This window comes from Rhopalosiphum maidis, chromosome 4 (genome assembly GCF_003676215.2).
Source record: "Rhopalosiphum maidis isolate BTI-1 chromosome 4, ASM367621v3, whole genome shotgun sequence".
Taxonomy (NCBI): Eukaryota; Metazoa; Arthropoda; class Insecta; order Hemiptera; family Aphididae; genus Rhopalosiphum; species Rhopalosiphum maidis.
The window spans coordinates 24,459,390-24,511,883 of NC_040880.1; the positions used below are offsets into that span (position 1 = coordinate 24,459,390).

The 52,494-nt window shown below is 27.8% G+C and overlaps 5 protein-coding genes across 5 annotated transcripts; 3 read left to right on the plus strand and 2 right to left on the minus strand.

The window, feature by feature from the left end:
* The first annotated feature begins 4,435 nt into the window (after positions 1-4,435).
* LOC113547751 lies at positions 4,436-14,811 on the plus strand. Its single transcript, XM_026948229.1, has 3 exons — positions 4,436-4,817; positions 9,627-9,981; positions 13,205-14,811. Exons 1-3 carry the CDS (start codon positions 4,604-4,606, stop codon positions 13,632-13,634), a joined length of 999 nt encoding a protein of 332 aa, XP_026804030.1. The 5' UTR covers positions 4,436-4,603; the 3' UTR covers positions 13,635-14,811.
* Positions 14,812-22,881: 8,070 nt separating this feature from the next.
* Positions 22,882-44,255, plus strand: LOC113557200 (adenylosuccinate lyase). Its single transcript, XM_026962584.1, has 9 exons — positions 22,882-23,142; positions 40,260-40,463; positions 41,012-41,136; positions 41,238-41,395; positions 41,777-41,928; positions 42,032-42,249; positions 42,330-42,510; positions 43,517-43,693; positions 43,759-44,255. The coding sequence occupies exons 1-9, from the start codon at positions 23,002-23,004 to the stop codon at positions 43,846-43,848; spliced, it is 1,446 nt and encodes a 481-aa protein (XP_026818385.1). The 5' UTR covers positions 22,882-23,001; the 3' UTR covers positions 43,849-44,255.
* LOC113557216 lies at positions 27,121-31,321 on the minus strand. The gene is made up of 3 exons (XM_026962608.1): positions 31,051-31,321; positions 29,592-29,759; positions 27,121-28,083 (listed from the first exon to the last, which is right to left on the minus strand). Exons 1-3 carry the CDS (start codon positions 31,120-31,122, stop codon positions 27,880-27,882), a joined length of 444 nt encoding a protein of 147 aa, XP_026818409.1. The 5' UTR covers positions 31,123-31,321; the 3' UTR covers positions 27,121-27,879.
* LOC113557209 (protein snakeskin) lies at positions 35,598-37,493 on the minus strand. The gene is made up of 3 exons (XM_026962595.1): positions 37,215-37,493; positions 36,552-36,758; positions 35,598-36,113 (listed from the first exon to the last, which is right to left on the minus strand). Exons 1-3 carry the CDS (start codon positions 37,263-37,265, stop codon positions 35,889-35,891), a joined length of 483 nt encoding a protein of 160 aa, XP_026818396.1. The 5' UTR covers positions 37,266-37,493; the 3' UTR covers positions 35,598-35,888.
* Positions 44,256-45,916: 1,661 nt separating the features above from the next.
* On the plus strand, positions 45,917-50,876 carry LOC113548158 (DNA polymerase epsilon subunit 2). The gene is made up of 10 exons (XM_026948881.1): positions 45,917-46,082; positions 46,410-46,563; positions 46,681-46,850; positions 46,927-47,179; positions 47,363-47,490; positions 48,009-48,150; positions 48,853-49,106; positions 49,179-49,398; positions 49,467-49,691; positions 50,606-50,876. Exons 1-10 carry the CDS (start codon positions 46,012-46,014, stop codon positions 50,762-50,764), a joined length of 1,776 nt encoding a protein of 591 aa, XP_026804682.1. The 5' UTR covers positions 45,917-46,011; the 3' UTR covers positions 50,765-50,876.
* Positions 50,877-52,494: the final 1,618 nt, after the last annotated feature.

Here is a 52,494-nt window from a genome sequence, read left to right on the forward strand (position 1 = left end):
TTTTAGGTTATTTTTATATCACAAATAAATAACAATCAATTAAATATCACATCATTTTTCAAATTCCACGACTTTTTTTAAAAATTTTAAATACAATTATTACTATAAATTAATTTATAAACTTAATAGTTTAACAACATAACAAAATATTAGTATATTGTGCCATGTAACAATATTAAATTTGTTAAATTTAAATGGTAATTTTATTTAGTTGAGAAAACGTTTGTTTCAAATCAATACATGTTTTGAGTTTTTAGTTACATAAAATTACATTGAAATATATTAATTTATATTTATTGGTAATATGATCCTCAATATGTAGTTACATGCTATATATTATAACCGGAATAGAAAATTCCGTAGAACTCTATAAAATAGGTACCGCAATAGAATTCACAATGTTTAATAGAATATTGCAGAGTATCAAATGAACAAAGTGTAAATAAGATTGATAAAATGTTTTCAATATTTTAAGAGTCGCGTTTAACTTTTGACGATGAAGATTTTTACAGGTGCATTGCACTGATACTTAAATAATTTATTCAATATGGTTAATTTGCACGTGTATCATTCATTAATAAAAATATAATCATAATATGTATTAAATTTACTAAAAAACAGATTCATGGTGAGTAGTATACTAATTCCAACGATCATAATATTAGTAATACAGTTACTACGCCTATTATAGTGTCCATCGGGGATTACTTACAGATAAAGTTAAATGGCGTAAGGACATAATGTACATTATACAATTAGTATCGTTTCGACTGTGGTTTAATTGTTATCACTTGTTATTTACATAAAAGTTATTCTAGTGCAGTAATTTTATATTAAAATAAACCGTGTGGTGGGGAAAGAGGTGTTACAAACTAGCAATTACAGTCATCAATCTTCATATTAATAATATTAAACATTAAATAGAACCATATAAACGACAACGCATTTCGTAGAAATCTAAATTATATAGTACTTACATAATACATAATTTTTTACATAAAAACTGTCGGTTGTTGAAGTGGGTGGTTTCAACAATACCCCCGTGACTACGACACTGCATATACACTGTATATTAGTGTTGGGAAATTCTGTACAATATTAATAGTTAATGCGGCGTTTGATATTAACATATGCTCTTGGCTCTTTGCTAAAAATAACATAATGCATTTTATAAATTAAAATTAAAAAAATAAATAACATTAAGGGAAGTGAAACCCATATTCCCCCTGACAATATTATGACCACAAATTTTATTGTATTAGACTTGAAACAAAAAAAATCCATTTTGTTTTATTTGCGTATAGATGGGCTTTTTTAAAGTGTTTTGGATGTAACCAATAAAATGATTAATAAAAATAAAATTCATATACTTAGATTAAAATTAAAAATTCAACTCAAGTTTTAATAAGAAATTTATTTTAATATTCTACGTTTTCATAGTGATTTTATATGAACTATGACATCAATAAATGAACTCGTAACTTATTCTATAAAAAAAGTATATTCAATTATATTTCACATATTACAGTTTATACATTTGCACAAGAAACTTTAAAAATTAAATAACAGTAAATATTATTATTATTAGTGGTCAATGATCATACGTAAATATGGATTTGATTTGTATTTAGTCATCTAAAAAAATGTACAGATTCATTTAATGTAAAAATATATATGACTAAGATTGTTGAACGGAATTTAATTTCATATTATCATTAGAATAGAATTTACCAAAAAAGTTGTTATTAAACGTAGAATTTATAAATATATCTACTACATATTTTAAATATTTCGTCACAGTCTTATTTTTTAAGTGACACCAGCAATGATAAATTCGTTACCACAGATTATTGTTTTACGATTGATTATCGTGACATTTGTTAGAATAACTAATTATATTAAATATGACGTCAATAAATTAATTTTTACACAATTAAATTTTTTAAATTATATGTTAGATAGATTTGGTTATTTACTTAATTTATCATACGATTTTAAACAAAAATACATAAAAAGATAAATAATAAAATCATCTTACAAAATACCAATAAGATATGATTTTAAAAAAATAATTGTACCTAATACAGATAATATTACATTATACAATACGTATCAGATAAAATAGTAAAATTCCTTGAGTAAATAACTTGAATTCTTTGACCTACTTATTTAGTTAAATTAATTTCTAAAATCACATTGAATAAATAAATAACATTTTTTTAATATTATATTGTGTGACCAGTTTATTAAATAAGACAATTTAATTAAATAAAAATATGTTTGATAAGAATACCATAGTACTATATAGTAAAAAATGCATTTATATAAATTAAAAGATAAATAAATAATTTATTTTATAATATTTGCATTATTAATTAGTCAATTTTTAATAATATTTGTACGCTACCTATTAGATTTTTTTATATTTCTTTAACAAAATACAAAAATCAAACATATTTGTATAGAATACAAAATGTACTAATTGTTAAACATCCAGATCAATTTTGATAAAGCTGATTACCAAAAATCACAGTTCGTTTTTATTAGAAAAAAAATTAATTTTTATATAAAAATGACAAAATAAAAATAAAGACAAATATTGTAATAGATTAAATTATTTAGCTAGTTTTCATATTTTTTTTTTTGATCCACAAATCCGAAACAATGACTTAAATTAAGTGTTTGTTTCGTATCATTTTTATCTCTGGACTATTAGAAGTATAGACTATTGCCTGTGAAGATTAAACTGTTACAGCAGCATTCGGCAACCGGTGGCTCGCCCGCTATTATATACGATCTGCTTTAAATTTTAGAATGACGAAATGTTTTTCATACATTTCATTATTTTAAAGTTTTAGACAGTCATTTTTTTTCATAGTAAATAATTTAATAATATAAAATCTTTATTTTTGTCCGGCCCGTGAACTCTTTTTAATTCGTTAATGTGGCCTGAGTGTCCAAAAAGGTTGCCGAAATGCCGACCACTGCTTTACAGTATAAAACATATATGTATATCAGTGTACAGTATATGTATACCTACCAACATAATGTTGGTTGTGACTTTTTTCAAAGTGGGACATTTTTGGGTTCTTTGGAGACAGCGGGACACAGAGCTCGAAAGCGAGGCGTATGGTCACGTTATTAATACTACTAAATTATGCTTTAATATGTTCAAATTAAGAATTATTAATATTGATATAATGAAATATTTTAATTTGTAAGATATTATTCATGCAAATCCTAAATCTTGATGGTTATTTGTAATGTATAAAATGCTAAGATATTTAAACCATAAACAAAATAATAACATTAGCAGTTTATATTACTCCATGGCATTCTATCAACTTTTAATCTGAAACGAAATATTAAATAAAACTTTAAAATAAAATATTAAAGAGTTTTAAACTCTTTAGTAATTAATATTATAGTTTAATAACTATTCATACTAACTTTTTAATGTTACAACTTAACATTTTAAATTGCATATAATATGGAACAATAGAACTTTTACAAACTTTTTAGATGTACCTTACAGTACAAAAAAAAAACAATATTACGTTTCAACGAATAGTTGATAAAAAAAATTTAAATCTTATGACAAAAATGATTTAATGTTGTAAAATTGATAAAAAATAACAAGTTATTTTTGTAACCAGATATTATTTTTAATAACTATAGGTACCTATCAGGTATATCAATAAAAAAAATACTCTCACTGCGCATTAACTTCTAGTACGTGTCTTATAGGGTACACTGTATTACTATTATGTTTACTTGATATTTACTCACTTATATATTCGTATAGTATTATAACAATTGTCAACATTTACTAAATGTAATATTATATAAAATAATTTAATTCTCTACTGCAGTCGGATTTTCAACAATTTCGGCGAAACGGAAAATAATATCCCATTGCCGTGGCAGTGACTGACTCGTGAGGTTATTGTGCTTCGTACACAGATTACACTTGACAGATAGGTACGGCTGGTACCAGAGACATAAATATTACGTCAAAACATATGGTAGGTATGTAATAAGAAAATAATATCTGAAAACGATTATAGTGTCATATTGAGACTACGCGTGTATGACTGTATATTCATTAACTTCAGGAAATAGTGCACGAGACTCATATATTTATATATACATAGGCTGGGACTTGGGATACGTTATCCGGATAGAACAAAATACACTACGAGAGTACGGTTGGTCAATTTTGTACACACGATGGTGAGTAATCGTCTCAATAACCCGGGAAAGCTTCAAGGCCCCCTACGCCGTACACTAGCTGTATATAACCCAACCAACTGATATTTGAATTTTATAGGAGGGAGACGCATAGAGCATATAATAATATAATGCGCGTATAATATAACAGCGTGAAATTCACGTATATAAAACATAAATCGCGGTTCGTGGGTTCGTCGTTAAATTCGTTCATTCGAATCAGCGAGCTGTCGGTGCGATTCGTATACTGTTTTTTTTCGTAATATTCACGACAAGAGTTTAAAAGATTATTTTATTTAATAAACTTATTCTATATACTTTGCTAGTAATTCTATGATAGTTCAGAGTAGAACAAGTGATATCGCAACAAACGATGAAAAATATTATGAAAATACCTAACACTATGTTTTTTTCTTTACTTATATTCGCATCGTTGACGGATGCTTTCAGTTATTATTTAGCTGATTTGACCATACCGAACCCTCGCGAACAGTCAGAATACATTTACAAAAAGTGTTTGTCAATGAACAAAATTGTCTACGAAGACCGCTGTTGGGACTTATTGACAAAAGGACCGTGCGATGAGGGTTAGTGACAAGACACGTTTTTTCTTTTTATAATACGCTTAACCATGCTTGTATCTTATATTTTTAATAAATAAAAATAATTTAAAAAAGTATGGAATAAAAAAACTGGTTACCTAAATACAAAAATTAAACGAATAATAATATGGAGCAACATAAGTAGATAATATAGGTCCGTGAAATTTTTTTATGTATTATATTTTATAATTTGAAAAACAAACAATAAAAGACCAATAGGCAACATCAAGAATAATAAACATTCAATATTATTAAATGAAACATTTATACAAAAAAATATATTAAGTAACTAACATTTTCAATTTATATAAAAATGCTTAATAATTTTCAATTAAAAAAATTGATATTTCGTTTAATTAAAAACGAAATTGAAGTATACTTACTATGACAACAAGATCGACCAATTATTATTGCCTTTCGATTTTTACGTTCCCCTTATCTCCTCTTATCAAAAATATTGACGCCTCTCAAAAAAATTATAATTTTTTTCGTTTGATCATATTGAGATTAAAAATAAACAACATAGATAAATTAATGAATATATATATATATATATGTGTGTGTGTGATTGCTGGTTGGAATTATATCTAATCTATTAACTTTGATTAAAAATAACTTAAAAATAGTAGGCACATCGCTATTGAATTATTTATTAATTGTTACTAGATAAGAATTATAAAAAAGATAGATAATATATTAATACTAATAATATAATAAATATAATATATATTTAAACGTATGAACATATTATACTGCACGTATATTGCAACTATATACAGTATTATTTTATAATACATAAATAAATAAATTGCATGAACAATTTTATTAAAAATAATTTGTTTATTTATAAAGTTGATAATTATTATCTATGGTAAATAACAAATATTTTCACCACCGAAAGTTGGTGTCATACTTGATCATACTATACAATTTAACACAGTCTTAGGCTGAAATCCAACTTATTATTAATGTATTAAAATGTATAATACAATAAACATATTATTATCTTATTAATATATAGTTATGATTAATTTAAATTTATATAAAAACAATGATAATGTTTTGCAAAAAAAAATGAGCACATGATTTAACAATTAGACAATTAAAAATTAAAACGGTTGAGACCTTGAACATTTCCTGAGTTCCAGACAATTAAAACACTTAAATAACATATGGAACATAAAGATATAAATCTTAGAAAATTATTATTACCAGCTATTATAATGATTAAAAAATGTTAAATTAAATGCGTAAAATATTTAGTAAATAATTCTTAAAATTGTCTTCCAATACTTCTTCTAACGGACCGTTAAGGGCCATTGCCGCTTTCAACACTAAGTTTTTTTTATAACTAAATAAAAAATATAAATTATCTAATAAAATGTTAAATTGTATTAAATTAAACCTTATAAGTACGAGGTACAAGTACTTACATAATACATAATACTTTATTACATAGTAAAATACATTTTACAAAAATTAAAAAGAATTATAATAGACACATATATTTATTAAATTTAGATAGTAAATTATTTTAGTTATTTTAATATTAAATACACTTAGTTTTGTTGTTTGGTATAATAATTTGAAAATTCTTTAAAAATGATTCATTCGATAATTTAAATAGTTTTTATATTTTTCTTAAAATGATAAAATTAATCTTATACATTTTAAGTTATAATCATCTGTCCAGAATAATATATTGTGTTACAAAGTCTAAAAAAACAATATACGTACGTATACTCATTGTTCATTGCTATTATTATATGAAAATTACATAACTACTGTAATACTAAATGTAATCCAAACACCTTAACCATTCAATATAGTATATACATCATACAGTAAACAATCTAAAATTGCACGTGCATGCCCTGCAACTGTAAATACGTAATTCTAGTAATCCAAATTTGAACATAATTCAAGGGTATTGTTTTCGTCAGTATATAACTGTGAAATGTAAAGCGAATTTCGTGTATTAAATAAGGATACGTGAAGATAAATAATCAAGAATCTAAGAGCTTGCGCATAAATAAATTATTCATATTTTGTATCTTGATTCTTGAACAATTTCCGTCAATTAATAATTATACAGCTACAAGAGAATCCAAAGAGAATACACCTATTATTGACTCTTATTTTTTAATTTTAATTTGTGGTATTAAAACTACCGAGTAATTAATTATGTAAACCGTAGTCCGTAATGTAATCAGAAAATATTAAATAACGTTACGTATTTCTGTTTTTAATTCAACAAAACACAATTTAGGTAGACCATATTATGCATAATAAATCTCCCATACAAAGATGAGATTTATTTTAATTTAAACTAGTAGTTGGATTTTTCAAAATATTTACCCAATAAAATCTCATGAATGTATCTAAACAAACAAAACGTTCACTTTTTAAATATTATGATAAAGTTGTGGATAATTAAAATCAATATATTGATATATTTTTTCATTGCAGTATATAACATGCTATTAAAGTTTTAATTACTACGATTTAATATAAATCGTTATAATACTTGTAAAGAAAAATAATAAATCAATTCAATAAATGTACATTATTTTAATATTTTTATCAAACTCAAACTCCTAAGTCTATATAGTATAGTATGTATACTTGAAGCTGACAGAATTATGATTTATCAACATACCATTAGTAGTTTATTCTTATATTACTGTATAGATTATATTATTGGTTAAACTTTGTCGAAATAAAACTTTCCAACAAAATATACTTAAATATTAAGAATATTATAATCTACAAGGATTTAATATCGATCAAATCATTTTTTTTGTTATTATTTTAATTTTAAAACCATTATTTTTAATTACCATGTTCAAAATCTTACAAAATAACCGTTATTACTATTATTTCACATTATTATTTATGCGTAGATATTCATGACGAATAATAAGAAAACTACTTTAAATTTTTATTTGAAGAATGGTATTTACGAAAAATAAATCAGGTTATTATATGGTTATAACAAAGTAAGTAAACTTCAAAAGTTTACAATGATATTTTTTAGTTAAAATATTTTAATTGTTTTTAAATTTAATATTTAATAACAACTCGAAGTTTATAAATTGTTTTTATTTAATTATTCCCGTAAAGTTGTTCTTATTCTAAGAAATGTATTTAACTGTTTTAAATTAGATTTGAAGTATTTATAATTAAATAATTCATTGTGTTTTAATAGATCTAAATAATACACACAAAATATGTCAAAGAAAAATGTATTTCTTAGCGTCTTAAAATATTTAAGAATTTATATTTAATTGCTATACCTTATACCTAGTTTATAGCTTATTTATAATATGGGTAGGTACAGTTAAGTTTTTGTCGGATATTTGTTTACATATTTTTGTCTTTAATACGTATATGTAGATACAATATCAATGAACATTTGATGTATGTGTCAATACGATCGTGTAACAAAGGCCTAAAAAACAATACTTGGACGTTTTATTTTTTGTACGTGAACTATTTTATTTAAACTGTTTCGTTAAATCGCTATTCGCTCCCCAATCCAAAATCGTAATAACATTATTATTTTATCATATTTTATAACAGCGCGATTTAAGACTACTAACTATAGTATTTCCTTTTAGAACCGCAGTTTACTATAAACCATGTTGAGCGATTGTTACCCAATAATCAATATGCATTTCCAATTAGTCATAGATGAACTTTGAGTGAAACTAAACAGCGCACTGAATAAAAATAATTAAATAATACATTATGATTTTAATTAAATACACGCAAAACACTGTGCAATAAAGGCGGTGTATAAATTAAAAATCCGTTCGAAGCAATTACAAGGACAAATTTTAAGAATAAATAACATTATTTGATTCTCATGAGTATATATATATATATATATATATATATATATATATGTACCTATACAAGCTTCAGAAATTAATCATTATCTATATATATATTGTATACGCACACATTGTTATGATACGTAAATATTTTAAGCAACACTATTTACTCATAAACAAATTAGTGTATAAAATGTACGATCATAATATTATATATAGGAAGACGAATATTAAATGATATGGTTGATATGCGGAGGAGGTAATAATATTAAAAATCATACGTAACTTCTGGGCGGTAACGTTTCGTGTAAAAATAAAAAGAACACACGTTATGGCACTTTCGTAGTAGGTTATTTCAAACAATTTATTATACACGCCTAACCGCATAGCATAAGAGGACAACCAGTGGCGCGGTATAAACACGAGGACTTGAAGGAGAAGGGCTTGCGTTGATTACTTACTTATGTATATATATATATATATATATAGCTAGTTAGGGGCGTTGATCGTGAAGACATTGAATGCCGATTGATTTACGTGTATAAATATATTGTGTGTTTCAAATGTGTATATTATAATATATTTCTGGCGGTTTTGTAAAAAATTTTTAATTTCTAGTTCTTATTTTTTTTTTTCATTTTCAATTAGTTCTATTGGTACTATATTGCCTATACCTATATCTAAGATCAGTTTTGGTTCGATATGTAAATTATGAGGAATGGAGAATTCCAGTGATATAAACATAAAAAAATCTATGCGTTATTATAATAGTTTTTACCACGCGAGCCTATCACATCGTTTATGCGTGGCTTGTCAAAGCACGTACTTTCATAGTTTTCTGTTGCAGTTTCCGTTGATCTAGGTATAATTTAGGTGCCTTAATTATACCTAGATCAAGTCTTAATAGCACTGTATTGATATATTCATAATGCGTTATTATACAATAGTGTGTGTATAGGACAGTGGTTGGTATTGGACAAAGTGGCAGACGAAGTGCAATTGCAAGAGCCGCGTCCCTTGACGGCCAAATGCAAGATACGTCGGTGCAGTGAATCAGACGTGTACTGGCCGCGTGACGGGTTTTGCCACAACGAGGAAACGGCTCGTCGTGGACAGCTGTGCGCCAGCGCTAACACCGTGTTGGCCATCGACGAGTACGGCGATGGGTTCTGCAAGTGCCACGATGGCGGCAAAGTCCCCTACGTACGCGTCGTCAGTTCCGGAAATGATGACAACGACTCGCAGCCGTGCTATCCTGTGTACTCAAAGGGTCCTTGTCCCAGAGATCTCGTGCTAACGCCCTATGGGGACAGGCGAGTACAATGACTATTATGATATTATAATTTATAGTATGTAGGTATTGACGGCCAATTTAGATCTTTTATTTTATTTCCTGCTCTCATTCCGCTTTTAATATTTCGGCATTCTATCAGTGCCGGATTTAGCGGGGATGCGACAGGAAGCGCAATGCATCAGGACATCGAGGCGCCTAGATTGTTTTAAAGGTTTCAGGTCGAAATACTAGATTTTCTTACTTAGAAAAGTAATGTATTGTTAAAAATAATGAACAGCGGTAAAAAAAAATAAAATATATTTAGATATTATCTGCATTTATATACACCTGAACGAACAAGTTTTTTATAACTTTTAAATTAATTTATTATTTTCACCGACTAACTTCTAACAAAATAAGCTAAAAATTTGGAAAATTTCAGAAACTTATATATATTCTGACTTAGTTATTTTTTATATTAAAGTAATTTAACTTAAACATAGTTGAAAAAAATGATTAACTTTCTCAGCTTTGATATTTATACTATAAGTATATGTACATAATACTTTTAGAAATTTAGTTGAACGAATGAAAGTAATCAAATTTTATTATAAGATTCCTCTGGCCAAACTCAATAAATCTTCAAAAAAACATTTCCATTTCGAGAATGGGATAATAATAATCAAGATACACTAACATTAACCAAAAACCAGCTGGAACAAATATATATCTTCATCGATTTTATATAAAAAAAAATGAAGTGGACATTTTGGCTAAAAGGGTATACCTATTGAAACTTGTAATATATTATAATTAATCTAATACATAAACAGTATACATATTATATTCGCATAGTGGTTGTCCTAAAATTGATTGGCCCAACAGTCATTTATTGGATTAATGACCTTTGGGAAATACACAAACGAACACACTCCTAAGCTTAGCTCGCCTCATATATATTATATACAATATAATACTATACTGTGTAGTTGTAGCATAATATATACCTCTCTCTCTTTAAATTCAACACATGATTTATTCAACGTATATATAACTATATAAGCCATTTATTTCAAAAACAATTACTACATATATGCTTGGTTTATTATATTTAAATTTCAACCATCTGCGTGCAAATTGTTTTATCATAAATTATACTATTATTTCCGAAATGAAGGAAGCACACACGTCATATAACCATCGAGTTAAATTTTAAAACATAACAGTGGTATATTTAAATCGATAAGGTCCCTTTGGAACACGGACTACAGGACTGCAGGACACGAATAGGTAGAGTATGTGGTAGTGACTGTCCACGAAAAGGTATAGAGCATATAATATTATATTATACAGTTATCCCCCCTTAAATGTCTTTAGATAATTAGTTGGACCCCTTCATAAATACACCACTGACATATAAGCAGCTATATTTATTGATTGTAAGCACTTTTATATACTAATAGACTGATTTCTTGTTGAATATTTTTTTTTTTAATTTAACAAATATTGAAGTATTATAAAACTTTTATTTCTACTACACGCGTAATATTTACTCGGATATTATTTTTTTTCTATATAATAATATTTGAACTTTGTTAAACAAAGATATTTTGCAAACAATTCATAAATGTGTTAAATCTAATTAAAATAAATGTTTAGACAAATATACAATATACGCGGTCTTGATTTGTCTAAACTCTAAATTCTAAAAAGTACTTGATGAATATGCATTTACTCTCAATTCTTATTATAGGCACAATTCTTACTTCGTAACCAAAAAGTAAATCAATATCTGTATAAAACAATGGAACGTATAAGGTCTAAATATATTCCGATAGGTATAATGGTCCAAACATAGTTGTAGAATATAAGACAAAAATGTATTAGGGTGCAATTTATTTGTAAATTATTCTCATGTTCGTTATCTAATTTGTTATTAATTTAACAAGCTTTAAAACTAAAAGAGGATGTTAGCCAATATATATATATATATATACGCGTGACGGCGGCACTAGGCATCCCACACGATAGATTAGTCTCTCTCTTGGTATACATGTTCACAAACTGGGTTTGTACACGCTGTTTTACCATTCCTACCCTTCGTCGTCCATAACGTTCAAACTTTTGCTACGTGCGTACACGAGTAATGTCACAGTATTCAACCATAATAATCCACGGAATTCACGTGTAGTAGTTATTCCGATTACACTCTGCAGATGTCACAAACTTATTATAGTGCGTATCCGTATTTTCTTAGATAATACAATTTCCGTTAAAACGCGCTCTTAAGGTATTTGTGTTTCATAAGGTCGGTCGTTGTGAACGCCACGGCCCACGAGATGTCTGCATACCGCCTGTTTTGAAATGTTTAAAATAATAGATACCACCATTAGAGTGTAAATTGATAACTATAATAATATCGCATTTATACGTACGAAGAAATGTATTAACGGCAATAATTAAATATATACTTAGAGCTATATAGTTTATTGTAGCCAGATATATTTTTATTACAGTTCGAATGGGCCGAATATCAAAACAATTCATTTCGATAATGCAGCAAAATTTATTTACTTGTAGCCGCGGGCCATTCGATCTTCTTCGGCAATACGATTTTTTGTTTTTTAATGAAATTTTATTTTATTTAGCTCATATTATAACCGGTCCTGGTACGATTAATAATTAAAAATAATTATACAACCATATATTATAAACTTGTGTCCGGTAAAGAAAATCCGGGCTGTTTTACTGAGATCCCGCAATCTTCTCGATTAAAAAACAAATAACAATAAACCCGTGTTTTTTATGTGTGAGAGATATCATTATTTATTTTTACCTCGACGTTTATGGTTAGACTAAGCGTGTGTGTTTCTAAAATTCCCACGCGGTCACCCATCTGGGAACTAGCAACTGTATAATAATTGCCGTAAATTTGAAAATATTTCAATAAAATATAGTATATTAATAATAATGACTTTGTTTAAAAAAAAAAAAACATTTAATATACATTTATCCAAGTCGTGTTCCTACCGGTTTATTAATACGATGTTTATATTTGTACAGTGTACATTAAAAGTAAACGATTTCCAAAAAGTATTTCCATAGACCGTTATACGGCACGTTAAGCGTTTTATGCATTACGTTGGTTGTGCACGAGGGAGATATCATATATTATAACTGTGTCTGGTTTTTTTAAACGCGTTACCGTCTATTATTTACTAAAATGTAAATAATTTTCGCGTTCGTAATATTATGCGTTATAGGTACGGCGTCTGCACGGTGGACGATTGCGCGGAGGAACGCCGCCGGTGGGCCGCCGCCGATACGTCGTCGCAACGGTCGGGCGAGACGCGACAGCGACGTGGGCAGCCGACCTCGGTGGCCCGCTGGACCGACGGACAGTGTTACGAGCTGGGCACGCGGGGCCCGTGCACCGGCCACGAGCAGTTGGCCGTGGTCCGCGCCACGATGCGGCCGGAATGCGTCAGGCTGTCGGTGGAGCTGACGGTGTTGCCCAAGACGACGGACCGTCCGGGATGCGAGACCGACCACTGGGGAAACTGCGAGACGGGCGTGGAAGTGTCGACGACGCCCAACGAGCTGAGGGACGCGTTGCTGAAGAACGCCAATAGGTACAACGGCCAGACGACACGCCGAGCCAACGTGCGCGCGGTCCGCCGCAGTCGCCTGTAGTCGCGCCGCCGCCGGTGCGGGTGACCGCGTCACGCGTGTGGGCGCGCGTACCGCTACTGCTCGACTGTAGTCTGTACGCTATTGCAGTATGTGAACGACGATTTTGGCGTGTTTAAGATTTTCAGGAGTGGAAGGAAGTGTGTCGGAAATCGACCGTTGCGGGGTGGGTCGTCGTATAACCGTTTTATACTGTATAATAGCACGACGAAAGCGGATTTAAATTTTTAATTTTCAACTCGATTTGCACACGTACAAATAATTATATTGTTTTGTTATTTTTTTCCATTTCATTTAAATACGGCACACGGTTAAACATTAATTATAAAATCGACTTCGCGTAGTCTTCTGTTTATAGACGATATAATAATATGATGTGCTATCCCGATGCACATACAAATACAAGTATGCCGGTGTTCTATGCACGTAACAGTCTTATATTATTGTACCTAATAGGTACAATATATCTGCACCCTATAATAAGTGTACATAGGTAATGTGAACGAGTGTACGACCGTGATTGGTGACGTTGCTAGCTGTTAGTAAATGATCGGAACTCGGAAGTACCAATTGTATGGATCTTAAGGAACCTCTATACAAAATAATAAACTATAATATTTTATAGTTCAATGATTTCAGATTTGCCTTTTGTCGCTAATATTTTAATTTAAAATATTTCGTGTTTCACTTTTTTCTTCGCTCAGTTTTTTTAATTCGTAATAGGTATATACACATTATTATAGACTATAACTAGTTAACACCAAACGCGATACCATCAAGTAAACAGTTTAAAACAAAAATAGTAATATTACTAATACAAATATAATAAAAGTAAACGAACATTGTCGTTTACCTCACATATAAAGCATTAATTATATACATTAAATAAATCGAACTGAATGGTATCTTGTTATTATTACAAGCTTATAGAATTAATAACATGACATGTCATACATCATAATATACGTCACATAGTTAATACTCTTACAGATAAATATTTAAAATAATTCGCATATTTCTATTATCAGATAATATTATTGTTACATATTATGTTTTTTTTTTTTTGTACAATTTATGAAATAATAACCATCACACTAGTCTCTTTTTTGACGATTTATTAGCCGTGATTTTTGTCATGGATATAGGATATATGTAAATGTTAAATAAAACGTATTTTAATGTCAACGCTTATATGAAAATTCATAACTATGTTAAAATATTTTTTCAACAAATGTTTCTTTTTTTTAGAAATGTACCTAATACATAATATATGCAATATACGTTATTTCATGTACTATATAACTATCTACTCGTAAATCTAATTATATATATAAAAAAAAAATGAAATATAGCTTTTTTAAAATATTATTACGATTCTTGATTTTATTATTTTTATAAATGTATCTACTATAAATACCTTTATATGAATATATTATAAGTTATAACATAAAAAAGAAAAATGCTTTTAAGCATTGGAAACATTTTTACTTAAATATGGAAAAGAAAAATAATCTTGATTATTACTCTTTAGTATATTATACAGAATATTAAATATTTACTATACTATATTATATCGAACCAGATGATAAATAAAATTATTACAATCGAAATTAAAAAAAAAAAATACAACAATACTACATAACATAAGTATCTATTTTTACTCTATAGGCTATAATATAGAATTTGTCTTATATATTATTATTGCGTAGGGACCAAAAGCACAACAAATTATAACCTTTTGAGCGCTAGTCGGCCACTGACGTTTTCCGTAAATTATTTCTTATAGAAATTATAAATTCACTAAATAATAATACATTAGTATCGTTTTCGTTGATACAGCTGCAAGTATTACTTATAAAATATATTAATATGTAAGCAATCTTTATGAAGTAAGTAAAATTTGTGTTATTTTTATATTTTATATAATGTATATTAGAATAAAAGAAACTAGGTATATATTAAACTATATTATGATTATTTAATATTTATATTAATTGAAAGTGTACCAAGTTGTTTCAAGGCTTATTAATGATGTACGTTTTGAGTAATTCACGAGGTAAATTATTTAAACTATCTACTTTGATATTCTTTGTCGTAGTGTGTTAAATATATTGAGTCTATTTCAATAGTTTATAGAAACTAAATAGTCATAATATATATATATTTATTCAATATTGATTAGTTATCTACTTTTTTGGAAATCAAATTAAATGAAAAAAAATAATAGTAAAAACCCAAATCATTGCCAACAGTCCAGATTATTATAGGATTTATATTGATTTTACAGAGAATATTGTTTGACTTTTTGCCAGATTTTTTTCGTCCTTTCTACACAAAATTGATGATGTATTTTAGAGTCTAGTCGTCTTTATATTACATTATACAATTCAAGGATTTTGAGATGAAATGTAAAAGGCTTCTACAAATCACGCCAATAAATTATAAATCAACAACTTTATTATATACTCAGCAGGTACCTTAGATCTCACCAAATTAATAACTGAATAATGATTAACAAAACTATTTTTTAGTTTAATTAATTTAAAATTTAAACGGTATTTTTAAATTAAATTATATGTTTTGAAAATAGATAATAATATATGCACTTTAGTATTTGGTATACCTTATAGGTAGGTACAGACGTACAGTATACACAAATACATTATAATAAATCAATTATTGTTAATTAAAAAATGTATTAATTACAATTAATTGATATTTTTAAGTAGGGTATCTCATTATATTATAATGAAAATATAATATAGTGCATTTATTTATTGTACGAAAAATGTATTTATTAATTGAAAAAATATTTTATTATTCATTACTATTTTATTATCATAGGAAATAATCAAATACATCGTATAATTTAAAATTATTTATTAATTTGTATTATTTTATTTTATTATTGTACATGCTTGTGTTATTAAAGATATCCGTAGATAATTGTAAACTATTTATTATATTAACTATTTTTAAACGCTAAAATTAATACAAAATACAAAAGTTACAAAATTATTTAACACCTATCCTGATTAATTAAAACATTTTTCCATGTAGGTATAACAATAACATATATACTCATCTACTTTTAAGTAGTTTACTTACTTAGGTACTATTAAACTTTAAAATTGTGAACAATTTTTCAATAATTGTTTATATAGAAATTATTAATGAATAAAATAATATGTTTTAATATATTGTACATTATTGTGTAGTTTTTAATTTACCTACTATAAATTAACAGGATGATCGTCAGCATATAGTACTATTATACCTGCTCTTTAGATTTATATAATCTAATAATAGTACCGCTTATAAATAAAAAAAAAACAGTATGAAAACATTTTAGAAATTTGGTCTTAAAAAATATCTAATTTTAAGCTATTTTGCTGTTGCTTTGGTATAGTACTGTAAAGTAACTATCGACTTTCTGACTATTCCTCAGAAAAAAATCTGTAACCACCGGGTAGATGATCTCATCGGCCTGTCATTCGTGTAATCGAGTAGTTTTAGGTGTTGTACCACAAAACGATAAGTCAAAATCCGTTCACCATTGTCTTTATAGTAAATAGTAATAGAGTTATAAATGTATAAATACTAAAATACGCATTACGCGTACTATATTATACAGATGTCTGACATTTACACATAATATTATAATAATAGTAGGCTATTGTTGATTACGTAGTATTTTTAATACGTATTATGTTATAATAACAATAGTAAAATAGTATACAAAATTATACACGATCGACAGCCGATTCCGTTATGATAACATCAATACTAATATATATATATATATATAAATGCAATGTATAAATAAAAACGTCTGATGTCCCCCGCGCCGCCCCGAACAACGATGCAGACAGACGTGGCAGACATAGCGACGACGACCGCGTCCGCCAAGGTCAACCGCTTCTCGTATCTGCGCTCGTCCGATGGTCAGCCGCCGCCGCCCAAGGGATTCGCATTCGCTCGACGTCGACACGTCGTCTTCATTTGGTCGCAAGGTTTCCGATCGAGCACAGCCCAACACACACGACTTGTGCACTTTCACTTGCCACCAGCCTAAATTAAATTTCAATAAATAATCGTAACGCTTTGTGATGGCTGACTTGCTGGTGGACATGGACTACGCCATAATGACCATCAACTCGCAGATAGTGTACAAGCCGACCAGCCAGCGCGATGACCCGGAGCCCGACAACGACCGCGAGGTGTACGTGGGTAACTTGCCGCAACACTACACCATTGAGAAGTTCGTCAACTTTGCTAAGTAAGTATACACCGGACAGAAAGATATTATTATACTGTTATATAGTACGCGAAGACGCTGTAATTTGTCTATGCGGTGATGAGTTTAAGATTATTTATCGTTCAACTCGTAAAACTTTGTGAGTTACGATTCAGAGACCTCTCTCTCCACTGTAGATGATCGAATAAAGCGATTTTGATTTTATTCTACGGCGATTGATTCGTATTTCACAATGTGTAATGATTAGGGCCCGGATTTATATGAATTTGTATGTTATTTTAAAACAGTCCAAAAAGTAGCTAGATAAGCTACAAATTTGAATTATAGTCAATAGATCAAAAATACAAAGTTTTATTTTGCATATTTTTGCATATATTCGACATCACCATTGAACATTTATAAAGATATAAAATAATTTTTAAAAATAATTTGATTACGGATTTTTTTGGCATATTTTTAATGTTTTTAGAACATATAAATCCGAGCCCTAGTAATGATATTTTTTTTTGTTGCAAAAACAAAAAAAAAAAACAATCCGCTGAAATAAATGCATTTTGTTAAACATATACGGGTATAATAATAGTCCTTCACTTGTCTTGTCCCGTATGATTTAATTCCAAGGAGACACCATCGTTGACTGTTAAGCATAATGACCTCATTCATCAGCTGATGTACCTACCATTTATACAATACTGTTAAATATCATTTTTCGTTCATATTGAACAATAATTGTACATTGAAGTTATTGATGAATTCTCGATTTTTTTTCGCACTTTGCAAATTTTAATGATGCCGAATCGTGCTACAATATTGTTTTGATAGACTATTATTATTTTTTCATTGTTATTTTAATCACACAATAAATAAATTTGATTTATACTATGTTATTACCTATTAGGTAATATCTTTTAACTAGAACGATACAATTTTTTTTTTCAACCGAAAATTGTGATACTTTAGATACTTGTTTTAAATTGAGTACCTACCTTATTGTCCTTATTGACTATTAACAATAATATTATATATTATCTTTTAACGAGATGTAAAAATGAATGTACATTAATTTATAATATCGATATTCATTACTATATGCGTAAATTTCCATATAAAAATAATGTTAACTATTTACACCTACTATAGTTGCAGACAATCTCAAATTTGTTAGTTTAGAACTTAAAAGCATAATATTACAGTATATATTTTTATTTGTTTATACCTAGGTACTATGTGTGTTAAATAATGTTTATCTAATATGTAGGTCTATATCACGGATAGTAAATCCATTGCACCCGAAAAATTAAAATATTTTTATTATATACATGTATAATATTTTTCATGGTATATTCGAAATAAAAAAGGTAGTTTTTGGCATGTAGCGATGTAGCGTTCAAATAATTTGCAACTCCTGATCTATGTATCAATACATTATTGTATTATCACTTTAATTAGATGTGTAAAAAATCTACAAAAAAGTTCAATGTTCTTATATTTATTGACATGATATTAATTTAAAACATATTTAAACTTCTAAATATTTATCAGCTTTTTATATTTCAGAAAATGTGGTTCAATTTACAGCGTACGACTACTGAAAGGCAGTGGAGGTTTGAATAAAGGTTTTGGTTATATAATGTATAGAAGTTTAGCTGCAGTTGACATTGCCATAGAAACGTATAATGGAACATTCCTGACAGAAAGTGATACTAATAAGCCACTGATTGTACAAAAGAGCTTACGTAATACAATTATGATGATCTATGGACTATCACAGAGAAATAACAATAAATACTATATCAGAACTGTAGGAGTTTAATATTATTAATTAGATATACTTACTCAACTACTCATTTATTAATATCCACTTATTTTTGTTTTAGGAAATTAATTATTTTGTGATCAATCATCCATCACTGTTACTGAAATTTGAATGTGAAGATGATACAAAGTTATTCATATCTTTTAAATCATTAAAGTAAAATTTGGCAACTTACTTTTAGAAAGTTTAAAAATGTAATAAACAAGTTTTTTATTTTTATTAAATTTAGAGCAGCACAAATTTTTAAGAAAAAACTAAAAGATGCATTTAATATGTATGGAGCTAAAATGTATTATTTTAATGATACAGAAAATTGGGTAAGTTATAAATTAAAAACAAATAAATATTAAAAGGTACTTTTATATTTTAGTTTAATAGATACTAGAGTTAACATGAATAGAAAGTTGATTAAATAAATGTTTAATTTATAACTTTAATTACAAATATAAATTGATCATAAAAAAAAAAAGTAATAAAAACATTATAGAAATATAATTGAAATACTAGTTACCTAATTATCTTTTAAAAGGATATTACTTGGTAATTTATTATTTTGACATTTTTATGATTAAAAAATAATAATAATGCTCTTCCTTTTAATAAGAGAGCCATAGCTTAGTTAATTATTTATATTAACTATATTTGTATTTTGGTATCAAATAAATATTATTAGTATTGTAATCACTAATCACTAACTAAAGTAGTATAACAGCTAACCTACTATTATGGATTACTTTTATTCGTTTTTAAAATAGTTATACTTCCATTTGAACAATATATAGTTTAAATACCTATGCTTATATTTAAATAATATTTGTACACAGTAAATTAATTTACAATAATAATTTACTGGTTCAAAAATGTATGTAAATTTTAAATATAATCTAAAAACTAAGAATTTTTTGGAATATTGAATTAATTGTTTTTAAATATTAACTTAATTTATACTACTGAAAAATCTCAATGTGGCTTAAAAAATTCTTTGAATTATAGTTTATAGTGCTATTAGGCATTAGCAATTGTTCTATATTGCATTAAGTACTGCAGTTAACTTTTTTTAAATATTTGAAAGAATAAATTTTAATATTTTAATCAAGACATCAATAAAAATTTCAAAATTACATTATTTAGTAGTTTATTATGTCAGTAATATTATCATAATTAATTTGAACAAAATAATCATAGGCGTGCGCAGACCTAAATTTCGGAGGGTACCTACAATTTTTTCGGACCCTTTTCTTAATTTGAGTCCTCTCTTAACAAGACATGTACATATTTTAATAAATTATAATGCCTGAATAAATATTATTTAAATTATATCACATATTAATCAGTACCAAGTTATACCATATTTCATTAGATAGTTGAATCTAAAATCTATTTTCAAGATAATTTCAATATATTTTTTTTATTATTTTTACTTTTGTAGTTAATAACATCTAGCTGTAATAATCATAAAATGTTTTACCACGCAAATTTAAAATACTTTAAGTTGTATTATTTTTTTTTATCCCATAACATAATTTTTTACAATATATTTTAGAAAAAATATCATCTATATTCTAGTAACATTAGTTAAAATACGGACCCATATATATGCTATAGGACTTAAATTTTAGGGCCCCAATTACATGTCAGGGGGTGCACAGGCACACCCAGAACCCCCCGTGCGCACGCCTATGAAAATAATCTATAAAGTATACACTACTATCAGAAACTTGGGGCTTTCTTAAGTTTTGGTTGTGAAAAATGTATAAATAAGTTAAGTATTTGAAAAACAAAAACAAATGTATAGTTATAAATTTAACTGATAGGTACCTAGGTTTAATAGTTTACATGATTAAAACTCTATTTGTAGAAACTAGTAGGTAGGTTGTACTTTTTAAATGTTATTGTGTATGAATTTGTTTAGGTAGGTAATATTGTAATAATAATGTTAAATATACTAAAAACAAAACTATAAAAAAATGTTAACTAACCAACAATTTTAAAATAATTTAATTAAAATATTATAAAAATGTTTAATGCTAGCAACAATTTCCAAAACTTGGAAGTCTAATCTATAACTTAAATTCTTATAAGAAATGAAAATCAAATTAACCAACCTTGAATTTATTAATTTATGTTAATTGGGAAAAATATTTAAAATTAAACCTGTTAAGGTTTAATCTATCTAACGGTTCAATTTGTGTTCTATACTTGCATCAATTCATAATTTAATATGTAATCTATAAGTTCATCAATTTACGGTTTAAAATACAGTTTACAATTTAATATATTAATACATTTCATTAGATAATACTTAAATTAATTAAAAAATTTTGACATTAATTATTTTTTGCATTAAATTAATTTTTTTAAGTCTATTAATCTTCAAAAATTCAAGCTATGGATCTAATTTAGGAGATTTGGATTTTATCATTATGAAGGTAAAAGAGTTTCTCAATCTTGTTTTTCTACAAAAAAAAAAAAAGTATACATCATGTCTTAAATGACAATAAGTAATTACTCTAACAAAGAAACAGTTAGGTCAATACAATTTTATCGATAGGATGATAAATATGACATGTAGACCACATATTGGACCGTTAGCTTTTTTAATAACATTAACATTGTACAAATTAAGTTATTATTTAATTATTATTATGTAATTGTGTTGTTTGACGTTATCACTATTCACTGTAACTAAATAGTATAATATAGTTAATTGCCTTTTATTAATAAAAATGCATTATTAAACATATTATCTATGAATATTACATAAACTTAAGCAATCAATAAAACAATAATTCTTAGAATAATTAAATCATGATATATATACAGGAGTATTCAAGTTAAATTATTGTATTTATTTTTATTCTAAAGTCTTAATAGTAACTGAAAATTAATATTAGTTTAATATTATTTGAAAATTACTAATTAGTAGGTATTTGAACTTGTACAACTGTATTGACTATTGACTTTTGATAATATTTAAACAAAGATTTTTAATTTTTAATTTTAAAAGCTAATAATAATATCATGATAAGAAATAATTATTGAAAATAGATAACTCTTATCAACATTCATTATTGAAGCCGATAAGCCATAGACCTTATACTATATATGTATCTAATATCAATGATTGAAACACGTTTTTTAACATAATTTAATGTGCATTTTCTATTCAGTTTTCTGCGTATAGGCTTATAGTTTTTTTTTTTATAGTTTTTCAATTTAAATATTTTATAATCATCGTATTATAATTTTTTCGTATTAAGTTAATTGTTTAAAATTAAACTATTCTTACTGGAACCATGTCTAACTCTGTTTATGATACTTATGTATCTCCTCTTTCAACAAGATATGCGTCTACAGAAATGAAATTCAATTTTAGTGACAAGAAAAAATTTACTACATGGAGAAGTCTTTGGACTTTGCTAGCCCAAGCTGAACAGGTATTTTGTTTTTTATTTCATCTACTGTCATATACATAACATTCTAGTTTCAAACATAACGTTCAAATTATAAGTTATAATTAAAAAAAGGTTGGCTAGTTCCCTTCTGCTGTGTAGTACCTAGGTGTTGAACGAATCACTGTAATTGGTGTGTTTAATTTTAATTCATAAAGCATTGTATACAGAAAATGATTCTGAATAAAGATTGTCAGCCTATATCACTAAGTACATTAAATGTGTTAAATTTTTATAGTATGGTTTTTGATAATGATATTAAAGTAATTTATTTTACTATTATACTATTACGATATGTTGATTCAGTTTTTGCCGAAAACATTGCTTTTATTATAATATTAAAATAATTATTATCATAATAATAATTAATGTAATTTATACCATACTATATAACTGTTAAGTATTAATTTTTGAGTGAAGATGGTATACCTTGCTATCAAAAAAATATTGTTCTTGTGTATTTTTAATATTTATACTCCGATATAAGAACTTCTTATGTGGAATCTTGTATTACATTTTCAAGAATTTTTTATTGACATTTAAAGTTAAAAAAAAATTCTCATGCTAATAAATAGTTAAAATATTTTGAAAATAATACCATGTAAAAATACTTAGTGAAAATTTTAAGTTTCTACAGTTATTCGTTTTTGAATTATGACTAAACAAAAGGTATACATTTTGTTAAAAACTGTTTTACTATAAATATTCCTTTTTTTCTTTAATTTTTTTTTTTTTGTTTTCCCCAATTATTGAATAAAATGCTGGGAAATTTTACTTTTAAATTAAATAACAACTAGTTCTATCCCAAAGTTAAAAATCAAAGCATTTATAATGTCCTAAAAAGTAACGATAGACATAAAAACATTGTAAAATCATTACATTTAAAGCTCTACTTAGAATCTAAAATAGATACTTATATATTTGTAGGTATTCTTTTTTTTTTAGTTAGGTAAGTATCATCAATTTTCTTTAAAAAAAAATTTTTTCCCATTATGGTGTACAATGTATTTTCCAAGTACATTGTTTATTGTAAGTATAGTTGTTTCATTCAGTGTTTCAGATATTTGTTACACTTACTAAAATATAAGTCTTACCTCGTAAATAGATGTTTACCTATCATCATGGTTGATGGTAGCTCATTGGCAGAGGGCAAAACGGGACACTTACCCCCCTGGAAAAATATTATTAACTCATGATTGAATAAATATTAGTAATATTATTACCTAATGACTTGAACATTGTAAAATAAATTATTGAACTACATTGAAATGAAGCAGTGTGCCGTTTTTATTTACCGATACCAAGTAATGGATTTGATTATATTTTATCTATTATTTTTTCCTTATACTAAATTTATATAGCATATAATAAAAGCAGATTTATACTTAAATATATGTTGAAATAACATTGTCTTTAATTAGCTTAAATTTGAGATTTTTATTTTTCCTTACCCTTAAAATGTTAGGGGCCCATGACTATCAAAAGTTGTATGGTTATATTAAAACATGCACAATATTCAAACTAAGTTAGATATATACAAATGATATTAAATTTTATAATTAAAATACCTTTTTACCAATTTAATACATTTTAGAATACTATAAAATGTCAAATACCAAAGAAGTATCTATAATTAATGACTGTGAGAATTCAAAATTTAAAACATTAGCTTATTGAAATAACTATACATGTTAATAATTGAGGTTGATAGTTCTTGTCCTCATAAATACTTAATTTGATTATAGATTGGAAATTGTATAGTATCTTATAAGAAATGAATTAAGCTATTGTAAGGCTATCCTATTGATTTTAATTGTTATAATAACCTTAAAGCTGTTGGTATAATTTAATATTGAATTATCTTTAAACTCAACTTTGATTGTTAGAGATAAGTTAAGTTAGGTTAGACTAACATGAAATGTGTAATCAAAATATTGTATTGTTCAATGGGGTAGTTGTCTTATGTTGTTTTATAGTTACCTATTAAATATTTGCTTGCAGTTTTACAAATACATAATAAATATTTTTAGCTATGTAGATGAATATTTGTCATATGCAGCTGTAGCGTTATAGTAGTGAAAGAGTATTTAAGCATATATTATTATTGTCTAGATGTATTTACTTAGTAATAATACACAATTCATTTTTACATTTTCAATTGAAGGAAAGGTGGGAAGATTTAAAGAAGAATATTTCAATAAACCCACAAGGTAACAGAGTACGATTTGTTCCTATTATTCCTAACAACAATAATCAACGTGTTAATGTATTGCCAACAACTTTGCCCAAAAGCATGTCGTTTAAGCCTTTTAAACCAAATCACATAAACAATTGCTCCAGTAAAGAAAATGTTAACTTGATGCAACATAAAAATGACGACAAGGAATATAAAATGATTGTACCAGTTATGCGTATGGATACTCCTGTTTGTCCACCCAGATTTAATATGAATAATCAAAAGTCAGTTGGTCTACAATTATCTCAGAAACAGCAAGAAGTAAAAAAGCTTAACACATTAAATTTTTGTGTAGACAAATATAATATGAATGAATTAGAAAATAGCTTACCTAAATTTCCATTACGTACTATTTGGACTAATGACAACAGTTCAAAAGATTTTGGATGTACTTTACCAACAAAAGTTCACACATTTAAAAAACCATGTTCATCAAATTTAAATTGTTTATCCACTACTAAACAGAGTACAAACTATATGCTAAATTCTAGATATCAAAATCAATCTCAAGTAATACCAACTATAACAAACAACGTAAACACCTCAAAGTACTTTAAATCATCGTATTCAGGCCAAAAGTTACAACCCATAGTTGAAAATATGGATACATCATTTTTTACTATGGATAATGAAAAACTATCTCCTGTCACTGGTCAGAACATCAATACATTAGAACAGTACTCTTTAGGTTGTATTAACCAACCTTTTAACATGGATGATATATGGAAAGATAATCAGTATTAACCACCAAGAATGTGATAGATATATAGGTACTTAAAATACATTAACAGTGTTCCACATTCTTATTGACTAATTGTTTTCCTTTACTGAAATTGGTTTTAAATAATGTCAATACCCTAGGTACATATATCTAAGATTAAAAATGATTTTATAAGCTTAGATGTGTAACATAAATATTCCATTAGCATTTAGATATAATTTGTCTGTGATATCTTAAGACATATTAATGAAATAATGACATTTTGTGAAATTGTTTTATTTTATATACCATAGATTAATTTTAGAAAATTGAAATACAGTGCAAAAATATAAAATATAATTTTTAACAATCATTGAATACATTTTACAGAAATTCTTAACTTATAAAATATTTGTAAAAACCATTAACCTATAGAACATTCCAACAAATGATTCCACTTAGTAACCTTAAAACATAAATGTTCCTCTAGGTTTAACACATTCATTTTTATCTTCATTTAAATAGGTAATTAAAATGATTAATATATTCAAAAATCAGTCCTTAATTTTTAATTACATTTACCAACATTATAAATAATATTTTTTATATATTTATATTGGTATAATATATAATATATATTAAGTGTTATTTGACCAATTAATATTATTTGTATATAATGAAAAAATATATTTATAAATATATGTTTTTTTTTTAACTTTTGATTATTATAAATACTTTATGACGTTATGTGTAATAAAAATGTTTATGAAATACTTGATATTAAATTGATCATTTATTTTAATAATAATAAAATTGATTATGTCTATTTAATAAGTAGAAAATGTTTATGTAATTTTAATTAAACATGCATACTGAGGTATTGTTTTATTAAAACAAAAAATAACATATAGTATGTAAGTAGGTCTCTATCTATATTCTACATAATATTAAATTTATGTTTATTGAAGATACAAATACCAAACTACCTATATAATAATATGAATTGTATAAATAGTTAGTAAAAAAATAATATATCACTTAAAAATATAGTTAACATATATGACATAGCTTAAAGTGTAAAAAATATATAAATATATGCTTGTTAGATATAATAATAGGGTTATCACAAGGGCCAGGAAGTAGATTGTATATTTTTAGTTTATGCTGAATAGCCAAAAATAGCTGGATTAACTTAATAAAAATTAGAATCATAGCCTGAGAGTACTATTAGGTACAATCTTGTAGTTTTGAATTAAAATTCTTAAAATCTGGGTACTTAAACAAACACATACAATAATTCAAAACTTTGTATATCTAATACCTAGCACCTAGGTATCCATGTGTTTTATAATACAAAAGTTGGTTTACAATTTAAAAATAATTTTGATGCATATGTATTTTTTGGTAGTATTGGTGCATTAATTACCGAGCCCTAGTTATATTTTTTGCATATTAACGTATAAATTGTATTAATATTATTATGTATTATATTTTATTTGTGAACCGTGAGATTACTGGATTTAACGTTAAAATAATATTCTATTATTCATCGTATTTATTTACTATATATATATAAAAAAAAGTGCAATTAACGTGAAAAAAACCGTGTTTATGATATAAAGAATAACTGTGAATTTTTAGTGACGTTCGATAATCAATAAAATAATTATGATGAAAAAGAAACATGTTCTATAAAAAAAATAATAGCCGATTCAAAATTATGTCCTGTGGCAGAGCATAGGATGTAGATAGGTATTGATCACTCGAATACTTTTTGTGTGCGGTTTCATCCGTACCTGAATGTCAACACAAAGTCAGCGAAAAACGTGATGGATGTCAGCGTGGCTGTGATCGCCGAGGATATCATCAGATCCATTCTGTTCTTGGACGGACGCACCTGTAGGGCGAATTGGAGGGCTCTCCAGTCCGAGAATATGATGCCAGCGGCTATGGCCAGCATCAAGCCGTACCAGCACGACACAATTAAGCACTAAAAATATAAACAAAAAATACAACTTATACTCTATATGACAAACGAGACGACGATGCGTGTTATCATGCGGTGTACCATAGTTGATCGTGATACAATATTGTAATAATTAAACATAATAATGTGACTAGGTCCTAGTAATATACCTAGTATACTATAGAATACCATGTAATAGCAGTGGTGATTCCACTGGGGAGCTGATCCATCGAATGAATTTATAATTTCCCAATATAATTTATTGATTAGTCAAAAATAATGTTTTCTTCGATTAAGCAAGAAATTAGCTAAGAACAAAGATACTGCAATACTGTTTCTGAAATTTGGTTATTCTCAGTATTGAAGAATTTAGAGGACATGCACATATGTGCGTTTCATACTATTGCACGTCATATCATATTTGTGTTCAGGAATCCATTTTATACTGTTTTAATATTAAAGTTAAGTTAATTTACTTGATATTAAACTTGAAGGTAAAAACCTAGAGTATCACGTAGGCTTTTATTGATATTTAAATTTTTAAGTGATTTATAGCTATGTAAAATGTTAAAACTTTCAAATTTTCATAACTTATTTTAAAATTAGAATATCGATAAAAGTGTACGTGATGTCTTACATAATATTCTTACCTCTAAATTTTATAATATAGCCGATATAGGTAAATTGACTAACATTAAGAGAACGTTATACACCCACATGTGATGTTTCCGTTGTATAAATGTAAAATATAGCAAAAATTGTTTTTCGCGGAAAAGAATCGAGAAGGCTCAGTCATAACTAAGAAACGAAATTTTCACCACATAAAAAGGAGAACCTATTCTGTGAAATACCTTTTTATTTGTTCGATACCGGAACTACAAAAATGTAATTCGAGTTCAATAATAATGAATTTTGAAACAATAAAAACTTTTTTTTGTATAAGTGGTATCAAAAAAATAAAAACTTTATTTTGCAGATAATATTCTCAATTATATTGTACATTAATTTAGAGTCTTAACTATCATTACAGCCTGAGTAGAACCACTCCCATGCCAAACAGTTTTTGCTATATTTTATATGTATAAAACGGAGACAACATATGCGGGTACTACGTCCTCTTAATTTAAGATATTATCTATAATTTATTAAATATTTAGGTACCGTAAAATTGGAAATATATATATTATATTAAAGATAAAACATTCAAAATAAAAATAAAATTTAAATTAGTTGATTAAAATATATAAGATTATAGTTATGTAGATACGATATATAATTAATATAGTAATTTATATTTATATTTATTATAATCCACTTACAAATATATAAACTTAGCAGTGAATTATTAGTTGTAGGCAAAATGTTCATTCAGATTAATACAAAAAAAAAAAAAAATTGTTTAGTTATGTCTATATTCTGTAGCCAATAAGTGACGACGAGGCAAAAATAAAATCTTCTATAAATCTGTTTTTTGTGCATTCATATAATCCTTACGTGGTCACCAATATGATTAACGGTAACGGCGAACTTACCGGCTTTTTCGGTATCTTTTGTTGTAAAAAATGGCTGACCACTATGAGAAGGTCGACCAAGATTGCACCAGATAGAGCTGAGTACACGAAACCCGCTCTACCTGTGCTGGTGTGAAGCCTCGACGAGTACGGGCTAATGATCAGACAGATGCTAGTCAACCCCAGTATCTGAAATAACAAATACGAGCAAAATCGTGAATTATACGACCACCTGTAGACTGTAGGTATTATTATATAGATGTTCATGATAGTCAACAAATAAATTTCGTTCAGAGCCCATTATCAATTTTCGCGGCGTCTATACATTTTAATGATTTCAAATATTGTATAATAGGAAATGCAAAGATTGTTTCCGGGGGATACGTATTTCAATACACATAATCAATGCCGCAACTTGGTATATATTGGTGGGTGTGCAAGCAAATATTATAGGGCCCATATAGATCCTTAAAAATATAACTTTCTGTTTGTAGCTATATACATTATTGTACATATATGGTCATATGGATGAGGAGTAAAATGACCAGTAGTTCCTAAAAAAGTCTATTGGTTTTACAATTTCATTAGGATAAAATTGGGAAATTGGGAAACATCAATAATGTTTTGTATAAAACTATTAATATGAAAATATGTTTCTTGTACCATTATTTTTTTGTGCTTATTGTATTGTTGTTATAAATGTCACTGCACTAAGTGATTTTTCAAATATGCTCACTCCATTTGTATGTTTAAATTATGCATATATTCATTTTTTGATTTTTTTTTTTTTAAATGTAATTATAGACGATATTTTCAAATACTTATATTTTTCACAACATTTAAAGAGTATCCTGTATTCCTGTGACATAATGTTATATCAAACAAAATAAAGGTAAAACTTTAAAAAATCAATCTTTATGCAAATAATATTATATTGGCATGTTTAATGTTGATGATAAATAGAGGAACTCTCCTCGCAGCCCGTCTTGATATTTTAAAAAGATAGTAAACATTCGTAGATTTACATTTATTCTGTTTTTTTGTTTGTCCTCGGAACTATATATTTACTGTACAAATCGAAAAATGACTTGTCTAAAGTTAATTTTTCATTTTCGTTTGATTTCTCAAAATATATTTCGCATGGCCTATTTTAAAGTATTTTTTCCGATTTTTAATCAACAGTGGGTATTATCTATACTACATAAGTATAATCTGGTAGTATGCTCATGATCTGTACCTATTAATTGCTATTGACGTTGTTTTAAATTCTTCGCTCCGGATCAAAATTACGAAAGTATCGCATGTTTTCGGCAGGTGCACTATCATTATCTATACGTACAATATTATCATTTACATTAACGTTACACGATGTACTCTTAGAAGCAAACGACTTGTATCTCTTGATCAGAACACTAAACTATTTAATAGTGTACGCAGTACGCACATATAAATTGAAGTTTAATTTTAATGGTATACTTACGATTTCCACGACTTTGATCAGGAACGGCGAGGCGGCCAGCAGGGACTCTTTGAGCGATTTCTCGTTGGCCATGTTCGCGTGCCGACTGCTGTAGACTGCCGACTGGTCCTGTTGCCGCGACAAACACGTCGCGTACTGCACCTCCGCAAGGGCGCGAAACGACTTAATTGGAACTAATGGAACGCGACCGCCACTGTTGCGCTGATCCAAATTTACTTATATAAAAAAACACCGCTCCCTACCTCCGGACCTACTTGTTTTCTTCGCCGTCGTCGCGTTTTACTCTTGCTCGTGCCGTTTTGTTTTTTACGTCGTATTCCGTTTACATAATATATTTACCGCCACGGCACGGGTCGCGAAAGAGGAAGCATATATATATATATATATATATATATATATATATATATATATATAAGTATTCTACCTATGTATGTATGTATGTATGCATGTTTAATGTATATATATAATGGCTATACTGTGGATAAGCCTTCGGCCGTGCATTTCAATAAATAAATAAACTAATTATACTTGGTATGGTATATATTATTATGATATCGCTGTAGTCTGACACCGTGGTGCCCCGCTCCCATTTCGTTACGTCTCGGATCCGTCTGGGTGTGAACGTCGCCCACTGAACGTTTTTCATATATCTATACCTATATCATCCGGTCGAGTTTTCCCCGAGACAAATCGATCGGACACGCTAGCAGCACATAAAATTGCAAATCTAGGTCTGCGTGTACGCGTCGTGCACATATTTCCCGCCGTGAGATGTTTCCCGACGACAGACGTTGCGAGAAAACCAGAAAGCAGCAAAAACCCATTAAAACGTTATATTATAATTTCGTTGCCAAATAAACAATAATATACTATATTATATAGGCATAATATGACTGCGCAACCTGTTAATTATTATCACTAAGTCGAAGTCGGCTAACCGCGAAATCGACGATCTATCGGGATTGCGAACATTTTAAAAGGATTTTTTTTTGTATTCGCTGGAGTTTTTTGTTTTTCACTCCGGTTAAAATTAATGTTTACCTACCCTGACTAAAAAAAAAAAAATATAATAGAAACACTGACATTTTACCTATTTTACAGGGCCGTATATTTAGTGTCCGAATCACTTAGGAAATTCCCTCCCTCTCTTTTAGAGGTGGGTCGGATGTCCCGTGCTAAACAAATAAAAATTATAAATGTATAAAAGTATAACACCACCCTTGTAATATTTTATACAAATTGTATATACTAATGTAATGGTATCATTTATACATATACATACTTTCACACCACTTGGAATAGTTTATGCCACCCACGAATCCAAAATACAATACATACCAAAAAAATATTTACGTTATAGTATAATTTGTTTTAGACAGTTAGCTAAATACACAAGAAAGGGCCGTTAAATGTATATTGCCCTTAAGGTTCCTCGCCAGTGAATGGGGTAATTGCCGAATTTGCCTACATTATAAAATAAATGCGGTATTGCTATTTAGTATACTATATTTATGCTGTAAACGCGAGGTGTTTCTCTTGTTTTTTTCGTAGTCAATAAGTTTTTGTTTTTTTAATAATCACTTTGTTGGAGAAAAGCCGTCATTATCGTATAACTGTTCAACCTCTAATCATAATATGAAAATCTATTATTAACTCAAATTTTTTGATAATTTTTAAAGTTTAAACTGGATGTGGGTAAATAATGTATTATACTATCTAAGCATATATCAAATAGTTAGGCAACTACATATTAACTGTATCACTATCGTTATTTATTATTAATTAGGTTTCATTATATACCTACCTAAAAAGGTAGGTCTGTAGTATAGGGTATAGGTAGGTGACTTTACCTAACCTACCCACATATTTTATTGAATTTATTTATTTTATTTAAAATGTCAATTTAAAACCCAAACGCCAGTTGTATATAATATTACGATCATACGTATATTATATTTAAATATAGTAAATAGTACCTAATGGATATATGAACTATCGTCAGATTTTCGTTTTACCCCTTCCGTGCTACTATATAGTGTGTATCCTAGTGTGTAATTTTATTTCTTTTGATTTTCTAATCGTTTTCCCCGATTATTAACAGTTTTTTTTAATTATTATTAACTTTTTTTCACTACCTATAGTTTGATTATTGCGTCGGTTTTTTCTTATTGAAACGTTTCGTTGGTTAATCGCTTTTTTATGTGTAAGTATATTATTTGTTTGTGTGTCATTCGACTGTATATATATATACATTGATAATCATAATCTTTTTTGTCGTATAAACCTACCCGTGTATTAAAAAAAATGTAAACAATTAATCTAGACTCCAGGCTCTATAGAAGAGATATATAATAGATATACCTATCTATATTATTGTTTAATTTATATAACTCTTCGTTATCGTCTTCTACATGTATCGCGTGTCACTGTAAAATATAAATAATATTGTATAACTATATAAGCAATAGTATATTGTTTATCGAAATATGATGTTATACGATATATCATATGTATAATGTATATAGAACGTATACCTACCTATTCGTCAAAGAACTTCAACAACGTATGCCTATCTAATTGTTTGCCATATAACATCTTAATATTTTTAAATATTCATAAAATTTGTAATATAATATACCATTGAATGATAAAATTATGCTATATTATATTAATATTATTTTTGTATTATTGTTTTGAATCATCAGTTGTTCCAACAACTCGAATGAATAAAAATGTAAAATTAATAAATGTATTAAATGCCTCCTCGATGTTGTACTTAGTTGCATGCGTGGTACGTATAAGTATATAGTATAATAAATAGTAATATATAGATTTATAAATACACTATTATTATATGATTCATTGCAGTCAGTATGTACTCAGTATTATAATTACGTCGTATAGTAATAGTATATACTATATTATATAGTCACAGCGGCGACATCGTATGTGTGTGTGTGTGCATATAGGACAATATAGGTAGGTACTGTAGTAATTATTAGTCAATATATAATCTTACTTTAATATTCACGTGAATTATTCTGTATTTGTATATTACTCATATCAGCACACAGTATATTTTATAATATAAACAGCATATATAGGATCGCGTTCATTATAGATAGTATTATGACTTATGAGCATTATATCTACAATATTGTAATATTTTAAGTGACTAAACTCGTGATTATTTTACAATCGTTTTATTTATTACCAATACACTAATAAAAGAGTAATAACTGTTGTTTGTGGTGATACTTAAGTTTTGACGATTTATTATCTCTGGAAATTCGTATGAAAAATATTTGAGGTTTTATTTTTTCTAATTCATTTAAATAATATATACCTATTTATGAAACCTAATTATTATATTACTACCTACTACCTATTTATTTATACCTTATTATTATGAAATATACGGCCTGGACCTTTTTTTTTTTTTTACAAATTTAGGTAACTGTGTAAAAACACATATGATAGAAATATAATTGAATAAAAACATCTTTGTTTTAATTGGTGTGTAAAAAATACAGTATATAATATAATAGATCATCTTGAATCCAGTGTCTGTACACTAGGTTCGGGACGCTTAAATTGAAAATATTCTAACTAGTGCCTATATTGTTTATATTTGGTATCTACTTAACACTTTACCCTAACTATTATGAACTATATTTTTTTTTACACATAGGTACATTATCATTTTATTATTTATTATTTATTATTTACGTACGTTACTAAATAAGCAATATTTTTCAATTTATTAATAATAAGTTTATGAAACTATTGATTACTATATAACTTCATTATATAAATACAATATGATAAAACAATATTTTTGTTTTACATATTTTATTTGTTTTTACAATTGTTTTATAATACCTATGTTATAGCAGTGTTAGTGCAATTTCCTCCGGTGTTCCTTCCGGACTCGCAGTCCTTGGTGTATGTTTATGTATATTGTTTATTGATACTCAGTGGAGCGTTAATTTCAAACGATTTCCAGCTGTTTTAATTTAAAATTTCAATCGACACGATATTTTTTACTTGACACTACAGATTATCTATCAACTATCTTCTTTCTTTTTGCAGATCGTACATAATAGTACTCTAGTAAAAATTTAATGTTTTCTTACGATGATCGCTTTTAATGTTTTCTTCATTGTATTGTAGTATTTTAAAATCGACGTTTCCGTGGTTAGAGCTATCAATTTAAGTCTATATCGAACGTGGATAGTATATAATATAGTATGTAATAAAACCTATATGCGTGTCAAAAGAATATTCAAAATAATAATCTTTACAAGTACGATCGATCGCTGGTGTAATGTATTTGTAATTATTTATATATGGTATTTAAATACATAATTATAACACAACTAACCAACTATTAACATAACATAATATATAAACATATAACTATAAGACTATTTATATTTACAAAATACTATTATTGCTTATCTGTGGATGAAAGTCGTTAGGTATGTAAATAAATTAGTAAATAGAAATTAAGAAGTAGTAAAAATTAGTAGAAAAAGAAAGTTAACTATTAATTATTTGATATTATTTCATAAAGCATATTATTTATGTTTGAATGATTTTACAACATTTATGAATTATACACATCGTGTAGACCTGCAGCTGCTCGTGTATACATTTCACGGTATCCTTCAAATATTATTATACATATTTATACCGAAAGATTTCCAGAGTATACACACCCACACATAATATTATGTTTATGTGTTTTATTAATTGTGCCAATTGAAGAGCAAAATCGTCAAACATATGTATAAAGTAACTATATTTTAATTAACTTAAATTTGTCGCAGTCACTCTTAATCAAACTCCATTTCTCTCGCAAAATGTATAAACGACAGTACGGTGTCCACCAGGTAAACGGCACCGGAAAGAACGCACAGCACGCCCACCGTGATACCTATGGCACGTTCGGAAGTCACGCTGATGTATTTATTTTCGTTCTGATAACCAATCCAATAGTGGAGCGCTATACCACCGACGGCGATAAACATAAACATGCCGACAAAATTCATTATGATATCCTAGAAAAGAAGTTTAAAAAAATGTAACATAGTACGATGAGCGATGATTATTAATTAGCGCGTTAAATCCCTTTTATTGGAAAAAAAAACTGTATAAAATATACTAGTTCTGCTTAAAATTCATTATTATTATTCTATTCTGTCTATAGGCCCTCTCTTTTTATTATTTCTTAGGATTTTAGATTTTATTTTAAATATAATTTGTAAGTACATATGTATATTGTATAATAGTATTTTATTACAGTTTGTGATAACGCAAAATTAAAACAACAAACTTTTTTGTGGAATATAATAAGTCGCCCACCTGTGAAATCACTCGTCTTTTTTTTTATGTCAATAAAGAAGTAAATTAAGTATGGCTAACCTATATAGGTACAACAAATTTGTCGTTTTTTCTATAAATGATGTTAAGTATATAATATTATATTGTTCATTTACCACTAGCGTTTTCTTCTGGTGGTTGGACCCGAATCCATACGAAATTAGTATCACGACAGTGTATATGAAAAAACCAACGAAAATGCCAGAAGCGACAATTTCCGCATCCGGGTTTTTCTCTTCGTTCAAGTTCCATGTACCGCCGACCCCCAAAAATCCTCCTCGATATCCGGTCCGGTACAGAACCAAAATGATAATGTTCAACACCTAATATTTACATTTTATATATTATATATTTATTATATATATATTATATATATAAATGGGTCACAAACTTTTCTGCGTGTAATTCGTATAGCAGTAGCGTATAATATAGGACATGCATGACATAATAATACATAGAACAATTTCTGGTCCAATTAAAACATAGTATGGTTATATAATCCTTAAAAAATGCATCCGACGAAGGGGGTGATTGAGATTCCAGAGGCAGTCGCCTGTGTTTTTTAATGGATGGGGTGGCTATAGTATTTACTGTTACAACAGGTATGATTACAAATATACAACAGTAAATGCTTTTATCGAGGTACTGGCGGTGGGATAATGGAATACATATATTATAGACTTTGAAGAATTTCAATTTCTCAACGCTACTGCATATATTATACAAACGAAATTCATATTGCTGAATATGTCTACGTATTTCTGCAGTAAATAACTTACCAATTTTACGACTTTGATGACTACCGTGCCCACGCTTGCTATGTTGACCATCGTGAATTCTGTTTAGTGCCTATATTAAGCAATATAATCACCGTATGGTCTGTATTAGTCGTGTGACAAATCGCGCACTCCTATACACAACAAGTATATTGCCACTGATGGCAGTTTGCTACCACTGCAGTCTATTGTGCGATGTGTTGTATTCGGCGGATGAGAGCTTTACGCCTCTCCACGTTAGAGCGTTATCTTTATGACGGTGTGTTTGACGACCTGCCTATACCTATTGTCGGTGGCATCATGTGTGCACATTACATATATAGGATGGGCACCTGTACAGTTATATCATAATAATATATTATACGTATTTATATAGACACTCCAAATTCCCTCTGCTGTATGATGGTGTGCCATAAGTATTGTCGGTATTAGCACTTGATCGTGTGTGTGTGTGTGTAAAAACGATGAAATACCAGATTAGATATTTGTGTGCGTAAGAAAAAGCATGAAAATATTTACGTGCCTGTACCTGCTATATATGTGTGTGTGTGTGTAATATGATATATATGTATGATTGTATGTTTGTAATATGATATATATATATATGTATGCGTGTATATTATACATGTATAGGTTTTACGTTAATTTAACATGTTAAATAGTCTCGCAGTGAGCAATAACACGACAATGTATAGTTTTTAAATCGCATTTAATTTATAAAAATGAATGTGTAATGGGTATATATATATATAAATGATATACTGAGGAACTGGAATTTAATTACCGCTGCACCCATAAACGTTTTGTAGGTAACAAATATTTCGTCTCATTTTTTAGTAATAATTGTCTAGTATGATACATATTATTGTAATATAAAAATGTAAAATATAGGTACAAATAGAATAACATGTATACCTATTACCTACGAGATTTTTATTGGATTGAAGGAGGGAGGGATCAACGATAATGGGAAAAATAGACAGGATATTTTTTGCGGTGAAAATTTCCAATCCCAAAGAAAGTTAAAGCTTTTATCAATTGTAATCTAATCGAAAAAAGGTTATTTTTACATTTTAGATATCCGGGGAAGAATTATTTCTTTTTCTTATGGATAAGTTTTCCGTAGCTGGGGGCTTGAGTACTCGTGCAAGAAAGTTTTTATCAATCAAAGGACACACGTACAAACGTACGTTTGGCTTATAATTAGTTATTTTAAATAATACTTAACTGTGCGTATGTCAGAAGGTGGTAGTTTCGCTCGTATTGATGGTGACTGTCAAACTGACGTGTAGTATTTTAATAATAAATAATAATTTGGATTAAGTAAAAAAGTGTCGAGCGTATATTTTTGTAATAGTCAATTTTATGTAATGTGCATTAATGTATGATTGGTATATATATATATATATATATCATGTTACAAATGTTAGTTTGTTACACAATACTATGGTTTGCAATATTAATAGGAATTTTCAAAATTATCAATAACTCTTTTAAAAGATTCAAAATGTGTAGAAAACAGTATATGTGTACCTATACTTCCCTCCACAGACAATTGATATATGACTATAATTATATACATTACGTTAATATTGCATGTATATATGTATTGTATACCTAAATAATATATAACCCATTGAATGACGAGGATATATGATATTCAGGTCTCGGGTGGCATAAAATCGTTGGTGGCGCATATGTAACGCGTGCGAACGACCATAGTGCATGCGGCTACAAACGCATACGCTTCAATGGAGTATTTCAGGTTCAATTAGTGCGTCATATTGTGATAAATTAAAATGTATATGTACCTATATAATATAGTTATAGCCTCGCCCCACCTCCCCCCACCGGCTCTTTAAAAATGCAATTGATTCATAGTGGATATATGCGCCTCCGATGTACATAGTTTATGTACTAGGCGTACTGCCTAACCACCTTACCTTTATGTACCAATATTTCTGTTGTACTTGGGGATGTCCCGGATGTATATGCTAATGAGCTAATGTATGGTATATATATATACTCTTACATCATTCCTTGAATTCAAACGTATTGTCAAGTAATAAAAAAAGTCAAATGTTGTCAAATTAATAATTATACTATTTGCAAAATAATACGATCAAATTAAATGGTTTTTGTTAGTTAAAATAATAATAATAATAATAATAACAATATTTTAAAAAGGTAAACATTTTCACTCGATTATCAGTTTTATATATTATATTGCTACAATTAAATAACATAAATTTAAATAAACATTTTAATTGGATTAGTGAAGTTAATCAATGAAAAATACATCAAATAACTTTTGTGTACATTTGTCATTTTTTCAATTTATATCTCTTTTAATAATATAACATCACTATCATAAGAAGGTACTTACCTAGTTGTTGGTGGATTAGCCGTGAACACTATATGAAATTGGCTGTTATAATTTTTTTGGCAACTTACTGGACTGCAGTTTAGTGTTCAACGGATTTATTTTATTTTATTCGTAGTATTGCACAAAAAAAAAATAATAACATTTGGCAACATTACACTACACTAAGATTAATCTAATAACCTGATGAACGGAAATACTTACAGTTGTATAAAAGTGCTACCTATAGGTGGTACGTTAAGCTCCAATGCTCCATATAATCATATTCTACTCCCTACCTATATATGTATATATATACTACCTATAATATATCTATATTACTTGAGGTAAATGAACTAAAATATTGTTAATAAGTTCTGAGCTAATTTTTTTAGTTTTACTACCTATGCGTATATCATTTTAAAAAATTATTACAATATATCGAAGCACATTGCATATTCATACAATTTTGCTTGTGGTGAGGCTAAAGAGTTGGTCGTTTGTAGTGGCGGTACGTGTAGTACATCTTTTGAGTCTATTACCTATATAGAAAGACTGCACGTATTTTTGTCTGCGTATATAATTACCCACCTACCAGTGACCACATAATATATATAGTATTATATGTATACATCACTAAATATCGCAATTTTTAATTAAATATATATATTTTTATATGATTTCAGGAATTGGGACTGGAAATTACCGACGAACAGTTAAAAGAGCTACGCGATAATGTGGACAATGTGGACTTCGAGGCGGCCGCCAACGAAGAAAAGCTCACTCGGCACGACATCATGGCCCACGTGCATACGTATGCCGCGTGTTGTCCGACCGCCGGGCCCATCATTCACTTGGGCGCCACTTCGTGCGACATCGGAGACAACGCCGTAAGTTCCGAAGTCCCTGACGCGAGTGACCGCAGTGTTCGCACTGTCCATCTCGTATATTATACGCGTGGAGTTCGTATTTTATTGGGAGATTTTAATTTTACTTTAAAATAAAATATTTAATTTGCACCACATCCAATCATCCGCGGTAGTCGTGTTATTACAGAGTATTTGGCGTAAATATAATAATAATAACAATAATTACATTTATTAATTATTGTAATATTATAAAAATATTATACGTGATTTTCGTGGTTTATTGTTAGCTTTAAAGTAAATTCCATCGTACCGTAAAACGCAGTGGTGTATACAGGAATTAATTTCGTGGGCGGCGGGGGGGGGAGAGTTAACCCCCTCATACGCCTCATACGCCACTGGTAAAACGGTGTGAATAGGTTAGTGAAATGATCGTTCAGCATCTAAATGGAATGTTCTGTGTTATTAGTTTCTCAATAATTATCTCGTAAATCCAGCAGTTCGTCGTACTTAAAAATAATAATAAATTTATAGAATCTAGAAGAATTTTCATCATTTTTTATTATTCATAGGACTTGATAGTCTTGAGGGACGCTTTCGACATTCTATTACCGAAATTGGCGGGTTGCGTGAAAACTTTAGGCGAATTTGCAGATAAACACAAGAACTTGGCCACGCTAGGTTTCACACACTTTCAGTAAGTATATGTTTATATTACATACATATTGGTATTATAGACAATCTTGAGCACTTAATATTTAATTTTAAAGTAAAATAATTCCACACTTTTATTTTCAGACCTGCTCAACTGACTACGGTTGGCAAACGTGCATGTCTCTGGCTACAGGATTTGATTTTATGCGAAAAAAACATAAGTCGTGTTCGTGCTGACCTCAAGTTTCGTGGTATCAAAGGAACTACCGGCACGCAAGCGTCATTTTTACAACTTTTCAATGGTAATTTAATCATTCCCTATACCCCTTCCATTCACACATATGTACTACCAAGCCACATATTAATGTTATTAAATGGGAATTATCTGTATTATTGAAATTCGTATAATTTTGAACTCATAATGTTACATGATCAAAATTAATTTGGACAAATGATAAAGTAATAGTAAAAATGCCCAAATTTCTTTACTTGTTTATCCTGTACTGAGTGTACTGTGTGATATATAACTATATTCCGTTCTTAAAGAGAATACACCAGTTGTCCACACATTTATCCCTTTCCACTGTTCACTAACTTAACCTTGTATATTCTCTTTTGTAACTGAGTATACTTGTCAATTGCATTAGGTGTCTGTATACATAAAATGTTTCAATGTTTCACAGGTGACTATGAAAAAGTTAGAGAATTGGATAACAGGGTAACAAGGCTTGCCGGATTCTCATCTTCATACTCTGTCACGGGTCAGACATATCCTCGCATTGTTGACACGGAAGTTGTTGGATCCCTTAGTATGCTTGGGGCCGCTGTTCATAAGGTATATTAATATAATATTATAATGCAATCCCACAATCCCACAGTATTTTAGTCTGATAAAAATATATAATATTATGGATTTATTATGTATCGTATATTTAAAGATGTGTACAGACTTGAGGCTATTAGCTGGCATGAATGAAATTGGAGAACCTTTTGAACCCACTCAAATAGGCTCAAGTGCAATGGCTTATAAACAAAATCCAATGAGGAGTGAAAGAGTTTGCTCTATTGCTCGATATCTAATGAATCTGATTAACAACCCTTTAGCCACTGCCTCTGTACAATGGTTAGAGCGAACATTGGATGACAGTGCAAATAGGTCTGTGTTAATGTTTTTGTACCATAATTATTTTTTTGAGAGACATATCACATATTTAAACAATATTTATGGCATTTTAGACGATTGTGTTTATCAGAAGCATTTTTGGCTGCAGACAGTGTAATGTTGACAGTGCAAAACATCCTTGAAGGGTTATCTGTATTTCCTAAAGTTATATCAAGAAATATTGAAAAAGTTTTACCCTTTATGGCAACGGAAAATATAATTATTGCAATGGTCAAAGCTGGCGGAGATAGACAAGTAAACATCATAACTATATAAACATTAATATTTTTGATTATGGTATAAAATGCAACCAATCACTACTAAACTGTTAATTTCATTTTAAAATTAAAATACTACAACAGATAAATAAGATGTTGTCAAATTTGTATGATATAACCGTTTTATGAATAAGCTTTAACAATCATTGAATCATATGTATATTTATGTCGATTTATTATACATTTTATACCATTTTGTTGTATTAAATTACATACTAATATATATATTATAATGCAAGCTGTTTTTTAAATTGTTGTGTGTAATTAATATTATTGACTTGGAAGAAATTGTGATTTAATATTTATACAAGGAGACATGTTTTTGAGGGGGGGAGGTTGACTGGTCTACCTCTCTTTCTAGCTTAAATACACCACTGTTAAGTATTCTTATTTATTTAATTAATAAATAATTAAATATTCATGTAAATAAAAATGTGTTCAAAATAAAAATTATTTAATCTCTCTAGGTTAATATTATATCAAAATCATATTTTTGACAAAACATATAGATGGTTACATTTAAATATTTTTCATAACTATGTATTGTCAGAATCCTGAAAAGTTAGTGTTTTGTGTAATATATAATTTATATAGTGAGTTTACTCTTTCTGTACATTTTATTGTAGTGATTGCAATCCATATGACAGATATGGAAGTTTATTTTAACTCACTATATGTACAAAATAATTAAGCCGTGGAAGCGGGCTTTGACAGAGTTACCAAACTATTATATGCATAGTCCTAGTATTTTAGTAAATAGAGAATAAACTATAGTTAAACTCAAAAACTTAAATACTCTGAAAACATTTATTATTTGTAAAATTACTTATATCATTATTAATTAAATTTTATTTTTTTAAATAATCCATTAGCCATTACTAATAAAGTATATTAATTAATTCATAGAACAAAATCATTTTAAAAATTGTTGTTAATAACTTTTATTTTATAACATTTAATACATAAATAAATACAAATTTCAGGTGTGCCATGAAAAAATAAGAGTTTTATCACTAGAAGCAGCCAGTACAGTTCGTCTTGAAGGTAAAGACAATGATCTTTTGGATAGAATTGTGAAAGATCCATATTTTGCTCCGATATTAGATGAGCTACCACATATTTTAGAACCATCAACTTTCATTGGGTGTGCACCCGATCAAGTAAATATTCAATCAATAAATTTAATGTTTATTAAAAATTTAATAACATGATTAATTATAAATAGGTAACATATTTTCTAAGAGAAGAAGTACAGCCTGTGGTCAATAAATACATTTCCAAAATCAAAACTACAGCAACAAAACTGGATATCTAAATTTCAATACTTTTTAAATACATACTAAAATTCACTATAGTTTAAAATTTCAAAGTTTTACTCTTTTTAAATAACTACATTTTTCTAGTAAATTGTAGTTTTGTATATTATAATAAAATATGTTGTTATACTTATATTCTGTCCAACTATAAAACACACTGATTCTGCTTATCTCTACTTGACATTCTGCTATAGAGACTATAAAAATAAAAATAATCCCACTGTGTAAAGGTGTCTCGAGGGATAAGTAGATGTATCAATTATTGTTGGGTCACAATCTATTCTCTTGTTTGACAGAGTATAGTAGTTGAAGAATTATAATATTTTTTAACCAAAAAAACAATTTAGTTTTACAATGTAATTAAATTATAATTAAATTCAAAAATTAAAACATAATTTAATTTGTATTTAATTTTTATTAATATCGCTTCATTATGTCATTGGTCATTACTTTTAACATTTTTGAAATAAAATTGCAAATTACATTATTAGGCAATAATTATTAACTAATATACAAAACTGTGATTGTTACTTGAATATAAACAATGTAATAAAATATTTGGTGACAACACCAAGTTGATATCTATTGAATTAACCATCTACAATGATTTTTTTTGCATTCAATGTTGTAGATCCCGATAATATTACTGTAGTATATTTATGTTTGTTTTAAGATATTTGGTAAGTTTCTAAATGATTTATAACAATTGTTTTATAAAACAATGTTGTGCAATGTATATAATACAAACTGATGTATTTCTATATCCTATAAATGCATCAAAATTATTTTTTGTATATTTTAAATTTTTGAATAATTTCTATAGGTAATGATTAGTTTGAAGGATACCTTACCTATCGATAATAATAACTAATAAGATATTCTATCAAACAGGCAAACAGCTGTCCTCTATGATTTTATATCTACGTACTACCAAATTAAATTTATCACACACTTACAACTTTTGAAAATGTTCTCGTAGGTATTATTTAAAATAAAATTCTTTTAAAATATAGTTTAATAAATAATGATTGTATGAAAGGGTTAAGACTTTTATTAACTAAATGTCTAAATAATGAAAATGTATAAGTTATATTATATTACTATAGAGTAGGTAAATTGTATAGTACCCAGCACGATTTAAGATATCTATCTTAAATCATGGTACTCAGTAGTGCATTTAGGCTTAGCTTATCATTCAACTAGAACAACATTTAACTGCTCTTCCTTCCTCCTACTACCTAATCAATCTATCTATAACTGACCAATATTTACCTACCTACATGTTTTATAAAAAGTAATATTATATAGGTGGAAGGTACTAGGACTTAGGTAAATAAACTATGTACTATTTTTATTATTATTATTTACTTCATCCTAAACGCGAATTAAGATACATACAGTCATATAGTGTTTTGTCATGCATATAGTATGTTGTTCTTAGTTGTAATGCGGCATGCCGACATTGCGACTAATGCCCAAGGTAAAAGGGTTGTAATTATTAATTGTATCATTAACATTGCTATCCTTACATAATTATGTACCTACGTGAAATTATATTTTGACTATTTTGAGATGTTTTAAAATTGACCAAAGTAAAATTAAGGAAAGTTGCCAATCACTTTAAAAAATACGAGAATGGATTTGCAATTATTTGGTGGTATAATAGGTATCAATGGACTAATCAGTAATCAAATACAATATAGGTACATGTCGATTGGACAAGATGGGAGGGATTTTTACTAGATGTATGTTTAGATCCACGATGTAGAGAATAAGACTCGGCTTCTTCACATCGTGATTAAATCAAATACATTCTTTTGTAATTAAATATGTCACAGTCATTTGTTTCAAGTAAATAATTACTCGTACGATCGAGTCGATAACGAAAAAAAAATAAAAATTATATTTGAATTTTGAATAAGACAATCGTTATCACGGACAAAAATATATATATATATCCTAGTCCGTGATAATAAGTAATAACTTAACCTAAAAATCCTAGATTAAGATAACAACAATAATTTCGCGCCAAATTATAATAAAACATTTGTATTTCAATACTTCATATTTTTATCACGTCAGTTGTCGATTACGTATTTACGTTTAAAATGATTAAATAATGTAGAAAAATAGAAAAAATTATATTAGAAACAGTGTACAAAATGAGTGAAACTACTAAATTACGCAAGTTCATAGTCAGCACATTCTCACTCAATGGCTTCACGGTTCAAGAGTAAGTGAACACATCAACTCACGTAGTTGCATAGCGCGTATATGCACTAAAACGTTCTTGTCTATGGTCCATCCCTATGACTAGGTACACACACCTAAGTGTGCCGTCAAAATTGAACGAATAATTATACTTGTTTATAGAAATAAAATTATAATTAAAAAAACCTCATTTAATTCACCATAAAAGAAATTAATTTGTTCTTGTCTGCGGTTCAAATAAATTACGTTTATGAGCTATTACCAATTGGTTATCCTGATGAATATCTTATTTTAACATACTATTTACTAACTAAAATTATGTTCGGTTTTTTTTTTTTTTTTTTGTAAGGAGGGCATGTGCATACTTAGTACAACAATTGGAACCATTGGAGTCCAGAGAAGATCGTGATCAATGGTTAGATAAAATTATTGATTATGTACGTGTTTCGAGTACCAATGATGGAAACATAGTGTCATACGAGTTACTGAATAAAGCTCTTAAGGTGAGTTTAATAGACTATCCATTCTAATATATACTACAAAATTGTTAAAATTGCATACTAATAAAAAATGAGTTGTATCATCCCATTTAACATACATCTGTGTTATGATTTTAATAGTTCTGCTGTAATTTACAAATCCTCAATGATGAAGACATATTACATGTGACTCCTGCTTATAAACTACCTCGCTATAGATACTGTCCAACAACAAAAAAGTTTCAAAGAATAGTATCAGAAACATCCATGTTTGGCGATGCACAGTCCAAAATCTCCCAGTATTTTGACAGGTAAGCAATTATACGTCATGTTATGTTGATATATTTATGTATATTTTACTATTATTATCTATTTTTATTTTCATAGATACACTGTCATTAGGCAACGTATGGCTAGAATAAAGACTATAGCTGATGGTACTCTCAATCAACCATTGACAATCGGTGATAAAATACGAGATGTTGATTATCTTTTGAGTTCAGGAGCCTGTAGGAAATTTGATCACACTTCCAAAAGTAATTCAATACTACTGCTGGGTTTTTTAGTACAATTGAAAGAAGGAGGTCGATATCATTTAGAAGATCCTACTGGAGCTATACCTCTTGATATTTCTGCAACAATATCCTTTTAACTCAAGACAGTAAACAATATCTGAATTTTAATGCATTAATAGTAAAAAAAATAATAATAATTAGTCAATTACAATTAAATCATTTATTTAAATTTTTGCCATATTGATAATATTGCTTATCAGTGGTTTACAATTCAAATACATTTAAATAATTTTCTTAACCTTGAATAAGATTTCCAAAGGGGTTATTTTACTGAGAATTGTTGTGTATTGGCAGAAGGTAATTATTGTACTGATCGCAGAGTTTTTATTGTCACTAATATGGCTTTACCACCATGTGAACGTACAGAAATTAGCAAGTATGAAATTTTATATATTAAATATCTATAATAGGTAACTTTAACTAGTTAAAATTTGTGTGAACAATATTATTAAGTATTTAATATATTTTAATTTTATTGTTACAATAAAATAAGATACTTAAGTTTTGCGTGTGTTGTTCAATTGATAAAATTATGCATTTTGCAGTAAAAATCAAAAAATTGTACTATGTATATTACCTATTATATAAGCTATAATGTTTTAGTAATTTCAGATTTTAAATGGCTGATTTATCATTGGCATAAAAGTTGTTTACTACTTCTTGATAATCCTTTTATTAATTTTATCTAAGAATGTTTTAAGTATAAAATTATTATTGAATTTAATTAAAAGTATGACAAAATGCCAACTATAAATTATTCGTTATATCTATAAGATTAAATCTAACTTCAGTATTTCTTACTTAAATATGTAATCTCGTACATTACGTACAGCTTTATTAATAATTATCATTTTTTATGTGTTTTATTTTAATTGTTTTCGTTTTTGTTTTTAGAATTTATTTTGGAGAATCAAACAATTTTAGTGACAACAATGATCTAAACTTAAAATCATGTAATCCTAAATTGTTAGAATATGAGAAGCGTAAAAACCGAATGATTATATTTGTATCCGATGTTTTTCTAGATGATCCAAAGGTTAGTGATATATTTAATATCCAATATATTTCATAATGTGCACTATAATTGATAAATATTATTTATAATAACTTATATGTCATTGTGAAAACTTAATTTAATTAATCAATTCTACAATTTGGTGATCTTTCAGATGTTTACAACCATAGATTTTTCTTTTAGAATTCTAACCCCTCTAAAAATGTTAAATATTTGTAATACAGTGGAACCTCGATTATATGGGATAATGGTGGGCAGGGGGTCACGCAGATTAATGAAAACCACGGTTAATCGAGACTTTTTATAATAATGTAATTTTTTATTTAATTATAATTAGAAATATATACAATAATGTTATACATCTACAGTCCATGCTTATTTTTAAATTTTCGGAAGAGTAAGCACGGATAATCGAGGTTCTACTGTATATTACATTCAGCCATACAAAATTTACATGTTAATAAATGAGTAATTTACATTTTTCCTCATTCCATTAGTTCAGTTATATAAGTAATCTTTACTAAATGTTGTATTGTTATTAATTAATTATATTATAACACATTATTTTTAGATACCATCAACTGCTTTATTATTAAAATAAAATAAATAGAAAGTCCAAAAACATTATTAAAATATTTTCATTTTTTAAAATTTAAAATATGAATTTGTAATATATTGAATCTTGACTTATACAACAGTTTTAACTAAAAGTATTTTTTACAGGTTCTAAGAAAATTCCATACATTGTTAAATTCATTCAATGATCTTGCTCCAGTAGCCATAGTGATGATGGGTGATTTCTTGTCTTGTCATGTACCCTCACATGCATATGCCCAGGAATTGAAAACTCATTTAACTCAACTAGCTCATTTCTTACATGATAATACACCTGGACTTTGCAAACACACTATGTTTGTGTTATTATCTGGTCCTGGAGATCGTTATAGTGGTGCTGCAGGTGCAAGTATCTTGCCAAGGTACTTAATATTTATATATTAAAGTTTAAAGATACATATTTTATTATTTTGAATTTAAATTTTATTATTTAGACCTTTTATACCAGAGGTCTTAACTGAAGAATTCCGCCGCTTGGTACCACGGTGTGTATTTACCACAAACCCGTGTCGCATGCAATATTGTACACAACAAATACACATTATACGAGCTGATGGTCTAATGAAAAAAACTGCCAACTATGATATCAGACACGGATTAATGGATCGAAAGAAATCTACAGTTCCAGAGTCTGATGAAGATATTATTAAAAATGTAAGTAAACAAAACTAATACCTTTTATTTTTAATTAATATTATGTATGTTAATTTGTGGACATACAGTATATAAAAACTTTGGAAAGCCAGTCACATCTAATTACAGTCCCTTTGGACGTGTGCCCCACATATTGGCCTCTTGCATCACATTCCTTGGGTTTGTACCCAATGCCTGATCTAGTGTGCATAGCAGATGCCAATGCTCCAGAGTACAGTACCGTAGGTCCTAATGATTCCAATAGTTCTAATTCAAAAATATCATCATCTACAGGCTGCATATTTTTTAACCCAGTAAGTACTAATGACTAATGTAGTTGTTAAATTGAAATGTGATAACTAATATTTTTAATATATAATGATAATGGATTTAATGTTCAGAGTATTTTAATTGTATATTTTTTTAAGTTATCCCATAAAATTCTATAATCTGACCCACAAAAGAACGCACCTGAAGGGTAACCAAAATCCTCCCAAACTCGCAAATTTCTCAACAATTTCACATACTTAAAATGTTGGTACCAGTTATCTGCTTTCAGTCTACATGCATGAAACGAGTGTGGTCAGAGTCTAATCCAGAATTAGATAATTTAATAAGAAACAACAATTTCATTCTAAAGAGTAAAATACTTAAAAAATTGTAAAAATAAATTTTTTTTTCAAATATTTTTAATAATTTAAAATTATTTTAAAAAACATTATGAGGATGTCACAAACTGTTTGTTTTTCCTCTAACCCATGCCCAACAACGCATTTATGCAGTCTGAATAGAACTCTGCTCAATTTTAGTTTTAGAGTAAATATACCTATTATAAAATTAAATTTTGATAATATATCTGAGTACAAGACGATGAGTTTTTCCATTATTCTCAGTACAACATTAATTATATTGTTTAGAAATAGCTATAAATTACATTTTTAAATAACCTTAAAATTTTCAAAATTTTAATTTTTTTAAATAATATGATACCTGTATTCATTGAAATAATTATAGTTTATATAATATTTTTATAAAAGTAATTATCATTAAATATTAATGCTTTAAATTTATTTGTTAATACAATGAAAGTTGGTTTATTAAAATGAATTTTTTTTATATATATAGATAGTTATTAACTGATAAAAATAAATACAAATGCATTAACTTAACAAACATTAGTTACATATTTCACAGTAACTGATATATTATAATTTTATTTGTTTTTCAGTCATCGTTTTCCAAAAATAAGTATAGTTTTTCAGTGTACATAACTGCTCAGCGTCAAATTGAGGACAGTAATTTACCAGACGATGAATATGATGCAAATGGTTCATTAATGGATAGTGAAGATACTGTAGCTACAGCAGGAAACCGTCGCAAAACTTAATGAATGTTCTGTGTAATGTCATATATTATAGCAGTAATTTTTAAGTGATTTAAAATTATGCAGTAATGTGAATATTTAGATGTGATAATAAATTATTTATATTTTTGTATTATTTGTTAAAATAGTAATTTTTAATTAACTATTATTTGTATTTTTTTAAAATCTATTTCCATACATAATGCATAATATCATGTAATTAACAGTACTTGGGAAGTTCCTTCAACTCAATTTAAATTAGTCATTAACATGGTTCACCTGTTAACTTGTTCGCTTTCACAAGGGAATTCCATAATATGATAATATTATATTTTAGAAACTAACTTATTTAGTTAAATGAATTTCAAACTTTTTATTACTTTCAATATCTGGCATCAATTACACTTTAAATTATATTTATATTTTTTTTATGTTGGAGAGATTTTAGCTTAATACTAGATTATCTAGATTTAGATTATGGACCTTTTTAAATCCGAAAAACGCAACATGATTGCGTCCTAATAATTAGTGGTTACGTATAAATTGCGTCTGGTTTTTTAAAATTTTTAAGTGAAGTTGATTCAATATCTGTGGATGGAACTTTTAAAAATTGACCAAAATTGTTTACACAATATTTTACAATCCATGGTTTGAAAAATAATTACATATTTATATAAACCTAACACTGGTATTTTTTTACTTCCTAGTAAAAATATAGATACTTATACTAAAAGATTAACACATTTCAAATCTAAATTTCAAAAAAATAATATCAATTTTTCACTTAAAATAAGATTTTTTGATTTTGAAAAAAGCTATTCACTCAGTATTGTTAATCGTTTGATGACCGTCTGTTAAAATGAAAGGATTCATGTTTCATTTAGGTCAAAGTTGGTGGAGGAAAATTCAAACGGTTGGTTTGAGTCGGTGACAAGAATACAAAAAAAAAGGTTAGACTTTCCATTCAAGTTTTTACCAGTTTTTTTAAATTTTATATTTTTCCTTTTTTATTTTAATTATTATATCGCATATTCCTATAATTTAAATCTACACATTTTAATTTTACTTATTTCTAACTGCATAATAACGACGAAAATCAATATTTTTAGTCTACCGTTATTCATAATTTGCTATTGACAGTCTTAGGCTGCGTAAAATGGAAGGAAAATAATGGGTTTAACGTTGGAACGCAATTCGTGTAGTCATTAATTCATGTGGAAAAGGAATTTCGGGACACAATTCGTGTGCAGCGTAATTAGCACGATCTAGCCCATTTTACCTTTTTAACTGCAAAAAACATACTACGATTGCATTTGAGTCTATAATATAGGTTTTATAATAATTTTTTCCAAATAGTAAAATAATGGCCTGTAGATACTACTTAGGTCATAGATCAAAGTTAGTTTAGAAAAATCCATAGCAATAACATCTTATTAAAAAAATAAAATTCTAAGTCAGAAATAGGTCTTTGTTTAAAATGCTGTTTTGCTATTGTTTTTTACCCAAAAATTTGATCGGCGATGCCTTTTCATGTTTAATTGTAAATGCTCCTACCGATAAGTTTTATTTTACGGATCATATACTTGACAATTATTATGTATTATGCCGTGATGTGGTTTTTCCACCAACTTAATGGGCCGGTAAACCTTCAGAGTACCTATGGACCAGTATAATACCACCAACATTATGACTCACAGTTTCACTGGTTAATTTTTAACCTAGCCAACAATTTAATTTTTTTGCCAGTCCTTAGC

Excerpts from the sequence above, each read along its gene's own strand:
- LOC113548158 (XM_026948881.1), top strand. The coding sequence starts at position 46,012 with ATGAGTGAAACTACTAAATTACGCAAGTTCATAGTCAGCACATTCTCA. Across the intron at positions 46,083-46,409 it reads AATGGCTTCACGGTTCAAGA|GAGGGCATGTGCATACTTAG; the intron begins GTAAGTGAACAC and ends TTTTTTTGTAAG. Across the intron at positions 47,180-47,362 it reads CTCTTGATATTTCTGCAACA|GATTTCCAAAGGGGTTATTT; the intron begins ATATCCTTTTAA and ends AACCTTGAATAA.
- LOC113557200 (XM_026962584.1), top strand. The coding sequence starts at position 23,002 with ATGTCTAACTCTGTTTATGATACTTATGTATCTCCTCTTTCAACAAGA. Across the intron at positions 41,137-41,237 it reads CTAGGTTTCACACACTTTCA|ACCTGCTCAACTGACTACGG; the intron begins GTAAGTATATGT and ends TTTTATTTTCAG. Across the intron at positions 41,929-42,031 it reads TTGGGGCCGCTGTTCATAAG|ATGTGTACAGACTTGAGGCT; the intron begins GTATATTAATAT and ends GTATATTTAAAG.
- LOC113547751 (XM_026948229.1), top strand. The coding sequence starts at position 4,604 with ATGAAAAATATTATGAAAATACCTAACACTATGTTTTTTTCTTTACTT. Across the intron at positions 4,818-9,626 it reads AAAAGGACCGTGCGATGAGG|GACAGTGGTTGGTATTGGAC; the intron begins GTTAGTGACAAG and ends GTGTGTGTATAG. Across the intron at positions 9,982-13,204 it reads CTAACGCCCTATGGGGACAG|GTACGGCGTCTGCACGGTGG; the intron begins GCGAGTACAATG and ends TATGCGTTATAG.
- LOC113557209 (XM_026962595.1), bottom strand. The coding sequence starts at position 37,265 with ATGGTCAACATAGCAAGCGTGGGCACGGTAGTCATCAAAGTCGTAAAA. Across the intron at positions 36,759-37,214 it reads TCATCAAAGTCGTAAAATTG|GTGTTGAACATTATCATTTT; the intron begins GTAAGTTATTTA and ends TGTAAATATTAG. Across the intron at positions 36,114-36,551 it reads ACCAGAAGAAAACGCTAGTG|GATATCATAATGAATTTTGT; the intron begins GTAAATGAACAA and ends CTTCTTTTCTAG.
- LOC113557216 (XM_026962608.1), bottom strand. The coding sequence starts at position 31,122 with ATGGCCAACGAGAAATCGCTCAAAGAGTCCCTGCTGGCCGCCTCGCCG. Across the intron at positions 29,760-31,050 it reads TGATCAAAGTCGTGGAAATC|ATACTGGGGTTGACTAGCAT; the intron begins GTAAGTATACCA and ends TTGTTATTTCAG. Across the intron at positions 28,084-29,591 it reads AAAAGATACCGAAAAAGCCG|TGCTTAATTGTGTCGTGCTG; the intron begins GTAAGTTCGCCG and ends TTATATTTTTAG.